The sequence below is a fragment of the Notolepis coatsorum genome (assembly GCF_963971535.1).
Source record: "Notolepis coatsorum genome assembly, chromosome: 8".
NCBI classification, from domain to species: Eukaryota; Metazoa; Chordata; class Actinopteri; order Aulopiformes; family Paralepididae; genus Notolepis; species Notolepis coatsorum.
The window spans coordinates 121856570-121928658 of NC_140172.1; the positions used below are offsets into that span (position 1 = coordinate 121856570).

The 72089-nt window shown below is 45.9% G+C and overlaps 1 protein-coding gene across 1 annotated transcript; it reads right to left on the reverse strand.

The window, feature by feature from the left end:
• Positions 1 to 35: 35 nt before the first annotated feature.
• Positions 36 to 776, reverse strand: LOC311232938 (integral membrane protein 2B-like; the record flags this gene model as incomplete). Its single annotated transcript, XM_084319771.1, has 1 exon — positions 36 to 776. The coding sequence occupies one exon, from the start codon at positions 774 to 776 to the stop codon at positions 36 to 38; it is 741 nt and encodes a 246-aa protein (XP_084175897.1).
• Positions 777 to 72089: the final 71313 nt, after the last annotated feature.

Sequence of the window (72089 nt, forward strand, 5' to 3'; positions counted from 1 at the left end):
AAGAGACGATGCAGTGCTGCCATGTGCCGTCTTGTCTAAAGCTCACAGATGCTGGTCTCCACCACAAACTTGTTCTCAAAGTGACGGATCTTACGGCAGTTCAGGGCCTCGCGCTTCTGCATACCCAGGACCCGGTCTCTGCGCTGCAGCTTGTAGGTGTCCTTCCCGCGGCAGAGGCTGTCGATGAAGTAGCCCAGCTGGTCCACGTGCTCCAGGCGCTCCGTCACAATCATCTCCTCGTGGATCAGGTATGACTGAGGCAGGTAGGTGCCAGCCTTGATGTTGACCAGCAGCTCCATGAGGTCTTTGGGGGGCATGACAATGGAGGTGTTCAGGGGGATGACGTAGCACTTGTTCAGACTCAGATCCAGATACGCTGTCAGCCTCATCCGGAAGTCGTGGACGATGTCAGCGGGGTCGGTGTCGGAGAACTCGGGCACAGGGACGTTGATGAGCTCCACCTGCTCCTCCTCCAGCACGCGGATGCTCTCCTTTATCATGGTTCCAGCTCCCTCTTGCATCATGAAGTCGTCTTCGCTGTATTTAACTCCATACACAAATACCTGGCCCTCCTCCAAGGTGTAGTATCTGTACAGGGCTCTGCCCACCACCCCAGACAGAATGAGGGCCAGGCCCAGGCACCAGCACATGCTCCAGCACCAGAACCAGGCCATGGACTGACGACGCACTTGGGTGTCCTCCTCGGGAATGAGCTTCTCGATATCCTTTTTCACATCTTTCTGCGCCAGGGCAGAATGGAACGACACCTTTACCATCCTTTCCACAGCAAATCGGTAGGCAAGGCACCTTGGTTGAGAAATGCAGGTTTCAGTCTATGTTGTTTAGTCTATCTGTTCAGTACTGTTCAGTACTGTTTCAAGATGCACAATGCCCTGGCAGAGAGAATTGCTGAATATATATTATAGATACATATAGATACATTATAGATACAGGTTCGATCATGACATCATACGATGACATCACCAATGTTCTAGAACGTTCGGCTATAACATCACAAATGTTCTAGAATGTTCTATTATGACAAGACGGTTCAATGATTTTATCTAAATCCAATCAACATTTCTAATGCCCTTTCAATGTAAGGATATAAAAATAAACATATAAACATTCATATAATACCATAACCTAAATATATAGCTTTGGCTCTTCTTACTCGGCCCCTAATTGTACTTATAATCTAGAGACAATTACTAACAACTAAAAAACAAGGAGCTAAAACCAAACACTATTTTAACTGATAAGTGTCTCTGCTGCTGGATAACCAATACCTGGTGCCAGAGGTCACTAGTACATGGCACACCGTAGGAGGACGGTCTTTACCACCGCCTCATGCAGCTTCTTGGAGAAGACAGACCTTAGTGATGCACACGCTCACACTTATGGTCACTTTACAGAAGGAAAGGTCACTTTAAGAATAGTATAGTATAGCTTGAGATTGTAAAATATAGCATTGTATAGCACATACACATAAATGCACATGTACATAAAGACCCAGTGCCTCATCCGTAGCTAACAGTGTATTGCACTACCACAGGACCTAGCATGTCCTACCATGCTCTGTAAATAACTCATGTACAGATACCGATATGCCCTACTTTGTTACTTGTTATTGCACAATGTCGTTCTATTGGATTCTTATTATATATTACTATTGTAATTATGCACATCGTTGCAGGCAAGACCCCCTGCATTTCATTGTATACTTGTATAGTCAAGTCAAGTCAAGAGTTTTATTTGTCACGGCATACAAGTATACAATGAAATGCGGGTGGTCTTGCCCGCAACGATGTGCAATACAGTAGTAACAACATATAATAGAATCCAATAAAACAACATTGTGCAATAAACAAGTAACATAGTAGGGCATATCGGTATTTGTACATAAGTTATTTACAGAGCATGGAGGACATGCTAGGTCCTTTGGTAGGGCAATACACTGTTACTGTTACTATACTATTTTTAAAGTGACCTTTCCTTAGTGGCCATAAGTGTGGGCGTGTGCAGCATGAGTGTGTGCTTGCTCATGTTAAAGTGGCTGCTAGTGTGTGAGCGTGTACAGTGTGTGTGTCGTGTGTGTGCTCATGTGTGCTTGTGTGTGGAGAGTTCAGTGTTCAAGGCTCTGATGGCCTGGGGGAAGAAGCTGAGCCGAAGTCTCTCTGTCCTAGTAGCTGGGGTTCGCAGGCGTCTGCCTGACCTCAGCAGCATGAACAGGCTGATGTTGGGGTGGTGTGGGTCTTTCATTATTCTGCAGGCTCTGGATTTGCACCTCTTGTTGTATAGAACCTGCAGGGGTGGTAGTGCAATACCCGTGGTATGCTCGGCTGAGCGCACCACTCTCTGTAGGGCCTTCTTGTCCTGTGCCGTGCTGTTTCCATACCAGGCAGTGATGTTTCCAGTCAAGATGCTCTCTACAGCTCCGGAGTAGAAGGACTGGAGTATCTTCCCAGATACTCTGAACTTCCTTAACTGTCTCAGATGGTAGAGGCGCTGCTTCGCCTTTTTTACGACTGAGTCTATGTGTGTTGTCCATGTCAGGTCCTTTGAGATGTGGACCCCCAGGTACTTGAAGCTGCTCACCCTGTCCACGGTAGCCCCGTTTATCCTCAGTGGTGTGTGTGTCTCCTGCTGTCCTCTCCTATAATCCACGATCAGCTCCTTGGTTTTACCAATGTTCAGGAGCAGGCTGTTGTCCTGGCACCAGCGTTCCAGTACCTCAACCTCCTCCCGGTAGGCCTTCTCGTCGTTGTCCGAGATCAGCCCCACCACCATTGTGTCGTCCGCAAACTTCACTATGGAGTTAGAGCTGAACTTGGCCACACAGTCGTGTGTGTATAGTGAGTACAGCAGGGGGCTCAGAACACAGCCCTGGGGGGACCCGATGCTCAGGGTGATGGTGTTGGAGGTCTGACCCCCCACCCTGACCGCCTGGGGCCTTTCGCTCAGAAAGTCCAGTATCCAGGCTCTCAGAGCGGAGCTCAGACCCAGCTCGATCAGCTTGTCCACCAGTCTGGTGGGGACTATGGTGTTGAACGCTGAGCTGTAGTCAATGAACAACAGTCTCACATAGCCCCCCTTCTGGCGGTCAAGGTGAGAGAGGGTGCTGTGCAGTACTTGGGATACCGCATCGTCAGTGGACCTGTTTGGCCTGTATGCAAATTGTATGCCTGTATGCCGTGACAAATAAAACTCTTGTATCTTATATCTTGTATTGTCTTTTTCTCAGTCGCCGATGCGATTGAGTCTCTGCGCCTAACCCATCCTGTCCTTGTGTGTGTGTGTGTCATTCATTTCCTATAGTGCTGAGTGATGTGCATGTGAATGTCCTAACCCAACCCTCTCCAATGTACAGTAAATCACTTAACCCAAGAATACACAAGACCCTCTTCTACCAAGTATGGTTTCGTCGATATTCCAATGTACAGTTTTGCTTGTACAGTTGTACAGTTTCACCCACCCCGCCTACCGATATAATTTCCTATAATTTCCTTTGTTGTGAGGGACCAGATTGGGAGACAGTAAGATATTGGTGAAAGAAAAATTGCATGTATATATGTGTTTGAAACAGTGAGGGTGAGAAATGGTCTGATCTGGCTGTAAACAAATAGTTTTTGATTTGCCTTCTTGACTAAGCTATTGATGTGATGTTTGTAAGTGAGGCCTGTGTGTCAAGAGTTACTCCAAGGTATTTATTACTAGTGCCTGTTGTCTTTAACTGTAGTGTCTGTCTGCTGTCTTCATAACCACACTGTGTGTCTGTACTTCTTTATTACATTTTTTGTATCTCCCGTCCTCCCCAATATTTTTTACTCACAGCCACCACTGACACACACATTGGGGGATGTTTTAAAAATATAATTTAACATATAATGTAATATAATAATTTGTGCTTCACCAAAAAATTTGGTCAGCAGCCGCCACTGAGATACATGTGTGTGTATAAATGAATGAACCTCAGTACATATGCAATTTAACTGATAGATACACAAAATGTATTTATTTATGTTAATTTAATTGTGTTGATGTTTCCATTTCTGCAAAATAAGTATAAATTTTGTTTGGTTTGGTAAACATTGCACTATGAACTATCAGTGTACTTACTGTATGTGTGTAGGGGCAGGTACAATAAGAATTTTCTTCTTCCTGTTCCTTTCGGCCATGGAATTTAGTGGATCATATTAACCTCTTAAGCCCGGAACCCTATTTTCTGAAAATCCGCCTAAAATACATACCTAGGTAAATGGAATATTGCTCCACTTCTACAAGGTCCATTTGCATGTTCTTGGTATCTAGGGACATCTATGGACCTCAGTGAATGTATTCCCAGTGTCAGACATATTGTGTCTATTACTAGGCTTGCTTAAATTGTGATGAAACAAAGGAGAATATGAATTATGATTTTTCTTTGCATCTTTGACAGTGAATAACACCATGCTAAAAATTACCAGACATGAAAAACTGAGCTCATTCAGTACCTTCTTGAGATCACATGTACAGAAAATCTAAGGAAATGAATAAATGGAAGATGATTAAACAGAAGGTTTTGTAGATACAGTAGTGAATTCTCCCATCCAGACCAATGCAATTTGAAATATTATTATAGAATATAGAATAGCAGGCCTATAAATTACTTTATTATAGCCAATTCGCACATTCATGGATTGGGCCAAATCTTCTCTTTCAAATGGCCAAGTTCAATTTGGATTTAGTATCACCAGGCGTGCATGAAGAATAGATAATGAAATATACTGTGTGTACAGTAGGTTTTTTATTCTTGCAAGAGCTCCGCCATTTTGAAACTGATTTCAAATCGGATGGCTGTTAAATGCTCAAAATAGGGGAGACAAACTAACTATGCTCCATATGCCAATAACGTTCAGTTTTGTGGTATATAATCCAGTAATAATTAATAAGAAAAATAAATAAGAATAATAAGTAATAAGAACAATTAAAAATAATAATCAGGAAGTAATTTGCTTGCAGAAAACTAGAAGCCTTTGGGAAGTGTAGTTTTGAAAAATTCCAACGCTCATTGAAAGCTCTGGAGGTCCTCTTCTCAAAATGACTCAAAATTACTACATTCACAGATGGCCGGTAATTCAACGTATTGATGCAAATATACATTAGAACTGCTGTTGTGACATGGTTGTGATGTTTATTCTTGAATACATTTGGGAAGAAAACGATAATTATGTCAGACAGTCTGGCGAGCTTGATTTATGACAATTTTGGGTGGAAGAGGTTAAGTGAACTATATGAACTGTTGGACTATAACAAACCCATGTATGAATAAATAAAAATGAATGAATGAAATGTCTGCCCTTGGGGGGAAGGACAACGGAATGGGTAGTGTAGTGCAGAGAGTGTAGTGTAGTGCAGAGAAAAAATTCCATCTGCGGCCCAAAAAAAGAAATGCATGTGTGTGTACCTATGTGTCGCCCATCTTGCATGTATGTGTTCGCTGCATGACAATGTAGCAAAGTGTGCTACAAATAAAGACGTCTTCAAGTCCAGTTCCATTCAGTTATCAATTAGGTATTTGATAATGGTTTGGGTTAGGGTGCCCTTTTCTTACCTCACTTGAGCGCCTGCCACTGGAACGGTCTGTGCTGGCATGTGCCACTAAATTAAACTGCCAGCCACACTGAGAGAGAGAGAGAGCGAGAGATTAGGAAAAAAGAAGCAGAGCTCCCCTAATATAAAGCCAGTTGTCCAGCACAATCCCAGTCGTCTAATGATCATTATCAGCAGTAACAGAGTGATGTACACTGAGTAATAGTGATGTAATGGGGATCTCATTGTCACCACTGGCACTGGGAACACCGTTTGGGTTCGCTAGCCTCACGCAGGAGTGACGTCCAGCCAATTACAGTGTTTATAACTCCAATTAATTAAGCACAAGCGCCTAACCTTTTTGGCGGGTGGCCTTTGTCTGATGGTACTGTAGGAATGACTTGGGCGGCATATAGTAGCAGGAGGCTATTACTGTTTGGATAGCATTCATATAGTATTTGTTGGCCATACTGTATGTATGCTGATAGAGAAATATGGAGAATAAGGTGGAAGAATCCATTGAATTACAGTATGTTACGTGGAGATATATCTCTCCATGGAAACGAGTTGCATATCAAAGTGTCCTCCTCCCATCAAAGCCCTAGATCAGGGGTGGCCAACCGGTGGCTCGCGAGCCGCATGCGGCTCTTTGCCTGTCAATGTGAGGCTCCTCAATCCATTTATGAAAAAAAAAAAAAAAAAAAAAAAAATATACATTTATTTAAATTTTATTGTTATTATTATTTTTATTATTTAATTTTTTTGTCATTCAGTCCATACGATGGTAGAATTAACATGTACAGACTTTTTTTTAAATGGTCCATTTTCATGTTCTTGGTATCTGATTCTAGGAATCTAGGAACAGACATTTTGTGTCTGTTACTATGCTTGAGTAAATTGTAATGAACCAAAGGAGAATATCAATTCTATATATAATTTTTCTGTATCTTTGACTGTGAATAACACAAGATGAATAAACAGAAGGTTTTGTAGATACAGTACTGAATTCTGCCATCCGGGCGCATGCAATTTGATATCAGGCCTATAAATTACCTTATTTTGGCCAAGTCGCACATCTATGGATCGGAACAAATCTCCCCTTTCCAATGGCAGAGTTCAATCTGGATTTAGTATCACCAGGCTGTGATTCACACACCATGAATGAAATCTACTGTAAGTAGGCCTACAGTTACTTTTTTATAATGTAGATTTCTCCACCATTTTTCATCAGATTGCAACACCGTTTTTTGCTAGACGTTCACAGAAAGGTAGAGAAACTAACTGCGTTCTGTTTTATGGCAATAACGTTCAGGTTTGTCGGAGATAATCCCGAAAAATAAGAGAAATAAAAAAGTAAACCCAGAAGTCAGATGATTGACAGGGGCTGGCGTGAGCTGGGTAGTGTAGTATTTCGGAATTCGAAAGCCCATCGAAAGCCATGGGTCTCTTCCTTCAAAAGACTACACTCATCTTTGGCTGCGCCACTTCCTCCCGTCAATATGCGCCGGTTTCCGACTCAATGCCCTGAGATTTCTATAATCTTATATTTCACTAATAACAGTTAAAATCATTGGTAAACAAACGTAATGCTGAAAATATACACTTTGACTGCTGTTTTGACTCTTGGCTACATTTGAAAAGAAAATGCAATGCAACATTAATTCATACATTCTGTAGAGATGGATTTATGGCGTGATGTCATTTGCGGTCCAGTACCGGACCGCTCGGGCTTAACACTTTCTCTGCCACGCTTATATCCATCAATGTTTGATCACTGCCAGCACTGTAAGTCTATGGAGATGTTTACCTTCTTTGCAGGGCTATAACTTTTTAAATTGTATTGCTAAATTGACATTACTATGGCCCATTCAACATCGATTATCTATCGTTCAGGATGTAGGAACGTTTTACTTTTTCATTCACACATTCATACGAAAATACCGTCTAGAGCAGGCGTGGCCAACCAGTCAGAGACTAAGAGCCACAAAAATTACTGTGGTACCACAAAGAGCCACACCATATACCAGCGTTTCTCAACCTTTTTTTTCAGTCACGGCACCCTTCATGTGTTTATAGGTCTCACCCTCTGGCCTCTGAAGTTGCTAATGTCTTTTTTATTTGGGCCTCACAGGGTTAAATGTACCCTGTGAGACCCACGGTTGCAAAATTACAAAATCACTTTTAGCCATTTAAAAAAATAATGTTTATTTAAAAAATGTTAAAGGGGAACTGTTTTACTATTTCTTTCACTATTTGGGCACTTTTACACAATTCCTGTGAGTCTATGGAACACCTAGGTTTTTTTCCAAAAAAATGCATTGTTTTGTATTTCTAATCAAGTACTAAAAACCGCATTTTTCTAACTCAAGATCTTAAGCCGTTTTGAGGCTGGGCTCCAACCACTGTGTGGCCTGGTGCCAACTGCCACATTATTATGCAGCTGAGAAATCTCTGACATCACAGATATGCACATTTTCAGATGACTCAGTTCAGTGAGGGTGAATATTGTGAGAGGATAATTGGAAGAATGCGCCAATATGAGAATTAGAGACATAGATCCTATTAATATAAGTCCACATAGCTAAGAAACAATGGTAAACACTGAAAAAGGCCATTTATAAGATAGTTCCCCTTTAAGCACATGTATAGTCAATTGGTCCTGTTGTTCAGCCTCACAATGCTATTTGATAGTAAATGTGTTTATATGTCCCACCCTCTGGCCTCTGAAGTTGCTAATGTCTTTTTAATTTGGGCCTCACAGGGTTAACCTCTTAAGCCCGAGATATACAGTAAAACTGTATATTTTCAGCATTACGTTTGTTTACCAATTATTTTAACTGTTATTAGTGAAATATAAGATTATAGAAATCTCAGGGCATTGAGTCAGAAACCGGCGCATATTGACAGGAGGAAGTGGCACATCCAAAAGTGAGTGTAGTCTTTTGAAGGAAGAGACTCAGGGCTTTCAAATTTAGAAAAACTACCCTACCCAGCTCACACCAGCCCCTGTCAATCATCTGACTTCTGAATTAACTTTTTAATTTCTCTTATTTTTTGGGATTATCTCCCACAAACCTGAACGTTATTGCCATAAAACGGAACGCAGTTAGTTTCTCTACCTTTCTGTGAACGTCTTGCAAAAAACGGTGTTGCAATATGATGAAAAATGGTGGAGAAATTTACATTATAAAAAAGATGGCAGAATTCAGTACTGTATCTACAAAACCTTCTGTTTAATCATCTTCCCTTTATTCATTTGCTTAGATTTTTCAGGTCTGGTCAATTTTAGCATGGTGTTATTCACAGTCAAAGATAATCTTTTTTTAAATAGAATTGATATTCTCCTTTGGTTCATTACAATTTACTCAAGCCTAGTAACAGACACACTATTTCTGACACTGATCCATATATGTCCCTAGATTCAGATACCAAGAACATGCAAATGGTCCATTTAAAAAAAAAAATTAAATGTTTATTCTACGTCCTTATGGAATGAGTGACATAAAAAATAAAAAGAAATAAAAATTATTTAAAACAAATATATTTTTTTTTATTTTTTTTTATGGATGGAAGAGCCGCACATTGATGGGCAAAGAGCCGCATGCGGCTTGCGAACCGCGGGTTGGCCACCCCTGGTCTAGAGTATAAATATGTTTTTATCATTTTCTGCAGTATTTCCTAGAACGCGAGATATAGGCATAAATGCATATATTAGATTATCAAATGCCGTTTGATACTGATCCACGCTATATTAAAAATTTCAACTGTACATGGTCCTAAACGTTATGACTGATCATGCACAGGTAATTCCGTGATCGTCGTTAAATGATTTATGTAGTATGGGTGTTGTGAAGGGCCAGATTAAACCGAATATATATATTTATTTATATATATATATTTAATTGTATTTGTATATTCTCTAATATTCCCTGATATCCCTTGTATATTCCTTGTACAATATGCATTGAATATCCATTCTAGCCTACTGAACATCCCATAATAGTCTCCATTCTACTATTGGTCGAGACCTTGGTGCCAGGCTGCCATACCCCTCAGACCCAGTTCAAACGTACCGCTCAACATGTACGAACAAGTCCTAGTTCCGCGTAGGAATCTGGCTACCGCACCACTAATGGGACTATTTGTTCATAGTGCGTATATATACTGCGCTACTAAAGTAGGACTTCTTTTTCAGTCCAGTTTCTTACCCTCCAATAGAGTCACAGACGTAAAGCCTCCCCGCGACGCCACGTGTGGGAGTAAGGCCAAGTTCGCCTACCATCGGTATTGAGACATCGTGTATATTAATATTTGAATAGTCATATTTGGCACTATATCGTCGAGTTGGACGTAGTCTATTAAGCTAATAATAGTCTGTTAATATATAGTGCTTCGTACGGTGAGAATACTACCGTAGTCAGTACCCCATCGTTTCGGGCAGAGAACTGGCTGCTTATCCAGGGTGGTTGACCCCACGTGAAGCTGCACCCGAGGAGCCCCAGAGCCGACGAGCGAGTGGACCTGTATACCGGATTATTCTACCGACGACAGCCCGCCTTCCCAGGCACGGATTATGCTTTGTATACGTTGATTATTCCATGGATAAAGACCCCCGACACTGCCATGTGTTGGAACTCCCCCCCCTGGAGAGGACGCAAGGTGAGGAGACGCTCTGCAAGACGAGGTCGCTTCACGTCTCTCCTCCGTGGACCGGAGGACGCCGGCCCACAAAGAGTCCATCTGCTTTCATCTGTGGTCCAAGGATCGCCGGCGCATTGAACGGCACTACAGTGGGTTCACCTGGGATACCCTTGGCCGGATGAGACAGCCGGATTCTACCCCCCCCCCCCCTTCCTACTCCTGTCGGCTTACAAGCGACCGGATTAACCCCCCCTAGTGTATCCAGTATATAATCATTAAAGTATCATTGCTGTTATTCCTTAAACTATTCCAGGTCGTATATGTACCACCTGCGCCTTCAGAGATTGGACATTCTCTATTGATATACCGACGAATACTCTTGCCATAAAAGTGCATACTAATTCCCATTCATAAATGTGATTGATTTGATTAAGTGCTTGCTCTACACACCATCGCTGTGTAGAAATAAAGACCTATTTCTAATTCGTACATTTGTGTTGGATCCGTTTAATCTACGTGACAGTGTTCATCATAATATATTTATGCCGTGTACTGGGTGGCCGAATATTAAGTACAAAGGTAGTGGTAGTAAGTATCATATCTAGTAATACAGTCAGGGAATTGTACCCCTCAGTTACAATTGGTCCTTCGAGCCGGAGGGTAATTAGTGTAATATTAATATAGTGTTATTAATATTGAAATGGCCTATGATGAACACTCCACGAAACGATCCTCCTAACCAACGCCCGCAGCGCGAACGACGGCTCCCTCAGTACTTAGAGGCTTACGCTGTCAGTCAACAACCTAGTCTTCTACTAACAGTAAACGCGGTAAAACTAGAAAGTAAAAGTATTTTTAACCCCAACGCCCAGACTACCCCGACCATAGAGGCCCCTACGGGTTCTAATGTAACTGACCAAGTTCACGGTGGGGACCAGTGGGAACCAGACATGACTTCACACCCCGCCAGTACTGAAGAAGTAGTCCCCGATGAGTCCCGGGAGGAATACAACGCTACCGAGAGAGAACTCGGCACGGAAGAAGACGGGGAGAGCACCGTGGAGATAGAGCTCCAAGGCTCCGCAAGGAGTACCCCGAGGGAAGGCTCCCCTATACAACCGCCTTCTCCCAGCGAGGCAGAGAGGACCCTACAGCAGGCCTTCCTCATCAGCCTGAACGCCGCTGCTGAACGCGACCGACTGCAGATCCAGCAGCGGAGCGAAGAAGAGCATATACGTCTAGAAATAAGACGCATTCAGAGGGAAGAGAATGTGGCCCGAGACCGAGCAGACAGCCAGCGAGCAGCTGCTGGTGCTCTACGGGACGCAGAGCGCGACAGACAGCAAGCGCAACTAATAGAACAGCTGATCAGACGGACAACACCCTCTCCCTCCGCCAGAGGCTCCAGGAACTCGTCTAGACACACCTCCAGGGCGGCATCCCCTAGCCGAGTAAACAACCCTGAACTTGACCAACAGACGAGGTCTATACCCCCCACAGACCACCTCCCCCCACCGGTCCAAGCGAGACCTAGCAACCGGGAAGGAGCAGCATATCCTGTGGAGAGGCTAAACCAGAGACTACAAGCACTGGATGACCTAACTGAAGACGAAGAGGAAGAGGAGGAGAACCACGCCCGACGACAGCACAGTACTCTACCGGACCAGGAGGTCCGGTACAGCCCAGGCTATACTCCCGCGGAGCTGCGCTACAGACCCCCGACTCTATACACGGGTGAGCACGACGCACGACCCGCACCGAGGAACAGCACCTGGACAAGCGGGCCATGGTACACTGCCGGTACCAGCCCATACCAAGGAGCGGGAGGAGACTCGCCTAGGAGGCCTCTCCCCCAACGCTCGCCGATGTATCCACAGTCAGCGTCATACATTGGCACGCCTATGGTACCCGACTTCACCCAAGAGAACCGGGCCCAGTATACAGAACTCCGCATGTGTCTGGAGACCATGTTGGTGGATGTATTGGATGAACGCCATAAATACGCCATCCTACTGAAGCACTTAAAGGTACCCCGCGCACATAATATAGCGCTCGCCTACGCGACTTCCACCACCCCATACACAGCAGCGCTGGTAGCATTGGACCAGAGGTATGGGCGCATATGGGATTACGTGATCCAGGAGATCCGACACATCGACCGCTTACCCCCAGCAATAGACAATCGAGCACTGGACGACCTGTCCATCAGAGTGCAGTCCCTGGTAGGGATGTTGGGAGCGCAGAGAGAGAAGGGGAGGCATGAACTTTACGCCAACTCAAATGTGGAAAGGATCTTGGAGAAGCTGCCGCCCGCTCGACAGGAGCGTTTTAGGCGACAGAGAGACCACCGAGACCCGAATGGCCCCGAACCGAACCTCCTCGATCTAGCAGACTTCCTGGCGAGAGAAGTCAGCAGCCTACGGCTAGATACATTCGGACGGAGCACCCCTGGCTCCAGAGAAGGAACCAGACGACTAAATGATGGAAGAAGATCGGTGACTGTGATGCACCAATCGGAGTCAGTACCGAGCAGCAGGAGCCACAGTACCCCCTCCAGAACGGAGAAGTGGAAGATAGTGTGCCCCTACTGTGAGAAAGAACACTGGCTAGCGCAATGTGACTCCTTCCCCAAGCTGAACGCGGAGGAAGCAAGTCAATGGATAAAGTCCAACAAGCGCTGTTTTCGCTGTGCGCGCTCACACATGGCAGCCGAATGCCGCTTAAAGAAAAGGTGCACCAAGTGCGATGGAGCCCATCTGGACATACTTCACGACAGTAACAGACGGCGCCCTTCACCCGCACCATCCAGCAGCAAAGCGAGCGTCATGTACATCGATCCCGCCAGCAGCAGTGGAGCCCGAGTACTCCTAAAAGTAGTGCGTGTGACACTAAGCTACCAGAATAAAGTCCTGGACACTTACGCCGTCCTCGATGACGGGTCCGAGAAGACCCTTCTGCTCGCCTCCGCTGCGGCCCAGCTAGGGCTGCGGGGAAGCGAAACCCAAATGACAATTCGGACAATAAGACGAGATTTGAAGACGATAAAGGGCGAGAATGTCTCATTCTCTATCGCAGCAAGCGGCCAGCCTGAGCGACGGTACCAGATTACAGACGCTTTCACCAGCCAAGAAATAGGGCTGTCGCGGTACACATACCCCGTCGCCAAGCTGATGGAGAAATATGCACATCTGCGCAAGTTACCGATCCCGCTCATAGACAATGCTATGCCGACCCTGTTGATAGGCTCCGACCATGCAGACCTCATTGTCCCGATAGACCGGGTTCATACCGGACCCCGAGGCTGTCCTGCAGCAGTCGAGACCCGTTTGGGATGGACTCTCCAAGGCCCGCTCGCCAAATCTCTCAACCGAAGTACAGCCACTAGATGTCTCCACTCTCGAGTCACATAGGGAGAAACCGCACTCCTGCAACACGTAGAGCGGCTATGGACCTTGGAACAAATGCCCTTTAAGAACGGAAAGAAAGACATTCGCTCTAAAGATGACATTTACGCCATTCACCTCCTCGAGACAGGGACCAAGAGAGTCCCGGTCAACGGCGTGTTGAGATACGCCACGCCACTCCTGCGGCGAGAAGGAATGCCTACTTTCCACGCCAAGACAGACGCCACAGAACGGTACCTGCTGAACACGGAGCGGCGCTTAGCCAAGAACCCCGCCCAAGAGAGTGTATACCGCGCTGAGATTGAGAAGCTCATCACAGCGGGACACGTCACAAAGATGGACATTAAAGAGGCTGACCAGACCACTGAATCGTGGTACGTGCCTCACCACAAGGTCCATCACAACGGTAAAGACCGCATAGTATTTAACTGCAGCTACCAGATCGGATCCCAAAATCTGAATAAAGAGTTACTGCCCGGTCCCACACTCGGCCCCTCCCTACTCGGCGTTCTACTCCGCTTCCGCCAGGAAAAGGTGGCCATCAGCGGGGACATTAAAGGAATGTTCCTGCAGGTGAGATTAGTAGAGGAGGACAAGCCCCTGTTATGGTTCCTATGGAGAGAGAAGCCAGGAGATGAGCACCCAGCCATCTACCAATGGGAAGTCCTCCCCTTCGGAACGACGTGCAGCCCCTGCTGTGCTACATTTGCACTACAGAAACATGTAGCAGAGGACCCAGCAGCGGACGAAGAGGTCCGACACAGCGTAAAGAACAGCTTCTACGTAGACAACTGTCTACAAAGCCTTTCAACCCAGGAAGAAGCCGAGGCTCTCCTGATTAAACTCCGCGCCTCATTGATCAAAGGCGGCTTTGATCTCAGGCAGTGGGCCAGCAGCGATCCGCAAGTACTGCGCAGCCTCTCCTCCGAGGACAAGGCAGCCAGCAGCGAGACCTGGATGGCTACAATCCCGGGAGAAGCCCAGGAGATGACCCTGGGATTGGTGTGGCGATTCAAAACAGATTCGCTTCACTACAGACACAAGCCCCTGACTACGGAGCAGGGAAGGCCGGCGGCGGCGCCGCCCACCAGACGGAGTGTGTACACAACACTCGCCCGACAATATGACCCGCTAGGATGTATTCTACCGTACACCACCAGGGCAAAAATGATTGTACGAGCATTGTGGGACAAGGACCAGGGCTGGGACGACCCCATTCCCGCACACCTTGCATCCACCTGGAGAGAGTGGGAGATGGAGCTCCACTCACTCCCAGGCGTTAATATGCGCCGAAGCTACTTCCCACCCACGGTGAGGCCAGAGACATGTAAAATGGACTTACACGTCTTCAGTGACGCCTCAGAGGTAGCATACGGATCAGTAGCCTACTTGCGGGCCCAAGAAAGGGGGGGAGAGATCTACACAGCATTTGTCCTCGCCCGCTCGAGAATAGCCCCACGCAAGCAACAATCTATCCCACGCCTAGAGCTCTGCGCAGCCCTAGCCGGAGCGCACCTAGCCACGCTCATCCAACGTGAGCTCACCATACCGGTGTCTAGAACAATCCTGTGGTCAGATTCCACGACAGTACTCGCCTGGATCAAATCGGACTCATGCAAGTACAAAGTCTTCGTGGGAGTCAGAGTCACCGAGATTCAAGACTTAACCGAAGAGTTAACCGGAGAAACAGAGTGGCGCTACGTTGATACAAAACAGAACCCAGCTGACGTCATCACCCGGGGAATGCCCCTAGATGACCTCACCCGTCGCAATGTCTACAGTGACGGCCCCGCATTCCTAAGACTCCCGGAAGGACAGTGGCCCATGCCTATCCCGAGGGAAGCAAGTCCAGAGGAGGCTGAGAATAAGAAGCCTGTGTTCTGTGGATTGAGCACTGTTATCTCCGCAGACCCCAACACACTCCTGATGGGGCGGCTAGATCCTGCATTACCCCAGACAATGTACCGGCCTGAAGAAGCGAACGGCCGACGAATGTGGAGGTACAGCCAAGTATTAGCCGACAAGTTTTGGAGCAGTTTCCTACTGCACTACCTACCGTCTCTACAGACCCGCCAGAAGTGGGTAAAGGAGAGAGACAATTTGACAGAAGGAACAGTCGTCATGATTATTGATCAATCACTGCCCAGAGCTATGTGGCCGGCCGGCCGCGTAAGCAAAGTGATCACCGGTGCCGACGGCAAGGTCCGAGCAGCTGAAGTGCTTGTCCAGGGTCGCACTTACACCCGTCCTGTGGCGAGGCTCATAGAACTGCCCCGACTCCCAGACACAATCGATGATGACCATGACCCTATAACCCTATGACTTTGTGAAGTTGACTGACCCCTACAGCAAACCCTTATGTGTAAATAGACAACGCGATTAATCTGTCTCTGTTTAACTGATTAGGTCTGGGACCAATCAGGGGGTGGCTGTTGTGAAGGGCCAGATTAAACCGAATATATATATTTATTTATATATATATATTTAATTGTATTTGTATATTCTCTAATATTCCCTGATATCCCTTGTATATTCCTTGTACAATATGCATTGAATATCCATTCTAGCCTACTGAACATCCCATAATAGTCTCCATTCTACTATTGGTCGAGACCTTGGTGCCAGGCTGCCATACCCCTCAGACCCAGTTCAAACGTACCGCTCAACATGTACGAACAAGTCCTAGTTCCGCGTAGGAATCTGGCTACCGCACCACTAATGGGACTATTTGTTCATAGTGCGTATATATACTGCGCTACTAAAGTAGGACTTCTTTTTCAGTCCAGTTTCTTACCCTCCAATAGAGTCACAGACGTAAAGCCTCCCCGCGACGCCACGTGTGGGAGTAAGGCCAAGTTCGCCTACCATCGGTATTGAGACATCGTGTATATTAATATTTGAATAGTCATATTTGGCACTATATCGTCGAGTTGGACGTAGTCTATTAAGCTAATAATAGTCTGTTAATATATAGTGCTTCGTACGGTGAGAATACTACCGTAGTCAGTACCCCATCGTTTCGGGCAGAGAACTGGCTGCTTATCCAGGGTGGTTGACCCCACGTGAAGCTGCACCCGAGGAGCCCCAGAGCCGACGAGCGAGTGGACCTGTATACCGGATTATTCTACCGACGACAGCCCGCCTTCCCAGGCACGGATTATGCTTTGTATACGTTGATTATTCCATGGATAAAGACCCCCGACACTGCCGTGTGTTGGAACCCCCCCCCCTGGAGAGGACGCAAGGTGAGGAGACGCTCTGCAAGACGAGGTCGCTTCACGTCTCTCCTCCGTAGACCGGAGGACGCCGGCCCACAAAGAGTCCATCTGCTTTCATCTGTGGTCCAAGGATCGCCGGCGCATTGAACGGCACTACAGTGGGTTCACCTGGGATACCCTTGGCCGGATGAGACAGCCGGATTCTACCCCCCCCCCCTTCCTACTCCTGTCGGCTTACAAGCGACCGGATTAACCCCCCCTAGTGTATCCAGTATATAATCATTAAAGTATCATTGCTGTTATTCCTTAAACTATTCCAGGTCGTATATGTACCACCTGCGCCTTCAGAGATTGGACATTCTCTATTGATATACCGACGAATACTCTTGCCATAAAAGTGCATACTAATTCCCATTCATAAATGTGATTGATTTGATTAAGTGCTTGCTCTACACACCATCGCTGTGTAGAAATAAAGACCTATTTCTAATTCGTACATTTGTGTTGGATCCGTTTCATCTACGTGACAGTGTTCATCATAATATATTTATGCCGTGTACTGGGTGGCCGAATATTAAGTACAAAGGTAGTGGTAGTAAGTATCATATCTAGTAATACAGTCAGGGAATTGTACCCCTCAGTTACAATGGGTGATATATAGATCAGAGCAGTTTGTATGGATAATAATAAACCAAAACGCTGAAACTCACGTCAGTCTCCTCTTACCGTTGGGCGATGAGAGTGGAGCAAACAGATCCCAGTTATGTGATGGGGATCGAGGCGATCCATTTCCGGTTTGTATAATACTAATACATGCCCAAATCATGTGGATTATTGAGTTATGGCAACGATCCATATCCACGGTGTGTGTCTTGAGTCCCGTGACGATATACGAGTGGCCGGACGGATTTGGGAGACGCACCGAGCTCCAACAGGCATATCCGATTTGGCAACTCGCCGATCAGCCACCAGGTGGCAGTATTGAAGCGTTGCAGAGTTGTGCCGGCTCACACAGCATTAGACAAGGCTCCGTGAGTGAAATATGAATACCATGACGAAAATATGATCAGAATAACGTTGTACGACGTGATCTGGCAGAATTCGCATGAACTTGAAACATGTCGTAAGCCGTTTCCGGCAGAGAAAGTGTTAAGAGGTTAACCCTGTTAGGCCCAAATAAAAAAGACATTCGCAACTTCAGAGGTCAGACGGTGGGACCTATAAACACATGAAGGGTGCCGTGACTGAAAAAAAGGTTGAGAAACTGTTATGGTTTGAAACCGACCCCAATAGCACAACACAAGACAGGTATAAGAGAGTAGCCCAAAACAGGGCAATATTTATTATATAACAAAAAGCGGCACAGTCCCTTTAAGGGAGAACACAAAAAACACTAGAGTCCATGAAATATGAAAACTGCGGCACTGTGCCTTTAACAGGCGAACAGGCTAAGGGACTAGGGGCACTGGAGAGGGGGACAGGGACAGAGGCCCGGAGAGGCGGGCTAGAGACTGGGACAGAGGCCCGGAGAGAGGGGCTGGGGACAGGAATCCAACGGCGGAGGCCGGGCACAGGGGCCCGACGGCGGAGGCCTGGCACGGGGACCGGGGGCCCGACGGCGGAGGCCGGGCACGGGGATCCTCTTCCGTCCCTACACCGAGTAGGGCTCTGCTGCTCAGAAAGGAATCCTCCTCCTCCTCCTCGGATGCTGCAGACGGGCAGTGCAGAACAAAGGGGGTCCCAGGGACGAGAACACGCCATCCCCCCGTGGAATAGGGAGAGATGGCGAGCCGGGGTCCGAGGGAGAACACGCCATCCCCCGTGGAATAGGGAGCGATGGCGAGCCGGGGTCTGAGGGAGAACACGCCATCCCCCCGTGGAATAGGGAGCGATGGCGAGCTGGGGTCCGAGGGAGAACACGCCATCCCCCCGTGGAATAGGGAGCGATGGCGAGCCGGGTCCGAGGGAGAACACGCCATCCCCCCGTGGAATAGGGAGCGATGGCGAGCCGGGTTGACGTCTGGAGTGGGAACACTGGAGTCCTCCCGTAGAGAATTAGAGAGCGAAGGCGGTGTCCCACTCCAGGCACACGGCGACAGGTGGTGATGGCTGGCACGTCGTCTCACGCCGGAGACGCGGCAGTAGATGGTAACGTACAGAACCAGCGTACAGAACACAGAACGACCCGACAAGGACTGGAGGGGAGTATGCAACCTAAGTACTCTCCCGAGCTGATCGCAAACTCCCAACAGGTGCGTGAAGGTAGGGGAACAAGAATGTCCAAAGGTGGGGGCAGGTGAAGAGTAGGAGACAGGGAAAAGTCCTCGCAAGGGTGGGGGCTGGTGAAGAGTAGGAGACAGGGAAAAGTCCTTGCAAGGGTGGGGGCTGTTGAGGAGAGTAGACAGGGAAAAAGGTCCAGGGACAGGCGAATCCTCACAGAAACGCTGGTATATATGGTGTGGCTCTTTGTGGAACCACAGTCATTTTTGTGGCTCTTACTCTCTGACTGGTTGGCCACCGCTGCCCTAGATGGTCATTGCCCGTTCTACCTCAGTGACCTCATCACCCGCTCATGAGCCGCCACGCTCTCCTCGTTCCAACCTATCCCCACTCCATGTACCCGATTTCATTATAATGAAATCAACAATCATCAAAAGTGAGAAGTGATACTCCTACTGCGTAGCGTTATGTTGGCACAACGTAGACGTTCTGTTGCACGGGTGGGGGTTATTTTGCAGGAGCTAGCGAGCTTGTAAACTGCAGGCTGGTTCTGTTGCCAGCTCCATGTGAGGAGAACATGGTGGAGGTGGGCAGACAGAGACTGTCATAGCCTGCACAAATGAGCAGAACTAACATGGAGGTAAGACTGTTGGGTGGCTAATTCAGGCTTTAGAGATAAAGTCTCTAGACTTTGCCACAGTTTGGGCTAAATACATCACATTTGGTTCAATTCTGGAAACAATAGCAACCTGCCCAACTAACCCAATGTAATGCTCATTAACTCTCATATCTACATCTACTTCACGTAGTTTTAGGGATTAAAACAATGTATTATTGTTGTGTGAAGCCTGCTTTCATTATAAGAGGAATTGCAATAATGCCTGCATATATATTTCCACATATTGTTTTAGAATGTTTGCACATCACTGCCTTTTCTGCATAATAGCAGGCCTTGGTGGGTTGGGATTAGCTCCTGGAAGGGATCGGCTGGGTACAGGTCCAAAACAAAGGGCTGGCACATGGTGCTAGAGGAGGGCCTAGAGAGGACGCAGAGCAGGCAGACCCGGCGCCATGGGCGAGCATTAGGGGGCCGGGCCCGCCCACTGAGTCAGCTGTGCCCACCCTGGTAAAAAAAAAGAAAAAAAAAGTTAGTAGCCCGTGGAGGAATTTTGTTTGCTTTTTTATGCACCTTATTTTTGTCAGTTCAGTTCAGTTTGTCAGTGAATTCAGAAGTGTTGAATAAATGGAGACTTTTCAAAGATATAGAATAGAATAGAATAGAAATGTATTATCCTGAGGGAAATTTGACACTGCAAATCACTCAACATTAAACATTTAGACAGAACAAGTCACGAATAAGAATAACAAAACAAATGGCCTAAGAATAGAATAAAATGAAATAGAATAAAAATAAAATAAAAGATACAGTAAATAAATACAGTAAAAATATACTGAAGTCTACAGTAGGTGTAATATTGCACAGTGCTGTTTAAAAAGTAAGAGTCCAGGAAGATGGTAACTGTCACTCTGTGCTCAGTGATGCAGTGAGGCACAGTGATGCATTGTATAGTCTGATGGCTGTTGGAATGAAGGACTTCCTGTGCCGTTCATAGAATAGAATAGAATAGAATAGAAATACTTTTATTATCCCGTGGGAAATTTGACACTGCAAATCGCTCAACATTTAAACATTTAGACAGGACAGGTCACAAATTAGAATAATAACACAAATCAAATCAAGTTGCCTAGGATAAGAGTAGAGTAAAATAGAATAAAATGAAATGAAATAAAATATACAGAAATAAATACAGTAAGAATATACTGAGCATGGGGAAAGCAGTGTAAACAATTTGGTCAATATAATTATAATTTAAATCTAACTAAATGAAATATATATTCCAGTATTCACAGTGTCACAAGGTGCAGTATGCTTCAGGTAGTGTATTGTCCTCCTTGGGTTCCTATAAGTCCTAGATCAATGTCAGGCAGCCGTCGCTGCCCCTTGTTGTGGAGCCTGGAGGCCGCTAGTCGCGGCCTCCTGCCACTATTGAGCTGCCGCTCTGTGCTCAGTGATGCAGTGAGGCACAGTGATGCATTATATAGTCTGATGGCTGTTGGAATAAAGGACTTCCTGTGCCGTTCAGTGCTGCATTTGGGTAGTGTGAGCACTGAACATGCTCCTCCTGTCAGCCAAGTCTGTGTATAGTGGGTGGGTTGGGTTTTCCCTGATGGCCTGGAGCTTAGCGAGGCTCCTCCTCTCCGCCACCCTCGCTAGAGAGTCCAGCTCCACCCCAACCATGCTGCTGGCCTTCCTGACCAGCTTATCCAGCCTGGTTGTGTCCACTGCTCTCAGTCCGCTGCCCCAGCAGGTCACAGCGTACAAGAAGGCGCCGGCCACCACCGACTCATAGAACATCCTTGTACAGACATTGAAGGATCTCAGCCTTCTGAGGAAGTAGAGTCGGCTCTGGCCCTTCTTGTATAGTGCTTCTGCATGTTTTGACCTGTTCAGTTTGTTGTCAATGTGCACACCGAGGTATTTGTACACCTCAACCATGTCCACATCAACTCCCCTGATGGAAACAGGGGTCACAGGTGCACTCCTCCTCCTCCCCAGCTCCACAACCAGTTCCTTGGTCTTCGCCACATTTAGCGCACGTACTGTGGTCTTCCCGTCAGATAGTCCACAACCCAGGACACCAGGGGGGCCTCTACTTGCATCGCCTCCAACTTCTCACCCAGTAGCCCAGGCCTTATGGTATCAAAAGCACTGGAGAAGTCAAAGAACATGACTCTCACAGTGCTCCCCGGCTTGTCTAGGTGAGTGTAGGCTCAGTGCTGCATTTAGGTAGTGTGAGCCTATAACATGCTCCTCCTGTCAGCCAAGTCTGTGTATAGTGGGTGGGAGGGGTTTTCCCTAATGGCCTGGAGCTTAGCAAGGCTCCTCCTCTCCGCCACCCTCGCTAGAGTCCAGCTCCACCCCAACCACGCTACTGGCCTCCCTGACCATCTTATCCAGCCTGTTTGTGTCCCCTGCTCTCAGTCCGCTGCCCCAGCAGGTCTGTTATCCGTTCAGTCTGTTTTTGTATAAGTGAATGTTCTTAAGATGGAGAGAAATTAGATTTTTCAATGGCCTCTCTGCTGTTTAGTTCAGCACTGTGGGCAGCGCCAAGCAAGCCACAGCGTCGTTGTCCCAGCTGAAATGCATAAAAGGGAACCTGTGTTGAAAAACCATTGTGCCCCCCCGAGAACATTTTATGCCCCCCCCCCACTAATTTGTTTCTGCAACCTGGTCTGGGAGCAGGGTGATTAGATTGTAGAGCTGTTGTATGGAAGTGTGTATTGATTGCAGGTTGGCCAGCGATGTGAGGTCATCCTAAGAGCTTGATGTGAATGTTTGACTCAGCGGGATGGTAAAGGTGACTTTCCTGTCCATATCCCAGACCTCTGCATATTGAAATCCACTTGGCACAACGCAGGTGTCTATGTTGACCAATCGTAAAAATGTTACCACGTGGCATAAAACCACACTGATCCTTAAAGGAACACTCCAACGTTTTGTGAAATACACTTATTTGCCATCTTCCTCAGAGTCAGACAAGAAGGTTCATATCAGTTTCATCTCTGTGTGTCAAGTAGCTCCAGAGAGAGGTCCAGGTGCATGCTAGCCTAGCTTAGCACAAGAACTGGAGGCGGTAGGGAGCAGCTAGCCTAGCTCCATCAAAAGTCCCCAATCCCATTCAATCTTGTTTGCTGCAGCTCAAATGTATCCCCTTGCCCCACTTTGCCTTGTATGTCTCTGTCTGTGTTTTGTGTATTTGTATGTTTGTTTTTGTTTGCTGCCATTTTGGCCAGATCTTGCTAGAAAAAGAGATCTTTGATCTCAAGTGACTACCTGGTCAAATAAAGGTTAAATAAAAAGAAAGTGAAGAAATGCAACTTCCAACAACGCCAAAACTGACGCACAGAGATTCTATTGAATCTGTCTCTGAGGAAGATGCCCAATAACTGTAGTTTTAGAAAACATTTAACGTTGAACACAATGAAAAATAGTTAAAGCTGTCGACAAACAATTTTTTTTTTTTTGACTTTTTATCCATCTTTGCACTTTTCCAGCAAATTAAGACACAATAAACAGCAAATACCTTGTATGTTTTGAGAGAAGGCAACAAGTGTTTCTGCTTACTTTACCCACAGGAAAGGGACTTCAAATCAAAGGGAAGGGAACAGGCTAAGATGCTCATTGTCCCCAAATGTAATGGTGTTTGAGAGATTGCTTCTGCCTTATAGGCACATATTGATTTTGTTTCAGGTCAACTGTATTTACAACAATGTGCCATTTTTGCACTTGTATTTCTTTTTACTGTATATACTGTTGAGAGTCACAGCTTGCATGACCCTAAAAAGCATTTGCCATCATGTTTCCCCACCTTTATGCCAGTTCCAGGAAGTTACACGTTTCAACTGCCAGCAGTGACCCCTTCTCCTATGTTTGCTTCACTGTAAACAAGCCCTGTAATAGACAATTACAATCTTGACACAAGTACAAGCCATTCAGTGTAACCATGCTTCACTGTGTTGAAAAGGGCCTTGTGCTAAAATTGAAAACTGCTCTTCCTGTGTTAAAGCAAAACAGCTACTCTCCAAATATATGACATCACTATTGATGAGATTATTAAGATACATGTGTGATGTGTAAACATATAACTATAATTAGTATAGGCCTATGTTGATTGTATATGCTAAAGTACATGTATATGTACTTGTATATCACAGCAGTGCATATATATTAGAGGTGGGCATAGATACATTTTTATAATCTAGATTAATCTATCTGCAATCCTGGATTTAATCTAGATTAATCTAGATTCAAATGGCTAAAAAAAAAAAAAGGTCCTGCCGAAGGCATTCAAAATATGTGTGTTCCTTATGTTTCTCAGGCCAGGTGGCGTGTAGCTTATTGCCAGCGGAAGAGTGCAAGAATGCTTCGGCATTCGTCACCGACGCCCATGTGACCGCGGCAGCGCGAGAGAGCGGCAGTGCGGAAATAGGCTGTCTATTGCCATTCTCTAAGACAAACTCTAACCTTAACCAGCTCCTTAACAGCACCTAAACTTAACCCTTCTAACCTTAACCAACTCCGAAACAATGCCTAACCTTAACCTTAACCTTAACCATGCCTAACCTTAACCTTAACCATAGAAAGAATATTGCCATTCTCTAAGACAAACTCTAACCTTAACCAGCTCCTTAACAGCGCCTAAACTTAACCCTTCTAACCTTAACCAAATCTGAAACAATGCCTAACCTTAACCTTAACCATAACCATGCCTAACCTTAACCGGCGAAAGAATACACGTTAAAAAATAAAATAAAAATTGATGGGATTCGAACTTGTCACCAATGGACCACAGGACCGCAGGACCGCAGCGCTGCCAGGTGAGCTAAGCTTCGAATGAAAATCATCGCGGATTACGGCTACATAATGCCGCAAGCTCTGCCGCAAGCTCTGCCGCTCCGCTCCGCTCTGCGGCTGCCGCGCCTGCCGCGGGGCGCGTCGCAGCCAATCAGGGAAAACGCGGAAGCACTCGGCAGCACTCCTCCGCTGGCAATAAGCAATAAGCGGCCAGGTGGCCCATTACACCATGAGCCCATCTCCCGTTTCCAAAATGCATTACAGACTGTTTGAAAAAGCTGTTTTGCTATGATAATTGGTAATGAAATATCAAAATAATGTTCAATAAGATGTACTTGTGTTTAATAAGTTGTTTTATTCAGAAGTTAACACAAATAAATAATATTACCAGTAAAGTACAGTATCTAGCACACTCTCAGGAGCAAAACAGAAAGAATCATTTCAAACTTGAACTATGTGACATGGCTTGAATCAACTGCTCCAGTGGAGTTGCTCAGTGGCCAATGGTGTCAACTGTGGTTGTACTGGGCAGCTCCCAGGTGTGAATGGAACTGTGTGAATGTGAAGCAGGGTGTTCCTGAAAAAGAGCATCTGTGCTCAGCGAACCTACCCTGGGTAAATAAAGGTAAAAAAAAATAAAAATGTAATTTTTTTTTTTTTATTTTTTTTTAGATTAATGTGTTAATTATATTATAGCGCGATACTAGTATAGCGTTAATGCAGCACGTTAACGCCGTTAACGGCCCAGCTCTAATATATATATATATATATATAAATATATATATATATATATATATATATATATATATATATATATATATATATATATATATATATATATATATATATATATATATATATATATATGTATATATATATATATATATATATTTTTTTTTTTTTTTTTTTTTACTTAAGCCAAGCAGTCACCATGTACAGTATGGCTCGGCTACAACTGCTAGTCAAACCAAGCAGTCACCATGTACAGTATGGCTCGGCCGCCACTGCCAGTCAAACCAAGCAGTCACCATGTACAGTATGGCTCGGCGGCCACTGCCAGTCAAACCAAGCAGTCACCATGTACAGTATGGCTCGGCGGCCACTGCCAGTCAAACCAAGCAGTCACCATGTACAGTATGGCTCGTTGGCGTTACTACTATGAACAAAACAAAGCCAAGAGAACAGTTTTGACTCTTCAAATAAAGTGACTATATTTATTTTTCCAAATAGTTAGCATACTGTAGCATTTAACCCTAGGACGCACCAATATACTAGTTACTGTACTACTAGCATCATGCAACTCCCAGCAGGGACGCACCAATATACTAGTTACTGTACTACTAGCATCATGCAACTCCCAGCAGGGACGCACCAATATACTAGTTACTGTACTACTAGCATCATGTAACTCCCAGCAGGGACGGATCAATATACTAGTTACTGTACTACTAGCATCATGCAACTCCCAGCAGGGACTCACCAATATACTAGTTACTGTACTACTAGCGTCATGCAACTCCCAGCAGGGACGCACCAATATACTAGTTACTGTACTACTAGCATCATGCAACTCAGTTAGCATCCAAGCTAGTCATAACCTTACGTTAGTAACTTAGCATCCAAGCTACTGTAGAAACTGCATAAACTCAATAAACTGGTCCTCCTTGCTCCTCCTGGACAGATAGATAATATTATCCACAGTGGTTTGCTGTGCTGGTCCTCAATAAATGTCCCGCCGGCGAAAAATAAGTGGCTAATAAAGTGCTAAATGTTTGATAATAGAATATAGGATTAGTCCGAACATGCCTGCTGTTAATAAAATCAATCAATCAATCAATCAATCAATCCCCCGAGGGGATGATGTCAGACCTATGGTTCAGCCGTTGTCACGTGATTCACGTTAGATGCCAGTAATCCCAGTATGTGGATTCTAGAGTACCTTTTTTTGCCAGAGACCCCAATGTTAACATGTGGAAAAGGCTTTAGTCAGCTCGACTGCTCAAATCCTATTGGCTAATAACTGGTTTTGAATGGATGACGTGGTGGATGCTAGGGAAATATACCCGCCACCCTCCTCCCCTCCTGCCTGCCTGAGCTGCAGTGACTCTCTGAGCACAGTGACAGCCAGCCTGCCTCAGTGAGTCTGACAGTGTAGAGTGAGAAAATAAAAAAATAAAAATTTAACACAGAGATGAAAAATAATGATTTTTGATTATGATTGTAAACTATATATGTATATATATATATAAAAAAAAAACGTTCATATTTCATATTTCATATTCATATTTTAATGGGGAAGCGTGGCTTCCCTTGGCTTCCAGGAGGATTCGCCACTGCTCCAGAGGGACTTTCCAGTAACAATATCCAGCTTTAGTTACTTTTCTAGTTACAGTAACAACTGGAAGAGGGAGGAGTGTTTATCCTTACTGATTGTATGTTGATTGGTTGGTAGAATGACATCACTGTTTTCAAACCAATAGTAAGAAGCTTTGATATGATGCAGACTTGAGTATAAATATGAAATATCCGTACATTGTGCTCTCTCTCTGCTCTCCCCTCTCCTCCTCCCTCCTCTCGGCTGCTGCTTGCTTTTATTTTTCTTTGTCCTTTGTTGAAGAGTTGCCCCTGGCTCTCCGCTCACTTTTTGAGATGATTTTTAGACTGTAGAGAGAGGCTTCTTATAGAGGCTTATTGTTCTTCTTTTTGAGAGAGATACTGATTTCGACTTTGATGAGTTTTTTGTATCCTGTTTTATAATTTTTCCTGGACTTGGATCTTTTCCAAGCCAGTATTATTGTAACTCCTTTTTTCTAATTAAACCAAACTTTGTTAAATACCTTATTCAACTTTTTGACCGAATTCTTTCAACTACGAGCTACTCCATCATGATTCTTAAAAAAACGCCTGCCATGCCTTGCTTTCACACTGGGAACAATTCAACAATTCTACACCTGGGGTAAGCATGATTGCATAAGATGTCCTGGTAGCCTGATTACAGATTAAATTAATTGCTTTTACTGCTTCTAGCCATTTATACCTGTTATGGCTATTCAGTATTCTCACGTCTGTACACTGATTAGAGTCAATATGGCTGTACTCTGTTACGAGTGGGGATAGTGTAAGGGTCCACCTGTCCCTGGACCTTTCTCCCCTGTCTGTACTCCTCAAGAGCCCCCTCCTTTTCACATTCTCTCCCATGGTCTCCCTCCACTCATGAACAATATTCCTCTGCCTATTCTAGGACCCTTTCCCCCTGCCTGTACTCTTCAACAACGCCCACATTTACCCCCACCTTTGCACAGACATTTCCCATCTGTACCTCCCCCTGCTGGACATTCATCTGGACTTCCCCTTGTCTCACGCATGCATACCCTCCTGGTGCACTGGTGTATATTCAATGTCTACATGTCTCTCTGTGCCCTTCCCCTGCTACATTGTCGTTCCCTTGTTGATTGTTGATTTATTAGTTCCTTGTATGTTGTTTTGTTTACTGTCTAGTGTTCAGTCTTCTTGTGTAGTTAGTTCTGTGTGCTTCCCTGTTTATATTCCCCACTTGTGTTTTCCTCATGTGTGTCTCGTTTTGCTAATTGCCCTGCTGTCTCTCTAGTGTTAATTGTTCCCCCTATATCTGGTGTGTGTTTCCCTACTCTTGTTGTCGGTTCATTATTGGAGTTCCTTGTTTTGAGATCCCTATCTTGATGTTCATGAGTATCCTGTCATTGCTGTTACCCTCGTCCTTGCGCTGTCATTCGTTCCTTGTCTCCCTATTTTTCAGTAAGTCTAGTTTTGCAGTTTGTATTGTCATCTTTGTTTTCGTTTTTACAGTCTCGTTTTCTTAGTGTTTATTTTGTAGATTAGTTGTGCCTTCCCCTACCAGCTCTGCTGTGGCTCCTCTGTTGTTTTTGTACCTGCTCTCTTTTATGGGATTCCTTGTTTTGGTTTCTACCCTTTTTGAAGTAAAGACAATTTTTGTAATATCTTTGTTGCTGCCCTTGTTTGCAATTGGATTATTTTTGGTTACACTTCACCCCTGGCTCGAAGTGTTCAAATTAAAGGAGCAGTGCTCACTTTTGACAATCCATATCTACCTCTCCCTTGTATCTGTTTGCGCCTGGGCCCTCTGCTAACACATCCATAACAGAATGAACCGACCCTGTTTGGACCCAGCGAACAGAACGAGGGAGGCTTTGAGCGCCTTGGAGGCGTTCAGACTGGGGGATTTACCTTCCTCCTCCTTGGAGGAGAGGAAGGTTGTTTTGCGTCTGCTCTACTCTCTCAGGGAGTGGCACCCTGAGCTGGCCCCACAGCTGGAGGAGTATGGCAGACACTGGATCAAGTGCCTATTCCAGCCTCCAGCCTCCAGTCAATCCCCTACTGTGGGTAAGGCCTCTACTACCAGCATAGCCTCACCTGCTAGGGTACCTACTACTAGCACCTCAGCCCTGCCTGTTAGCCCTATAGCTGACCCTGCCCATGTGGTTAGCCTAGCCCTTGTAGCTTCGTCAGCTAGCCTGTTCCCTACTGCTAGTTCAGTCCCTACTGCTAGCGTAGCTTCGTCGGCTAGCCTGTTCCCTACTGCTAGTTCAGTCCCTACTGCTAGCGTAGCTTCGTCAGCTAGCCTGTTCCTACTGCTAGTTCAGTCCCTACTGCTAGCGTAGCTTCGTCAGCTAGCCTGTTTCCCACTGCTAGGACTGCCCCTTCAGCTAGCAAGGTCAGTTTCCCTGGAGCCGCCCTGTCGGCTAATCTCTTGGTTTCCACAGCTCAACAGCTAGGACTGCCCCGTCAGCCAGCTTGTTCCCTATGGCCCCAGTTTCTCTGGTCTCAGTTCCTTGGTCTGGCCCTCCAGCCAGTGTTAACTATCCTGCTATAACTGCCCCTTCAGTTATCAGGATGGGTTATACCCATGTTACTCCGACTAACACTTTAGCCCCGTCTGCTAGCGTAGCACGGACAGCTAGCAGGTCTCAGAAGGCTAGCAAGGCTAAGAAGACTAGCATGGTCTCAGCTGCTAGAGTAGCCCCGTCAGCTAGTTCAGCCCAGGCTACTCGCACAGCCCCCACTGCTAGCTCAGCCCCTGCTAGCTTACTCCGGAATGCTAATGTAGTATCTGCTAGCTTAGCCCATGCAGCTAACCAGGCCTCAACAGCTAGTACAGCCCCGTCTGATAGCTTAGCCTCTGCAGCTAACCAGGCCTTAACAGCTAGTACAGCCCTGTCTGATAGCTTAGCCTCTGCAGCTAACCTGGCCACAACCGCTAGTACAGCCCTGTCTGATAGCCTAGCCCCCGCTAGTGTAGCCCTAGCAGCTAGCTTTACCCAGGTAGCTAACCCAGTCTCTACTGCCAGTTTAGCCCCTGCTAGAGCAGCTCTAGCTGCCCCTGTTCCTCCGGCTCCCGGGAGGACCCTGACGTCTAGTCCGGGTCGTACTCCTGCTCCTGTCCCCGGGGAGTCTCCTGGTCCTGGCTCCTCGTCTGGTCCAGCCCTGCCCCGTGGTCCACGCCGTGGTCTATGCCGTGGTCTACGCCGTGGTCTACGCCGAGGTCGATCTGCACCTGGAGAGTCGTCTGGTCCAGCCCTGCGTAGTGGTCGACGCCGTGGTCAACGCCGAGGTCTGCACCGAGGTCGATCTGCACCTGGAGAGTCATCTGGTCCCGACTCCTCATCTGGTCCCGGCTCGTCATCTGGTCCCGGCTCGTCATCTGGTCCCGGCTCGTCATCTGGTCCCGTCTCCTCATCTGGTCCCGTCTCCTCATCTGGTCCCGGCTCGTCATCTGGTCCCGGCTCGTCATCTGGTCCCGGCTCGTCATCTGGTTCCGGCTCGTCATCTGGTCCCGGCTTGTCATCTGGTCCCGGCTCTTCATCTGGTCCCGACTCCTCTTCTGGTCCAGTCCGACTCCGTGGTCTACGCCGTGGTCGTTGTCTGCAGAGACCCCCATCCAGAGTTCTGCGCCCGGTCCCGAGGTCTGCGCCTGGGGTGGTCCCCGTCCGGGATCCTGCTCTGAGGTCGTCGCCTTCGCACCTCTGCTCCGGCTCGTCTGGTCCGGTCCCGAGTCCGGCGCCTGGAGGGTCCCCTGTCTGGGGTCCTACTCCGGGCCTGTCACCCTCGCCCCTTTGCTCCAGATCCCCTCATCGGCCCTTTGTCCCTGTTTCCAGTTCCCCTCGACCCCCTCATCGGCCCTCTGTCCCTGCTACCAGTTCCCCTCGACCCCCTCATCGGCCCTCTGTCCCAGTTTCGAGCTCCCCTCACCGGGTCTCTGTTCCCATCTCTAGCCCCCCTCTCCTGGCCTCTGTCCCCGTCTCCTGTCCTCCTGATCCCGTGCCCCGTTCTCCCTTCTCCAGCCCCCTCTCCGGCCCTTTTCCTCTGCCCCACTTCTCCTATGCCCCTCCTGGGTTTCTGTTGCCGCCCCCCTGCCCCAGTGTTGCTCGGCCCGGCGTTGTCCGTCCTGACTTTTCCCCCCGGACTCTCCCCGTGTTCACCTTCCCTGGTTCCCGGCCCCCTGTCTTGCCCGTTCCCAGATGGTCCTTTTTGCCGTCTGGAAGCCGTCCCTGGAGGGGGGGGGGGTACTGTAAGGGTCCACCTGTCCCTGGACCTTTCTCCCCTGTCTGTACTCCTCAAGAGCCCCCTCCTTTTCACATTCTCTCCCATGGTCTCCCTCCACTCATGAACAATATTCCTCTGCCTATTCTAGGACCCTTTCCCCCTGCCTGTACTCTTCAACAACCCCCACATTTACCCCCACCTTTGCACAGACATTTCCCATCTGTACCTCCCCCTGCTGGACATTCATCTGGACTTCCCCTTGTCTCACGCATGCATACCCTCCTGGTGCACTGGTGTATATTCAATGTCTACATGTCTCTCTGTGCCCTTCCCCTGCTACATTGTCTCTTGTTCCCTTGTTGATTGTTGATTTATTAGTTCCTTGTATGTTGTTTTGTTTACTCTGTCTAGTGTTCAGTCTTCTTGTGTAGTTAGTTCTGTGTGCTTCCCTGTTTATATTCCCCACTTGTGTTTTCCTCATGTGTGTCTCGTTTTGCTAATTGCCCTGCTGTCTCTCTAGTGTTAATTGTTCCCCCTATATCTGGTGTGTGTTTCCCTACTCTTGTTGTCGGTTCATTATTGGAGTTCCTTGTTTTGAGATCCCTGTCTTGATGTTCATGAGTATCCTGTCCTTGCTGTTACCCTCGTCCTTGCGCTGTCATTCGTTCCTTGTCTCCCTATTTTTCTGTAAGTCTAGTTTTGCAGTTTGTATTTCATCTTTGTTTTCGTTTTTACAGTCTCGTTTTCTTAGTGTTTATTTTGTAGATTAGTTGTGCCTTCCCCTACCAGCTCTGCTGTGGTTCCTCTGTTGTTTTTGTACCTGCTCTCTTTTATGAGATTCCTTGTTTTGGTTTCTACCCTTTTTGAAGTAAAGAACATTTTTGTAATATCTTTGTTGCTGCCCTTGTTTGCAATTGGATTATTTTTGGTTACACTTCACCCCTGGCTCGAAGTGTTCAAATTAAAGGAGCAGTGCTCACTTTTGACAATCCATATCTACCTCTCCCTTGTATCTGTTTGCGCCTGGGCCCTCTGCTAACACATCCATAACAGATAGTGTGGAGAGGAGAGAGAACCCAATACTGCGGACAATGACTAATGAATGGAGGAAATGGAGACGGCGGTTGCTCTTCTCAGATACTGGGATCTATTTATTAGAGAATAACTGGAGCATGAATAATAATACCGGGACAAACAAAACAAAGGGCAACGCGGCGCTGGCACAACATACAAAACGAACTGGGAAAACGAGAAAACAAAGATGCACAAAACGGAATACTAAGCTTACTTACAAAGACTCAAAATAAAGACAGCAAGGCATGGGAGAAGACAGGAGACACGACGAGCAGGGGAACACCGAGGAACTGGAGGAAATGACGCCACGACAAGGAGAGAAAAACACACACTTAAATACCTAGACTAATCAAGATTGAAAACACCTGGCAGGCCAGTCTAAAACATAGAAACAATTAACACCAACAAAACACCAAAGCAATCTCACAAACACAAAACCAAAACAGGGGAACCACATCACACAAGGTAAGGGAAGGTCAACAACACACACAATGAAATTACATTACTGAAACAATTAATTACATTAAGCACATTTGTGAGAACAAATGGACAAAATGGATGCCTGCACCGTCTGATGGTGCCCACTAGAGTGCGCCATGAGACCACTGACAGGAGGTAGGGAATGTCCAATGTCTTTCTGATCATAACAGGCCCACAAAGGGCTGGGCCTGGGGTCGTTACAGTACCCCCCCCCCCCGAACGGGCGGCTTCCAGATGCTCGATAACAACGTCCGGGAATGGGCGAGGCTGGAGGCCGAGACCCCGGACCGAAGTGAGGGCGAGGACCCGGAGAACTGGGTCCGGGAGCCCGAAAAAAGAACCCAGGAGGGGCATAGCAGTCAGGGGGGCTGAAAACAGGTGCAGAGGCCCGGCGAGGGGGGCTGGAGCTGGGAACAGAGGCCCTACGAGGGGAGGTGGGGATGGGTGCAGAGACCCGGAGAGGGGGGCTGGACCTGGGAACAGAGGCCCGACGAGGGGGGGTGGGGACAGGTGCAGAAGCCCGGAGAGGGGAGGCAGGGAGAGAAACAGGGAGCCGGTCAGGGAGCCTGGAGCCAAGGGGTGAGGGTAAGGACCCCAGAGCAGGATCCCGGACGAGGGACCCTCCAGCCGCCGGACTAGGGACCGGATCAGGAGAGCCGAAATGTAGGTGCGGCGGCGACGACCCCCGGAGTAGGACCCAGCGCAGCCCACGGCGAAGACCAGGGCGCCGGTCACGGCGTAGGGCTGGACCAGACGGAGCGCCAGGACCAGTCGACGAGCCAGGACCAGTTGAGACGCCGGGACCCGGCGTAGCAGCCGGACCAGGTGTAGAGGCTGGGCAGGGCGTGGAGACCGGACCGGTCTCGGCGGCGAGTTGTGGCGTAGGATACGGAGATGAGGAGCCTGGAACCGGTGTAGCAGCCGGACCCAGCGTAGAGGCTGAGCAGGACTTGGAGACTGGACCGGTCTCGGCGACGAGGCATGGCGTAGGGACTGGAGATGAGGGCACGGGACCCGACATAACAACTGAACCAGTCGTAGCGGCTGGGCTGGGCATGGAAGCCGGAGGGGAAGCAGTGACAGCCGGGGCTACACCGACCGGAACCAGGCTGGTAGTGACAGCCGGATCAGCTGTGGAGGCCTTGTTAGCGGTACTAGCCCCGCTCGCCCTCCGAGCCTTGCTAGGCCTCGGAGGTCTGCGAGCTGCGGGGGCTAGGCTGACCGTGGTGACTGAGCTAGCTGTAGGGGCTAGGCTACCGGGCGCAGCTGTGCTAGCCATTGAGGCCTGGTTAACTTCAGGAACTAGGCTGACCGTGAATATTGAGCTTAAGCTAGCAGTGGGGACTGTGCTAGCTGGGGAGGCCTGGTTAGCAGCACGGGTTAAGCTAACGGGCGGGGCTGTGCTAGCTGTGGATGTCTGGTTAGCTGCAGGAGCTAGGCTACCGGACGAGTCTGCACTAATAATTGAGGCCTGGTTAGCTTCAGGAACTAGGCTGACCGTGAATCTTGAGCCTAAGCTAGCAGTGGGGACTGTGCTAGCTGGGGAGGCCTGGCTAGCTGCGGGGGCTAAACTAGCAGACGGGGTTGTGCTAACTGTGGACGTCTGGTTAGCTGTAGGAGCTAGGCTACCGAACGAGTCTGTGTTAGCCATTGAGGCCTGATTAGCTTCAGGAGCTAGGCTGACCGTGAGTCTTATGCTAGCTGGGAAGGCCTGGCTAGCTACAGGAGCTAAGCTAGCAAACAGGGTTGTGCTAGCTGTGGATGCCTGGCTAGCTGTGAGAGCTAAGCTAGCAGACAAGGCCCACCTAGCTGTCTCCATGAGAGCACAGACCCCGTCAGCCATAACCCTCATCTGAGGCGCCTGTGTTGGACTCTCCTTCGCTACATTGTCTATCAACTTCAACCAGAAGACCCATTTTGCAGGAGAGTAGCTGGTCAGATCCCCGTCAATCATGCCATACACGATGGCCAACGTCTCCGAGACTTTGTCCGCTGAGTTCTTGCGTGGTGGTGCCATTCTGTTACGAGTGGGGGTAGTGTGGAGAGGAGAGAGAACCCAATACTGCGGACAATGACTAATGAATGCAGGAAATGGAGATGGCAGTTGCTCTTCTCAGATACTGGGATCTATTTATTAGAGAATAACTGGAGCATGAATAATAATACCGGGACAAACAAAACAAAGGGCAACGTGGCGCTGGCACAACATACAAAACGAACTGGGAAAACGAGAAAACAAAGATGCACAAAACGGAATACTAAGCTTACTTACAAAGACTCAAAACAAAGACAGCAAGGCATGGGAGAAGACAGGAGACACGACGAGCAGTAGAACACAGAGGAACTGGAGGAAATGACGCCACGACGAGGAGAGAAAGACACACACTTAAATACCTAGACTAATCATGATTGAAAACACCTGGCAGGCCAGTCTAAAACATAGAAACAATTAACACCAACAAAACACCAAAGCAATCTCACAAACACAAAACCAAAACAGGGGAACCACATCACACAAGGTAAGTGTAACACTTCCCCCGGTCCTGTGGGACCAGCCGGCAACCCTCCGCCCGGTTCGGTTGGTCCAGGACTCAGACATTCACAACCCCCCTTCAATACACTTCACAATACAACATTAGCAACCGGTGGGCTGAGCCAGATTTGGCAGATCTGGCATCAGCTCACGCACCTAATTAACATTGTCATCTGCCATTTATGTTTGTTATGTTTGTTGTCTATGTTGTCGTTGTTGTTTCCATTTTGTTAGATTTGTGTTTCCCTGTCTGTGTTTTGTAAATGTGTTTTAGTCTGTTGGTCTCAGTTTGTTCTATTGTTATTGTTTTCCCCTGTGTGCTCTGTGTTCTGTGCTCTGTGTTCTGTTAGGTTTGTCTACCACACCTGTGTCCTGTTTGTAATGACCTTTTCTCTCTAATTAGTGTTTGTATATTAAGTGTCTGGACCAGCAGAGACTTGCTGGTTCATTGTCTAAATGTTACCTGTGTTTGTCAGTCATGTATCCTGTCTATCGTCACCACGCCGTCTCTTATCTGCTCATTTCAAGCCTTCTTTCGTATTCACTCTGCTGGGTTCCAATCACCATGCAGAGTAAGCGCACTCGTAACAGTAAGGGAAGGTCAACAACACACACAATGAAATTACATTACTCAAACAATTAATTACATTAAGCACATTTGTGAGAACAGACAAAATGGACGCCTGCACCGTCTGATGGTGCCCACTAGAGTGCGCCATGAGACCACTGACAGGAGGTAGGGAATGTCCAATGTCTTTCTGATCATAACAGGCCCACAAAGGGCTGGGCCTGGGGTTGTTACAGTACTCTGATTAGGGTCCCATTTGTATCGAGCATGTATAAATTATTAAATAGTAACGCTGTGACATGATAGCTCAATTAAAGGAGTTTCTTCCAAAGCTCCAAAGCAATTCTGTTTATTAGAACAAAAGAGGATTAACAAACCTCATTAAGTTTATATTTCAAATGAAATTGATAACTAACCAGTAACTATGAAATGGATTAAATAAAAAAGACTCTGCAACTCTCACGAAAACTAGCAATTTTCCGAGGGGGGACAGGAGCGGCATCAGGGCTTCTGGTTCAACGGATTCATGAGATTAACAGGGGCCTTGAGGCTAATTACCTAGGACGCTATGTGATGAGCATCAAGGCTACTAATTCAAGGATTTGTTGAGATAACAGAGGTTATGGGGCTTTAACATATACCTTTCTTGATAGAGTAAAATGACATACCTGAAATGTAAGTGCTCGTTGATTTTGCCAAAACTGTGTGTTTGTGTGATGGGTGGGAGGTACAGTATGTATGCATAACGATACACGTGGTGATTAATACAAATCCTTCCAGGATGTTTGCCATAGGCGGAGTTTGAACTTGACGCCTGGGGGTGCGAGTCATTGGCGAACGATACCCGCGCGCACGCGGGTATCGTTTATTATTTTAGCGTTTTTACAATGCCCTAACCCCTCATTTTTTATTTTATTTAGGTAGTACAGCAGCACACACACACACTCACACACACAGCACTACGGGGGATCATTTTTAACTGACTTGAAAAATGGAGGCTCTAATTATTATTATTCATAGAGACTCTCGAGCAATAATAATTATTACAGCCTTCATTTTTCGTGGACGAAAAATATACCAGACTATAGATATCAATTTTCCCGAAATAACGCTACCTGCCTCGACAAAATCCGTGCATTGGTTATCCAGATACATTAATTATCATCTCAGAATAAGTGGCTTAAGTACAAGCGTTACAATCTATCGCGCGGGGCATTCTGCTGCTGCTGCTTGGTGCTTGGCCGCGCGTTAACCCTTTCACTGCCACACTACAGAAGGTTCGCCTTATAATGTGACATGATTACTACTATAAAATGAATGTATTGTAAAACAAAACATAATAGAATTCAGATTTGTTTCTCACAATTATTATAATTTTATTAAAATAAAAATAATCTTGATTTTTTATTTTTTATTTTTTTTAAAGCAATTTCACCCCCGGCCACCAGGGCCCCTGCACCCCCATAAACTCCGCCCATGATGTTTGCTTGAATCCCATCTAAGCATGTCCTACACAAATATCAAATATAGCTCACTCAGCGCCCTGCGTTTGCAATTTGGCTGTGAGGTTAACTTCAATGATTCAACCTGGCTTCTAATATACCGAGACATGGTGCTCTGTTGATAGATGCAGAAGTAGGAAATCAATGAAACATTCTATTCATAATTTTCTCCTGGCAGAGGAGCCATTAGCCACTGGGGCTGGAGGAGGGAGAGAAGCCGAGAAGGAGTGAGCTGCTGGGGCTGGAGGAGGTAGAGAAGCCGAGAAGGAGGGTGAGACAGACATGTGTGACGGTAGCAAGTTTCAAGTTTCAAGTTCAAGTTTCTTTAATATTTGTCATACAGAAGTACAGAATACTTTTATACAAAATGCTTCTTACTGTTACGCTCCAGAGACTGTGCAAGACAAGATAAGTATGAAATAAAATAACATAGTAAAATTAGAAGTAAAAAAATGAGGTCACAGTGTTCAGTTTAGACATATGTACAATGTTCGATGCAGAATAGACGTAGTTACCATACAATATACAATACTGTGCAGTGTACTATAATATACAATACTATATAGTGCAAGGCAGAAATGGGACAAGGTGCAATTTAGGTACAATTCACAGTAGGTGTACGAGTTGTAGTGCAAATCCTTTATCAATAAATATAAAGTGTAAAGTGTGTTTGTGTGATCTAAAGTGTGGAGAGTGGGTGCTGCAGTGTGTTGTTTGTTTGAGTGAGTGTGTGCGTGTGGGTGTGTGTGCTGTGTGCATTTGATGGTTGTTGCATAGTGTTTATTGTTCGTTTAGCAGCCTGATGGCCTGGGGATAGAAGCTTCTTCTGAGTCTTTCTGTGCTCGCCTTAAGACTCCGGTATCGCTTGCCTGACCGCAGCAGTTCAAAGAGGCAGTTGTTCGGGTGGCTCGAGTCCTTAATAATTGTCTTAGCCTTCCCCTTGCACCGCTTGTTGTAAATGTTCTGGAGGGTGGGAAGCCCCCCTCCAATTGTGCGTTCGGCTGAACGTGTCACTCTTTGTAGTCTGCTACGGTCTTGTGCAGTGCTATTCCCAAACCAGGAGGTGATGTTGCCGGTCAGGATGCTCTCTATTGTACATGAGTAGAAGTTCCTAAGGATCTTCTGACTGACTTGGAACTTCCTTAGGCGCCTGAGGAAGTAGAGGCGTTGTTGTGCCTTCTTCACAACACTGTCAATGTGTGTGGTCCATGTCAAGTCCTCGGATATGTGGGCTCCGAGGTACTTGAAACTGTTCACTCTCTCAACCGGTGCCCCGTCGATGCTGAGGGGGCTGTAGTCCTTGACCCCCGACCTCCTGAAGTCCACAATCATCTCTTTTGTTTTGCTGACGTTCAGGGAGAGGCAGTTCTCCTGACACCACTGTGACAGGTTCTCTACCTCTTCCAGGTAGGCCCTTTCGTCGTTGGCAGAGATCAGGCCCACCACTACTGTGTCATCAGCAAATTTGATGATGGTGTTGTTGTTCCGCTGTGCTACGCAGTCATGTGTGTACAGGGAGTAGAGGAGGGGGCTCAGAACACAGCCCTGGGGGGCCCCTATGTTGAGCGTGATGGATGAGGAGGTGCAGTTGCCGGCTCTTACCACCTGGGGTCTGCCCGTCAGGAAGTCCAAGACCCACTGGCAGAGGTCATAGTTCAAGCCCAGGTCCCTGAGCTTGGCTATGAGTTTGGAGGGGACTATGGTATTGAATGCTGAGCTGTAGTCGATGAACAGCATTCTCACATAGTTCCCCTGCCTCTTGTCCAGGTGTGATGCTGCTGTGTGCAGCACATGGGCTATGGCGTCCTCCGTGGACCTGTTGGGGCGATATGCAAATTGCAGAGGGTCCAGGTTGATGGGGAGGGAGGAACAGATGTAGCCCTTCACTAGCTTCTCAAAGCACTTCATGGCTATGGAGGTGAGGGCTACAGGGCGGTAGTCGTTGAGGCAAGCGGGTGTAGATTTTTTGGGTACAGGGATGATGGTGGACTTCTTCAGACAGGTGGGGATGACAGCCTGTTCCAAGGACAGGTTGAAGATGTCAGTGAATACCGGGGCCAGTTGGTCGGCACAGACTTTTAGGACGCGGCCGGGGATGCCGTCCGGTCCTGCTGCCTTCCTGATATTAACTTTTTTAAAGATCCGTCTCACCTCATGCTCTGTTACCCTGAACACTGAGTCTCCATCAGCAGAGAGGGTTGTGGAGGTGAAAGCGTAACAATGGCCTTTACAACCAATGAAGAGACCATATGATTAATATAAATGGTGAAGAGGACAGGACCCAAAATTTTACCTTGCGGAACACCCTTTGTTACTGGCAGAAATTCAAATAATTCTGAAACCAATCACAAGCCATTCTATCCAAACCAATATTACAGTACATTGTTTTTGTAAGCGCAAAGGATGATCAACTCTATCAAATTGTTACTGTTTGGTAGGTGTGTTGGACCCAGGTGCAGTACAGAACAGAGAAGACGCCAGGCAGGTGTAGGTTTTCAAACAAAGGACTCTTTTATTTGAGTAGATAAATGAACATGCATACGATGGCGGATAAACAAAAGGGGAGAAATCTCAGTCTCCAAAACACATTCAATACATAAAGTAATCTATACAATAACCAAGGGAAAAACACGTTAAATGGTAAACACGTCAAACGACGGTGCTGCATATACACACGATAATATAAACGTTCAATAACAAATTAATTCTGCAATCAAAGTGACATGACAACTAAGACACATAGCGAACGTACTTTTTTTTTTTGATCACATTTTTTATTATTAATTACACGAAACAGGACAACACAATAACCACAGTAACAAAAAACATAACTTCACAGGAGAATAACAAACAATAATAATACAGAATAATAAATTATAAAGACAAAAGAAAAAGAACAGCGTCCAACCTATCAATTACAGATGGCAATTTCAATAACAAAAATGTCTTCAAACATGCCAACCTTTCCCCACCTTTACAAGTGGAGTGACTTAAAAGATTGTTTATGAGAGTGTTGCCGCAGATTTATTGTAGATAGCCTAGGTGCCCTTACACATGTTCAAGACTGCCAAACTCGCAGAAGGTAAAGTGTAAGAAGAAAGAAATTCTTCCTCCAACAGGTCAATCAGTCTGCCAATATTAGTCCCTTGGGGAGATGGCATGTGAATTGACATATAGCGCAGAATAGCTAAATACCTACCCCCCCTAAAATCCCCCCAGTCAAAGTTAAGAAGGACAAGACAAAAACCAAGACAGACAAGACATTTCCTCCTCCCCCTCCCCAGAGACCGCCGGACCCCCCCGATCAAGCGCCCCAACCCCGCTCAGCCGCACACGGCGGTCTTTACCTTCTCAGCTGCTGCGAACCACAGGTCAATTCCAGCCTGCCCCACCCCGATCACCCGGGCCGTGGATATCTCAAGATAAATCACATCCAATAGAGTTAGGGACCAGTTAATCATTGTAAGCTTCTCAGGCTCCTTCCATCTCATTGCTATTAGCTTTTTCGCTGCTGTGACGCCCGCCAGGACAACCCTTTTCAGTTGTACGGACGCGGGTAGTGTCGTTATATCGTTCAGGAGTAGCGTAACAGCTGTGAATGGGATAGTTAAGCCACACAGATCTGAAAGTTTGTCCGTTATTGACCTCCAGAAGCGGGCCACTGGTGGGCAATCCCAATACATATGCATATAAGTGCCAGTGGCCTTTTGAGAGCACAAAGTGCACCGAGAGTCGGTTATCAGTCCCATAGCAAATAGCTTCCTAGGTGTAAGATAGGTCCTATGAATATAATTAAAATTAATTTGCTGGTGATTGGGGTTGCGGGAAGATAATGCCACATTTGCCCAAACATCATCCCAGTCAAACTCGGGGTCCAACTCCGGGATATCCACACGCCAGATTGTATCCAATGATACATTTTTATACGTGGATTGAATTAAGAGCGTATAAAAGTCTGAGACAAACCCTCTGGATGTCGTCCTGTCCACTATGAGCCTGAGGAAGGGGTGTGGGTGCAAAGCTTGAGCCCACGGTACGCCATGCGCCCTCAGTGCTGACCTTAGTTGAAGGTAAAGAAAGAAGGACTCGCCGGGTAGATCATAAAATGCTCTTAAGTCCTGAAACGCACGGAGGCCGTTCTTATCATAAATATCCTCCAGAGTATGCACTCCCCTCCTTTGCCATTGAGGAATATTAACCGGCTTGTGCCCAACAAGTAATTGCTGGTTATAAAAAATTGGAGAGTCCAGGTGCCATGGGCATTTAACCCCACACGACCTCTGTACATTACGCCACGTTTGGATCACGTGAGTTATGATCAGTCCATACCTCAGCCGGCATTTCGAAATAGAGACAGTGGAGTACACTACATCCTGCAATCTTAGCGGAGATACCGCCGCCGCTTCTAAGGAGCGCCACGATACAGCCTCTACAGGGTCTAGCCAGCACATCAGAGGTCTCAGTGAAAAGGACCAGAAATAAAGTTTAAAATCTGGGATTGCGAGGCCCCCATCTTGTTTTCTACGTTGAGTAGTAGCCCTTTTGATTCTCGGGCGTTTGTTATTCCAGATAAACTTAGATACCATCGATTGTACCTTGCGCCAGTGGTCTATTGGAGGGGGCAGGGGGAGTATTGAGCTAATAAAATGTATCCTAGGCAGGATGTTCATTTTGATTATGGAAGCCCGGGCTTGTAAGGAGTTAGGAAGGGACGACCACCTGTCTAGATCCTGGCATATTTTATCATAAGTACCCGTGAAGTTGTACTTAGTAATTTGGTTCAGCGTGGGGAATATCTCTATGCCCAAGTATTTAAAATGTTCTACTATGGGGATATCAGCTGGTAGTCGTACCGCCTTGGCCAGCTCATTAAGAGGTAGGCAGGCTGATTTGTTCCAGTTAATCTTAAAGCCTGACAATTTACCAAAGTCGTCGATTATCCTCAATAATTTTGTGGCCGACCGGGATGGGTCGTCCATGAAAATCAGCAGGTCATCCGCATAGAGAGCAATTTTGTGTGGAGTATTATTGACCATTATGGGGACGATGTCCTCCGATTGCCTAATAAATTGGGCCAAAGGTTCGAGGGAGAGCGCGAACAGTCCTGGGCTCAGAGGGCAACCCTGTCTAGAAGATCTGGAGACTGGAAAGAGTGTGGAACAGTTTTTGCCTGTCAGTATCATCGCAGACGGCGAGGCATACAGGACTTTAATCATATGAATAAAACTCTTCCCAAGACCCATGACCTCAAGTACCTTCCACAGGTATGACCACTCAAGTCTGTCAAACGCCTTCATGGCATCCAAAGACAGAACTGTGGATGGAGTTGTATTGTCTTTACTGTTATCGATTACATGCAACAGCCTCCTAAGATTATCTGCAGCCAGACGCCCCGGGATAAAACCAGTTTGATCGCAGTGTACCAATACAGACATAAATCTCTGCAGGCGACGGGCCAGCACCTTGGCAAACACTTTTAAATCGGCCCCGAGAAGACTCAAGGGTCTGTAGCTATCACAATCATTGGGATCTTTGTCCTTCTTGAGAAGTAAAGAAATCAACGCCATATTGACATCTCTTGAGAACTCCCCTTGTTCGATAGCGTAATTGATCATGTCGAGCATCAATGGACCCAGTTGGTCCCAGAAAGCTAAATACACTTCGGGTGGAATACCATCCCAGCCTGGTGCCTTACCCCTCTGCATTTCAACAATCGTCTCCCTCAATTCCACGAGAGTAATCGGTCTCCCCAGTTCCTTGGCCTCTTCCTCAGAAATGTGGGGTATCTCAAGCCCGCCAATGAACGATTCAAATTTAGAGTCATCAAGATTACCCTCTGAGCTATATAACTGTGAGTAAAACTCTTTAAAAGTGTCATTGATCTTTTTCGAATCAGTAGTGACTGCACCCTGGCTCGTCCTAATCGAGGGGATATCCGAGAAATGATCATTTGAGCGTTTCATTGCCAATAGATGGCTAGGTCTGGAGCCGTGAAAATAGTAATTTTGTCTTGTCCTATGTATCAAGAACTCAGACTGTTGTTTAAGTATGGAGTTTATTTCTTTTTTGACTATCTTACGTTGTGTGTTTAGTCATTCATTATAGTTAGTTTGCAAGGACGCGTATAGGTCTGCATATAATGATTCCAGTCCTTCTAGCTTTTTTGACCGGGATTTTCGCAAATTGGAGGCAAATAGTGTGACATGACCCCTGATAAATCCTTTCAATGCGTTCCACAGGACCCTAGGGTCTTCTACTGTGCCAACGTTGATCTGCAAAAATTCAGCCAGTTTACTCCTGAACTCAGAACAGAAGTCATCGTTCTTTAGCAAGGTCGAATTAAAACACCATCTGGGAGCTCTTGCGGAGAGCCTGCCAAAGGTTGCCGTAAGGAAAATCCCCTTGTGGTCTGAGAGAGCCAAGGGAACCAATGAGACATCGAAACTATCAAACATATTAGGGGACGCGAATGCATAGTCAATTCGAGAGAAGCTTTTGTGTCTGGCTGACAGGTGAGAGTAATCTTTGAGGGTGGGGTTGGATAAGCGCCAAAGATCTGTGAGCCCCGTGTCCTTGGCCCACATCCTAAGGGCCTTAGAGGCCCATTTTTGGTCGCTCGTTTCAGAGGGCCCGGACCTATCCATATCCGCATCCCAGCACGCATTAAAATTGCCACCCACAATGAGAGCGTATCCGTTAAGTTCCAACATATTCTTCGTGATTGTATTATAGAACGCTGAATCAAATGTGTTAGGAGCATACAATGCTATTATAGCCATCTTCCTATGCAAGAATTCAACTTTTGCTATAGTAATCCTTCCCTCTGTGTCCGCCCATACATCCAAGATTTTGATATCAAGGTTACGTCTTGTAACTATGACTACTCCTTTCGTCTTATCATCGGCTGAGGATGAGGAGATAACGTGATATTGCCGATTTGCCAGTCTTGACACGTCACCTACCAATAAATGCGTCTCACTAAGGAGAGCAAGGTCAATATTTCTCCTCTTCAATAGCCAAAGGACACTGGCACGCTTGTGTGGGGCGTTAAGCCCTCCTGCGTTCCAAATTAAAATATTCAATTTAGCCATGGTCGAGCTCGTCTAAATGCGTAGAGAACATACCAGTGCAGCCAGGCTGAGTACAGAGGCGCCGATCCAGGCGGGCCCAGACGGTCAATGCCAGGAGTTCAGAGGAGGAACAATTACACACATATAAGACAACAGTACATAAAACACATAAAAATACCACCCCAGCTACAACCCCCCCTCCTTCTACTCTAAACCCTAACCCACCCGTCCTATTATAAGCCCCCCTATACCCACTCTCCAATGTCCCTATGCCCCATCCACTGAGGATGGTCATCTTCCTATCACTTCCCACTAGAGACATGGATCCAAAAAGACGCTCCCCACTCCAACCCCCCTCTAGTTAAACCCCTGAGTAAACCCCCACTAGTCCAATAAACACAAATAATAATAAAAATAAAATTCAATAAAGATATCGGTCGAAAACCACCTGAGCACTGGCCCCAACATAAGACAACCATAATGGTAAAAATAGCCATTATTAAATAATAACTCCACATCAACCTGCAACCATCTATTTCCGAATCTGCGCTTCAACGTCGCAATGTTATGGCCCAAATGGGTACAGGAAAATTCAAAACAAAATTAAATTAAAGCATCCCAGCCGATAGTCTAAGGCAGGATCGGGTCACAGGTTAATTGTGCAAAATTGTGTGAACAATGTCAATTAAACAATGACAAAAATAAGAAAGGGAAAAAAGGGGTTATGGTTAAAGTGCACCCCTGAAGCAGTCCCTCTGGTCAGGCACAACGGCTGAAATGACATAACCTATGTAAGAATCGACAATAATAGGAAAAGGAAAAAGAGGGTTATGGCTAAAGTGCAAGCAAAGTTAAACTTGACCCAGCCTGTTATCACATATTTATGTATATTCGTTCGAGAGCCAACATGAACCTTGGCCCTAACATGACAGCTATAATGGAAAAATTAGCCATTATTATATAATTACTCAACATCAACCCTGTGACCAACTACCTCGTAGTCTGCATATTAATGTTGCAACATTATAGTATAAATGGAAAAAGGAAAATTCAAAACAAAATCAAAGCATATCAGCAGTTAGTCTAAGGTAGGATCAAATCACAGTTAAATTGCTCATTCAAATGCCATTAAAACAGCGACAATAATAGAAAAAGGAAAAAGAGGGTTATGGCTAAAGTGCAAGCAAAGCTAAACCTAAGCCAGCCTGTTATCACATATTTTATGTATATTCGGTCGAGAGCCAACGTGGGCCTTGGCCCTAACATGACAGCTATAATGGAAAAATTAGCCATTATTATATAATTACTCAACATCAACCCTGTAACCATCTACCTTGGAGTCTGCATATTAATGTCGCAACGTTATAGCACAAATGGATCACGGAAAATTCAAAACAAAATTAAGGCATATCAGCAGTTAGTCCAAGGTAGAATCGGATCACATTTAAATCGCGCATACAGATGACATAAAAACAGTGACAATAAGAAAAAAAAAAAGGAAAAGAGGGTTATGGCTAAAGTGCAAGCCATACAACCATATAGCCATAAAGTGCAAGCCATACCCGACCAAACCTGTTATCATATATTGTATATGCATATTCAACCGACCTTGGCTTCTACTATTGGATCCCAAAGCTCAAAACAACCTGGATATAAAAATAAAAGCATACCAGAAGTTAGTTAATTAAGGACCCGATCACTCATGAATTGTGCAAACCAATGTCACTTTGAACAGCAACAGCAACCAAAATACGTAACCATTAACGGGTCTCGAATGTCTCAGCGCAGACGATAGACGAAGCCCGCTTAGCTAGCCCGAGGCTAGCGCGTAAGCTAGTGATGAATCCGGATAGCACGTTAGCCTATTATGTACATTGTTCAGCTAGCTCACTAGCTTCCAACGAGGCGATACACAAGTACGACCATGCGGACAGCTTTAGCAAGTAACAGAAGTCATTGGGAAGCCCCGCTAGTTGGATGGGCAATGGGCAGTTAGCATGTCTGGGCATGACAGCAAGTATTTGTGAATAGTCGGCCTAATCAACGTATATAGGCACACACCGCCAAGTCACTCACCCGACATAGATATCAAGCAACAGTCTCGGGTATCGCCGCGAGATATTCCTTCGCTTTAGCCAACGACCAAAATGAACGCTGACCATCGACCTTCTCCAATACAGATAATTTCGCGGGAGCGAATAACGTGGGCCTCAGGCCTAGTTTCCATAGCTTAGTCAGGACCACCTTGTATTCGCATCTCTGTGCTTGAACCTCCGGCGTAAAGTCCTCGAAAATGGCCACTTTGTGATCGCCAAGCCTCAGATTACCCCTTCTGGTACGAGCCGACCGCATGATGAGTTCTCTCTGCTGAAGCCTGTTCAGCTTGACTATGATGGGCCTCGGCTCTTTGTTCACGCCGGGGGAAAACCTGCCCGCTCTGTAGGCCGACTCACAGACAGGAGGCGAAGGGAGGACGTCCGTCCCTAGTATTTTCTGTAGCAGTTCGGGCATGGTCTCAGAGAGACGGCCTTCACCGCTGGTCTCCGGTACTCCAACAATCCTGACGTTGTGGCGTCTATCCCGGGACTGCATCTCCTCCACTGCCGACTGTAGTTTGTTGACTTCAGCCTGCCTAGCCAGCAGGGCGGATTCGAGACCCGCCATCTTCTCGCACTGTAATGATACCTCCGTCGTTAGCATGGCTAGTTCGTTAGCATTAGCCGATGAGGCAGCGTGAATCGACTCCATCCTGTCTGTCAGCGGGACCACCGCCAGCCGTACTTCCTCCGATATCTCACGACGGAGGTTGACACAAAAATCCGCCAACACTTTCTTCTGTGCTTCAGCGACGCGTGCCTCAGAGTCTGCGTGTAGCTTGGTCATGACCAAGAGCACAGCTTCGCTTATTTCCCCGCACCGGACGACGATGCGGCCAGGCCGGGTGGTGGTGGTTTGCTGGATGGGGCGCTCATGGCTCTGGTTTCCACCCCAGTCATCGCAGAAAGTCGACGACAGTATACTAAACACGACGACCTAGCAAACAGATAAAAAACAAATAAAAATAAAATAAAGACTAATGGGGAGAAACGTATATTCAGCACGGTAGAAGGGAGCTCATGTGAAACACGTCTACTCCATGATCGCTCAGCTCCGCCCCCCACATAGCGAACGTACTTATCCTTTTTATTACAGATTCAAAACTGTCAGGTATTAAACTGTGTGGGTATCAAACAAGAAAGACTGTCAGGCTTTAAAACTGTGTAGGACCCAGGCCTAGAACTGAGAGAGGGAACTGCGCCCGGAGAGGGAGGTTTTCCCTGAGTGGGAGGTTTGATGGGTCAAAGTGGGTATCAAACAGGAGGGAAGACTGTCAGGTTTTAAACTGTGGATACCAAACAAAAGGTAAAGTGGACTTTGAACTGTTCAGAACAATTTTATTGCACTGTAAATAATTTTTTGATATGTCTGCACTTTATGTGCTCATTTCATGTCTAGTCTATTCTACTACTTATTACACTGCACTATTGCACTATTTTACTCTGTGTATTCTATCTTACTCTTTCTATTATTGTCTATTTTTAAAACTGAATAAAAACCATAAACAACGTGGCTTGTTGAGATGTTAGATTCTAATGTGAAAAACTGGGATTTTATATGTCTGCACTTTTTATGTGCTCATTTTATGCCTGTCTTTTTTTCTGTTGTGAAACACTTTGAGCTGTAGTTTCTGTATGAAAAGTATGGAAGCAAATGAGTGCCATAAGTATTTGAATTTAATCAGACACCGCATTTATAAAAGTGCTATACAAATAAAGTTGTATTATTATTATTATAATTAAGACAGGTAGACATGGCAATTACCCACCAGGTAAGGCTCAGGCAGCACAGTGTTTCTTTTTATCTAATGCCAGGATCAGACAACACTAATTCAACCACATTTTTACATGAATTCGGGAACAATGAATGGGACTTTACCCCTTCTAGTGTGACATCAAAGAACAGAGATGTGGCGTTTGGGACACCCCACAACACCCTGACGAAAAGTCTAACGTCTCTTTTCTGCTGTGACAATTCCTGCAATGTTTTCTTTGAGTATTTCTTAAAATGAGAAGTCCAATCCAAACCCCTCCTCCCCAATCCCTGGCAAACTTCAAACTTCAGGCACTGCAAGACATTATGATGCTATGATACCCTAATCTGACATGATGACCATCTTAAAAGACAAATATTGTGTAGTCTGATCCTGGCATAATGCAGATACTATATTAATTGTAACTAATATAATAGCTGAAATAGTGTTGTGATTAACTCTAAACCCAGATTCATGTGGACTTAAAACTGAGGGACTCAAAAAGACTTGAATTGGTTGTTTACCAAAGATTCCAGGATTTTTACTAAACAGGGAGATTGGGTGGTAATTATTTTAATCATCTGTATCACCACGATTATGTAAAGAAATGGGCCGATTTCCAAACAAATATGCCTGTTGAGATAGAAAGATTTGATATACAGTATGTATTAATTGCTCAACGATAATTGTGCTCAGTGACACAAACTGAGAAGCATGGTTCATGGTGAACACACAATAATCATCAACAAGAAGGGACCCTTTTCAAATAGATGCCCTGCATTGAATTGAATTGAATACTTTATTTTGACACAAATCGTATGACAAAAAAAACATTTTAAAAGACAAGACAATAACAGTGTCAATAACGCTGTTACGTTCTGGACACCGACTGTGGTCGGTGACCACCCACATTCCTGGCATATGTCACTGGGCTTGTCACCTGTCATTTCCCTGTCAATTAGTGCTGTCACTTAGGGGTGGTTCCTGATTGGCTGTCACGGGGGTGTGTGTGGAATGTTGGTATTTGGTGTCTATGTAACATACCTCTCTTCTGCTTGTTCATTGTCAGGTCTTCACTAATTGCGTTCGGGGATAACGCGGACGGTTCTACTCTGGACCTCCAATAAGCTCCCATTTACCTTATTTTCCACTTGTGCTATTAGCACTTGTCTCTCTTAGAATTTACTCTGTGTTCTTACTATTAAAGTCGAACCTGTTCAAGAGTAAACACTCTCTGTCTCTGTGAATCTACTGTGAACTATTCTTACTGCTCTCTTCTGTAATATAAATAATGGCTTTATGTTATTTTCATACGTGTTACCCCACACTTCCACACAGTAACTCAAATATGGTAGGATGAGTGAACAATATTTGCATAGAATTGTAATCAAACACATTCTTTGCCTTGTTCAAAACAAAAACACTCAACACATGGGTTGCGGTGTGGGTCCGTGCCCAGTGACCAATACAAATGCTCCTGTCAGTCTTCGCCAGGGATGAGACAGCTTTCTGTTATTTATGTTTTTCCACTCGTTGAGATGTTAGATTCTAATGTGAAAAACTGGGATTTTATATGTCTGCACTTTTTATGTGCTCATTTTATGCCTGTCTTTTTTTCTGTTGTGAAACACTTTGAGCTGTAGTTTCTGTATGAAAAGTATGGAAGCAAATGAGTGCCATAAGTATTTGAATTTAATCAGACACCGCATTTATAAAAGTGCTATACAAATAAAGTTGTATTATTATTATTATAATTAAGACAGGTAGACATGGCAATTACCCACCAGGTAAGGCTCAGGCAGCACAGTGTTTCTTTTTATCTAATGCCAGGATCAGACAACACTAATTCAACCACATTTTTACATGAATTCGGGAACAATGAATGGGACTTTACCCCTTCTAGTGTGACATCAAAGAACAGAGATGTGGCGTTTGGGACACCCCACAACACCCTGACGAAAAGTCTAACGTCTCTTTTCTGCTGTGACAATTCCTGCAATGTTTTCTTTGAGTATTTCTTAAAATGAGAAGTCCAATCCAAACCCCTCCTCCCCAATCCCTGGCAAACTTCAAACTTCAGGCACTGCAAGACATTATGATGCTATGATACCCTAATCTGACATGATGACCATCTTAAAAGACAAATATTGTGTAGTCTGATCCTGGCATAATGCAGATACTATATTAATTGTAACTAATATAATAGCTGAAATAGTGTTGTGATTAACTCTAAACCCAGATTCATGTGGACTTAAAACTGAGGGACTCAAAAAGACTTGAATTGGTTGTTTACCAAAGATTCCAGGATTTTTACTAAACAGGGAGATTGGGTGGTAATTATTTTAATCATCTGTATCACCACGATTATGTAAAGAAATGGGCCGATTTCCAAACAAATATGCCTGTTGAGATAGAAAGATTTGATATACAGTATGTATTAATTGCTCAACGATAATTGTGCTCAGTGACACAAACTGAGAAGCATGGTTCATGGTGAACACACAATAATCATCAACAAGAAGGGACCCTTTTCAAATAGATGCCCTGCATTGAATTGAATTGAATACTTTATTTTGACACAAATCGTATGACAAAAAAAACATTTTAAAAGACAAGACAATAACAGTGTCAATAACGCTGTTACGTTCTGGACACCGACTGTGGTCGGTGACCACCCACATTCCTGGCATATGTCACTGGGCTTGTCACCTGTCATTTCCCTGTCAATTAGTGCTGTCACTTAGGGGTGGTTCCTGATTGGCTGTCACGGGGGTGTGTGTGGAATGTTGGTATTTGGTGTCTATGTAACATACCTCTCTTCTGCTTGTTCATTGTCAGGTCTTCACTAATTGCGTTCGGGGATAACGCGGACGGTTCTACTCTGGACCTCCAATAAGCTCCCATTTACCTTATTTTCCACTTGTGCTATTAGCACTTGTCTCTCTTAGAATTTACTCTGTGTTCTTACTATTAAAGTCGAACCTGTTCAAGAGTAAACACTCTCTGTCTCTGTGAATCTACTGTGAACTATTCTTACTGCTCTCTTCTGTAATATAAATAATGGCTTTATGTTATTTTCATACGTGTTACCCCACACTTCCACACAGTAACTCAAATATGGTAGGATGAGTGAACAATATTTGCATAGAATTGTAATCAAACACATTCTTTGCCTTGTTCAAAACAAAAACACTCAACACATGGGTTGCGGTGTGGGTCCGTGCCCAGTGACCAATACAAATGCTCCTGTCAGTCTTCGCCAGGGATGAGACAGCTTTCTGTTATTTATGTTTTTCCACTCAGTTTATCTCTGGGTATCACCTGGACATCTGGCAACCTGGCATAAAACAACGACACTAACCCTCTCAGACCTAATGTTGTATATTTGAATCTGTTCATAAGGACTTATAGGTTAATACATTGATAGAATGTCAGTTAACAGTTAATACCGCATTGATAGTATGAGATAGCATGTTAAGTTAATGGTAAATACTATGAGTGTGTCAGCAGTCTGTGAGAAAAGCACATGTTTGAGAAGAACAGATGGCAAAGAGCCATCTTGTTATCACAGAGGCAGCATGGCATTCACCCAATAAGGTAACCAGTAACGTAAATAGCTATGTTTAGGATAGAGGTAGGCCAGTAGAAAATGTAAGGATATGTAAATTAGAACAAGCCATACAGGGTTCTAAGTGGATAGAAAGAAGAGGGAAGTATCATTGATTAAGCCAATCATTTTGTAATAGGAGTAAAAAGGAGGGATTTCGTTCATTGCTAGTATATAAGATTGAGGCAGAGAAAAAACGCTCTCTTCCTCCCTGCTCTTTTGACTGATGGCTGATGACCTTTTGTGTGAAGATTTAACATCTATGTGTGAGTTTAGCTTAGAGGGACATCCTGAAGTCAAAGTGACTTCACTTTTGTAAACTGCACCTTCATTTTGAATAAAACATGCTTCTGATATTAAGAAGTAGCCCAGCACTCTCATTTTCCTACAATGGTAATTAATCTACCATCATTGACCATCGACCAATCAGAATATACCACACTAGCCTCCTATTGAGGATTGTTGTCAATGTCAGCATTGTGTTTGGAATGTCATCCTATTCAACTGTGTAGTTTATGGACTGCAGTTATATAGCATTTTATTTTTTTATTTAAATTTATCTTTTGAGCATCCCCCCTATGCTATGGTCATCCTAGAGGGCTAAATAGCTAATTGTATACAGTGAGGTATAAAAAAGGGCCACTATGACTATACTCACATCTTCAAACCCACAAGTCTTAGCTTTTTATACTGTAGATACCCAACTTATTCAACTTCAAGACCCTTTCGGGAACACAGTATGCAGAAATAGGCAAAACATATAATATATATTTTTTTAATCATGTCTCTGCATGAGCATGAAATGGACACGTTCGTAGAGGTCAAGGGACACCATCTCCCTGAATGTCAGCAAAACAAAGGAGATGATTGTGGACTTTAGGAGCATTGACGGGGCACCGGTTGAGAGAGTGAACAGTTTTAAGTACCTTGGAGTCCACATATCCGAGGACTTGACATGGACCACACACATTGACAGTGTTGTGAAGAAGGCACGGCAACGCCTCTACTTCCTCAGGCGCCTAAGGTAGTTCAAAGTCAGTCAGAAGATCCTTAAGAACTTCTACTCATGTACAATAGAGAGCATCCTGACTGGCAATATCACCTCCTGGTTTGGGAATAGCACCGCACAAGACCGTAGCAGACTACAGAGAGTGGCCCGTTCAGCCGAACGCACAATTGGAGGGGGGCTTCCCACTCTCCAGGACATTTACAACAAGCGGTGCATGGGTAAGGCTAAGAGAATTATCAAAGACTCCAGCCACCCAAACAACTGCCTCTTTGAACTGCTGCGGTCAGGCAAGCGATACCGGAGTCTCATGGCAAGCACAGAGAGACTCAGAAGAAGCTTCTATCCCCAGGCCATCAGGATGCTCAACGAACAATAACACTATGTAACAACCATCAAAGCACTCACAGCACACACATCCACACGCACACACTCACTTTAAACAAACAACTCACTGCAGCACCCACTTTACCCACTTTAGAACACCTAAACACACTTTATATTTATTGGTAAAGAATTTGCACTACAACCCATACCTCATTACACCTTACTGTAAATTGTACCTAAATTGTACCTCATCCCATTTCTGCTTTTCACTGTATAGTATATTGTATATTATTATATTGTATAGTATATTGTATGGTTAGGTCAGTTACTTCTACTCTGCATTGAACATTGTATATACATACTGAACACTTGTGTCTACGTACTTGACTTCTATGTTATACTTGCTATACTTATTTTATACTTATCTATTTTTGTCTAGCACAGTCTCTGGAGCGTAACAGAAAGAAGCATTTTGTATAAAAGTATTCTGTACTTCTGTATGACAACTAATAAAGAAACTTGAACTTGAACTTGAAACCATAGTAAATGGCTACATTTAAAAATACATTTGGAGCAAAATGTTGCCCCTTTCCCAGTAATAGTTAGTGAAGGGGTAGTTGTATCTGGTATCGGTAATGTTGTCTATTAGATGTCTAGTAATGTCTTTACTATTATGCACTCAACACTGTAGCACTGAAATTCGACACTGTTTGGATAAAGGTGTCAGCTAAATGACTAATGTAAAAAATTAAATTTTTTCATTCTTTTCACAAGGGGTATGTTCTGGCTGAGACAAATAGGAAGCTCTTTGATTCCGGGCCACAATCACAAGATGACATCACATGTATCATAGGTAAAAATGTATAGTTATTCATCTTGTCCCGTACCACTTGATTTATATTCCTGTCCCGCTCATGCCATCGATCGTGAAATGTACTCCTGTCCTGATTCCCATGACCCCACAGGTTCTCCCTACCAAATGTCAGGTCTCTAGTGTCTATAGATCCCTTATCATCTAATCCAAGTGATACTTACATCTTTGCTATAGAATGAAAATCCAATAGCAAAAGACAGTAAAGTGGTTCTGACATTTTAATAGCACTTCTCTTGGAGAGGGCAAGTGGGCAGGTGGCCAAGTGCCATCCATCTGTGCATGGACATGCGTGTGTGAGCAAATGCATGTGTTTTTTTGTAATATGTTAAGAGTGATTGCATGTCAGTGGTTGTTTGTGTGTGTGTGTGTAGAATAGAATATTGAGCACATTGAGTGATTCAGTGAATGGGACAGCACTCAGCCAAACAGATGAATTGTATGGAAGTACAGCCTGAACTTTCTGATGGCCCCTCTATATGCAATTACAACTACCCTCTCTGCAATTGGCTGGCGCCTGTAAGAGAGAGAGAGAGAGAGAGAGAGAGAGAGAGAGAGAGAGAGAGAGAGAGAGAGAGAGAGAGAGAGAGAGAGAGAGAGAGAGAGAGAGACATAACAAGGCTAGCTAGTTATATTTCGTTATAGCTTACGCTCTGCGCTCTATGTGGAACATATCCCATAACAGCCTAAATACTGAATACATTTCTCCACATGTACATGTACACACCCATCCGCCTGGCCACACCCCCATCCGCTCCTCTACATAAGCAGGGGTGTGGCCATACTAACAGCTCCTTCCCTATTTTCACCACCGGCAAGTGTCTGTATACACCACTTGAGTTTAGTGACCAAAATAGTTGTTGGAAAGGAGCTACGTTGAAGAGAAGGAGCTGCGTTGACATTATATCTTTGTTTTCTCTCTCACTATTTTTCGAGGAAATACAGCGATATTGTCTTCGCCACCGGAGTGTCTAGAAGATGATGATCATTCTGACTTCCACCGCCGCTTCGTATCCCCGCCGGCATTACCTCCGGCTCGGCAGTTGGACACTTTGCTTGGGAGGCGCTCTGCCGTGTGAGGGCTGACGGCCTCTCTGGGGCGGGTGATGTTTTTGCAACGCGGGCGCCAGGTGTGTTGGTTGTGGGGGGAACACCTACACAGCTTACGAAGGTCCGGCTCCAGGCTGGTATCCTTTTTCACTGCCACTTAGCGGCGTGGATGGGGTTTTGGTTTGATGCCCACGTTAACATGAGCTCCTCATCGAGAGCTTTGTTTTCCTGGGACCGTGATTCCGAATCTGCGGTTCAATTCCGCAGGTCTCTGGACAAACAGATACCCACTGTCGTCGTGCTGGCCCCGCTTAAAAAAATTTATTAAAAGCACCCGGTGCGAGGGAGGTGAGCTTGGTGTTTCATTATGAGAATATTTCCATGCTCAAGTCGGCTATAGTCCGCGAGGGACTTGTTGCCGGCACGGCTGTGTTTGGTAAACACCGTTCTGAAGAGGGACGTGTGTTGCCTTCTTTTTCCCTTCTCTCTTCGGATGAGAAGAGGAAAAGACAGCGGCTGTCTGAAGTGTTGGCCTGTATTGCTTTTCTCACATTGTACAGTTTTCAGTGGTAGCGCTTAGCTTGCTTCTGCGTTAGCTAGTGGTTAGCGATAGCCGGGTTGAGCTAACTGTTAGCCAGTTAGCTGTTTAGCTACGACGTTAGCTGCCCGTTTTCGCTCGGCTGGGAACGTTAGCTTGATGCTATCAGTTAGCCTAGAGTTAGCTGTTAGCTTGTGCTACAACTATTGGCATTAGCCGTGAGAATAGCAGGCCCTGTCACTCTGACTATGACATCATCTTTGACAGAAGATGTAGTCGGGCCTGCGCCATGACCGGCTGCAGGAGGGGGGCGTCTCGCCGGAGCGAGGCCCCGGCCATAGCTTCTTTTTGCCCGGCCAGCGAGAGGCCTTTCGTCAACGTGGAGACCTGTGTTGCGGCCTTTCGCCCTGCGTTCGTTGGTGCAGGTAAGATGTCCATTGGACATTACCCCACTCTTCCTTCCTTCCCCTCCCGAATGTTTTGTTAATAACAATGTTAGGCAAAACATATGTAACTTCACTACATTTGGAGATACGACATGTGCTGTGTGTGAATTGTCTTGGTCGCTTGTATAGCTTGGGTAGCGTTGGCCAAAGCTTGTGCTTTTCTCTCTACCTAGAATCAGCATTGTTTTTTACGTGAGTAAAAATGAACTGGGTTTTTGTTGTATGATGAGAAGTTGTGTGTGTTCATGTAACGTTAGACAACGTGGCTGAGCCCACAACTGGCTGGGTTACCCTACAATACTGTGCATAGTGGCATGTGATCGAGGGATGAGTCCCTCTCTCAGCTTGTGATGACAATAACAAGTGGCAAGGTTTTTTCACACATAATCAGGGCTGTGCCTGTTCAAACAAGGTCTTCGGCTGTGCTGGCGTGCATGATGTAAAGCTTACTCTACACATTGGCGTCGTATCAGGGGTAAGGTGGTGAGGGGTGGGTTTTCCCCGGTTTTCCCCTGGGCCCCCCCCCCTCCCTTCAAACATGATTTTGTTTACAAGATGTGTGTTGATTCACTATGTTTTTGGGGATACGGTGTAATCCCTCAGCTTCTGCTGGGGTTGTGCTCTTGCTTAGAGAGGCAATTATTTTTCAGAAAATTGTTTGGTCGCTGTCATGTGGACTTAGCAAGGCCTGTGACCAGTACTTAATCAAGGACTTGTGTCTTCTCTCGTCATGAAAAACCGCGTTCCTCTTACAGTGGTGAGAGTGTACTTTTGCCCTTTTTTGTTGTGATGGAGGGTTGTGTGTATCGTTTTCACGTTTAAGATCCACAACTGGGTTAGGTGTTGGCCTACAGAAGTTACATCTGTAAGCTCTTGTACCAGGGCCCTTGGCCCCTCTCTTGGTCTGTGTTTTTTCTTCCTTTAGGGTAAAGGTGTAAAAATTCAGGTGGCAGGTTCGCACATGAGCCTATGTGAAGCTGTTACCTTGAACAGGTATACATGCGCTTCATGTAGCACGCTATGACTGGTGTCATGGCTCTACTTTGTCATTGCATCGTATCAGGGGTGAGGGGTCATGAGGGGGTGAACTGATAAACCCTCCCTCCCCTTTTTTTCCCCTGATTGGTCAGGGGGTTGGACCTCCTGTCCTTCGGGCTTCCTGTCACGCTGTTGGGTCAGCGCGTCACAGGGTAGGCAGATGGGGGGGGGGGGGTTCCCTGGTCCCACGCCATATTTGGGCAGGTGGGTCACGGAATTCCCCCCACCATAGAGTACATCACTGGGCGCGTTTCTATTGGTTGTGAGACTTCCGTGAGTTATTTTCAGGCTCCATGTTGTGGACCTCTGTAATTGTCAAGATGAGTTATGTTGTGCATGAGAACTTAAAGAGAAGTTCTGCTCTGCGCTCTGTTGCATATGTCTTGAGCTTGGTCACGTAGCTCAATGTTACATATATCTTTTCAATTATTACTCACATGGGAAGTCTCTCTGGGGGTTCCCTGTCTCCTCTCTTTTGTACAGGGCAGTGTTGACGGGTGTTTTCCCTCGGACGCGTCATATGGGACCCATATCTGTGTCTTGGCCAGCTTCCTGCCGCTCTCCCAGGTGGCTTGGAGGGAACGTTATGTGGGTTCTTGTTAGAATTACCATTGATATGTTTTGGGTCTCGACGTGTACATAGTGCTGGCCCTGGGTGCTTCTGTGTGGAACCACGCATGGGCTTGTGCGCCTTGGTTGCTCATCATTGAAACAGCGTTTTTATGGGGCAACTAGGATGGAGTTTGTCTCTTCCGAGCGCCAGTGTACTAGGTTTGTCTCGATGAATTCTCGTTCATCTCTGGGGGGAGATAACGGAATAGATCAAAGCATTGGCGGAGGGGTCTCACGCTTTTGGGGTGCTTTTATAGTTCTGACCGTCTTGGTGCGGCGCCCTCTTTGGTGTTTTAGATCGACACGCGTACCTGCCCCCCTCTTAGGACTGGGGATGGTGGTGTGATTAGGACACGGGACTGGTTCTGGTCGCGCCGGACCAGGTTAGTTAACCCGTTGTCCGCCGGGGCGCAGATCTGCTGTTCTGGTACCCTGAAGGACTTGTGCTTTTTCTGGTGAAAAATGCCGGGTTAGCCCAGGCGTTGCAGGGGTTGGTGTTATGGAGGTGGTCGTGGTTATGTCACTGCGTATTATCCTTCACTATTGCTTGGTCCTGCCTGGCGGGGCTGGGAGGGGGCAGTCGAGGTGGTTCTTGTACCCCTCTGGCATCCCTGTGTACGTCCCGGTCCGCCGGGCCCAGGTCCGGACTCGTTCTGGTCGACCTGTTGGCCTGGGTTAACCCCTTCTTGAGAAATGAAACACTTGTACTGCTGTACAGCCGCAGTTGTGTTTTGGAGTTTTTTCTTGGAGGGGTTATACTTTATGTTACAAGATGTCTCTATTTAAAAAAAAAAAGCAGTCTTGAGTGTCCATTGGATTGTATTGCAATGTTACAAGATGTCTGTATTTTTGAAAAAGCACAGTCTTTGAGTGTATTGGACAGTATTGTTATGTTGTTGCACAATTGCACAGTTGTAAAGTGGTTGCACAATTTGAAAGGTCACGATATTGGTGTTATTTCAATAACTTTAAACATGGCCCATTTCATGACTATTTTGTTGGGGCGAGGGGGGGGCCCAAAATATTTTGGTCCGCCAAAGGGGGGCCTGAGAGAAAAAGTTTGAGAAGCACTGGGTTATAGGAACAACCGCCTCCTGTTAGGTGGTGGTTGGTTTCCAGGTGTGTTGGTAGCGGAGTCGACTCTCGGGTTAGGCCAGGCTTGACCCCGTCTGCCTGCGAGTGTGCCCCCGCACCCTTCATGACGTCTGCCAATCGTGTCAGCCTTCTCTGCCTCGGCCCCTCTAGAGGGTCAGGGTTTTTTTGTGGAGGCTGCGACATGGTGCACACCATACCGAACACCCCTTTCGCCGGGGTGCTGTTTTCAGCAGACCGCTTAGGCGCCTGTCTAGTCCGCAGTGCTCCAGGCTTAGGTCGAGTCCTTTTGACCTGTTGCCTGGATTGAGGGATCAACCTCTTTGGGGGTTGTCTCCCCGGTGCGCTGCCTGGTCCCGCTGTGGGGGTGTAGCCCCTTGAGTGCTTCAGGGCGGCGTGCTGTAGGGGGGAAGGGCCTGCTCTTGGATGGGCCCTGTCCGATACGCTGGCGATGTGGGGGGTGGTGTCACTAGTGACCGCCTGGTGGGGTCTCGATGCTGCAGCGTCGTTGGCCTCACCAGGCCCCCTTTTTCCGGGGGGTCCAGTCCCTTCCTGGGGCTGGGTCCTCCTTCGCGCTCCGCTGCTACGGCCTTGCCACGGGGTTGGGTTCTTGACCTTGACCCCGTGATATTAGGGGTTGTCATCCCGTTCGTTCCCTAGTGGTATGTGGGTTGCGCGCCTGTGTAGTCGTGGGTTCTTCTGTGGGAAGGTAAGTCCCACGGTCTGCTCACCCTGTGCGTTGAGTTGCTAAACCCTCTTAGTTGTTAATGTGGCCAGGCGGATGGGTGTGTACATGTACATGTGGAGAAATGTATTCAGTATTTAGGCTGTTATGGGATATGTTCCACATAGAGCGCAGAGCGCTCGCTATACTCATATAACTATGGTTATAGGATAACCGTATGTTTACTGTTGTAGGTTCCTTCCTTTATCCTCTTAAAGAAACTCCAAAGCCAGATAATCCGATTTCTAACCCATCATTGTCCTCTCGTCGCTATGCCAACAACCAAACCTGGCAGCTCGTAAAAGCCACAGAATTGCACCCCAATGAAATTCTGTTGAGAAATCATCAGGAAAAGCTGAAACATGTCTGAAAATGTTAAAATGCCAAAATGACATCATGTCATAAATCAACCTCTCCAGACTGTCTGACATAATTATGTTTTTTTTTTTCAAACGTATTCAAGAATAAACATCATAACCATGTCACAACAGCAGTTATAATGTATATTATCATCAATATATTAGTTTACCAATAGGTTAAAGTGTTAGTTTTGGTTTTTCTGTTGTTTTGATCGCAAAAGTCCGCCATTTTGAAGAATTGACCGTCGGTAATTGTAGTTTTTTTGCGGCCACATTGAAGAGGACATCCAGAGCTTTCAATGAGCATTGGAATTTTTCACAAATACACTTCCCAGAGGCCTCTAGGTCAAAAGAAGCAAATGGGTTATGTGTATGAATTTTTTTTTAATCTCTTATAACTCTGGATAATATACCACAAAACTGAACGTTATTTGAATATTGGAGCGCATTTAGTTTGTCTCCCCTATTTGGACCTTGTAGAAGTGGAGCAATATTCCATTTACTTAGGTATGTATTTTAGGCGGATTTTCAGAAAATAGGGATCCGGGCTTAAGAGGTTAAAATACTGTACGTATATCACAATCTTTTTGACACGTCAGCCAACCCTTAAAAACAGAGGAATGCTTTTCCATGACCCCCGACGTGGGCAAGCAGAGACAAAATGGTGATTTGCTTCCATTTCCACTGCATTTCACTTGATTAAAGGGTAAGCTCAGACCTTTATGCCAACGATGCTCTCAAACTGACCTTTCTCAACACAATCTATGCTGTTCTTCCTGCTGGATACTCGCAGCTCTGGCTAGTTAGCCACACAATGTAAGTTAATGGGGCCACACTTCAGTCTGTACAAGCCCTGAAATAAACACTGAAACCCAATCACTCAGTCACTCAGTCACTCACAGGCATGGCACGTTGCATCTATGACAGTGTCCTTGTTCTAAGACGGATCTCATGGCCAAATAAACTACGTTATTTAACATTGTTATTGTAAAGAAACAATGTTATTTATGAGGATGCAGTATATTTCACAGGCGTCCTTCCTACAAACATTTTTTTACAAGCTTTGTCTTATAAAGTTGTCCCAAGGTGTCCATGTGTGTGTGTGTGTGTGTGTGTGTCTGTGTGTGTCAAATAGTCACAAGGAGGCGTTGACATGTTGTGATATGGTTTGATTTATTGTCCCTAGCTTTTGACGAATGTTCAAAGGCACAAAGTCATTAGGATGGTACAGGGGAGATAGGGAGAACGTGTATTGGTCCGTGTTTCAAGACGGTGTGTTTTCCCAACCTTCCATTGACGTGTCATGGACCTCTCTACGCTCACAACATGACCAAGCACTGCCACTTCTAACATGTAGTCTTAAAAAAAAGTCAGTCAATATACCATTTTGGTGGATACTTTTATCCACCAAAAGTATCCACTTTATCATGTATCATGACCATGCACTGAAAGGTTTATTAAAAAACGATTATTATAAAAATAGTTTTTAATGTAGATACGGTATAAACATCCCTTGGCAGGTACAATGCAAAAAGCCCTCTCACTCAACTAATCAAGAGCACCTGCATCAATTAACTCCTGACATGTTCAGTTATTGGTCTAAAGTTTGAATTTGATGTAGTGCTGAATTATTGTGACACATGAATAATGAAATATAGACAAACCAGACATAGCCCACAAACCTGCTCAAACGATTTACAATAAAAACATGGGTGTATATGAAGGAGCCCCATGAAGGAGTCTCTCCTTCACACGTCTTACAATGCATACATTTTTTGCATGGATGTGCCCAGTGGGAATCAAACCCCTAACCCAAGGGAAAATTGTCCCTTTTTAAATTAAATGAACTAAATAAATGTTGTAAACTTGACATTTGATATGCACTCTCTCCTATTTAGTTGAGATAAAGAAAATATGTTGTAAACTTTACATTTTATATTCACTCTCTCCTATTTAGTTGAGATAAACAAAGTAAATGTTGTAAACTTTCCATTTGATATTCACTCACGACTTGTGATTACCCTTTACAGCGTATGCAGAATTACATTAAGTTAGAGTGTTGTGTTCATTCATAGTTAGACATTAGTAGAATAGACACAACGTGAGGTAATCACCATCCATTTTAAACCGGTTATTACCTAATGCTAATTACCTAATGCTAACGTTAGCAGATAGACGCGAGACTGGTAACATTACAGCTTGGTGTTATCGTTAATGTTGTTATTGATTGATTGATGAGTCGGCATTTAATACAGAGGTGGTGTCGGCATTTAATACAGAGGTGCTTCACAGCGCTCACAGCACGGCGTTTCCAATATTATAAATACGGAAACAGCTGTTCTGCGAGGAAGTCGAGCTGTAGAGCGTCGCATAACGCAAATCGATAAGGGGGTGTGTAATAGGGTAGGGTCACGTGGGGTCAGTGGCCAATCAGAGCAACGCGGAAACGCAGTTCTGTTGTAGGTGGCATTCACGCTGACAGGTGGTGTGAGAGGCAGGAGCAGCGTTGCTACTAAATAAACACTGGGCATAAATCAGGGAAGTGGAGTTCGGTCAAGGTGTTCAGCTGTCAGCTTCTGTGATTCCCGACTACTTCTCTAGAACCTTCAAGGTCTCTTGTTCCCCTCCATCAACCTTCAAGTGTAAATAACCACTTGATGGGACAAACCTGCTCCACGCACGCACGCACGCACGCACGCACGCACGCACGCACGCACGCACGCACGCACGCACGCACGCACGCACGCACGCACGCACGCACGCACACACACACACACACACACACACACACACACACACACACACACACACACACACACACACACACACACACACACACACACACACACACACACACACACACACACACACACACACACACAGATACTTGTATCTGTTCAAGGTAAAGGATAGCTTTATCCTTTACCTGCCTCTCTTGTTTGCCTCGACATGTTTGACGAGGACATTGCTTACTGACTGAAAGGGAAAAGGGAGAGAAAGTCAACTCCGGAAGTGTTTGTTGTCTCGCCTGCCAAGACAGTATGTCTTTCTTTCAGAGTGGCTGTTGTTCAAGAATCATGCCGGGTACCCAGGGGTGACGTTTCCACTAGGGACAGGGGGGACCTTTCACCTTTCAACATCTTGTTTTTGTCCCTCTCACTTTTCACAGTCCGAAAACTAACATTATATAATGTAAATTAATATGACTTTTTCTGTGATGTGTGCGTTTGTGCAATGACATGTCAAGAGGAGTACAGTATGAAAAAAAGTATGCTTAAATGGAAATCGTCGTGGATATGATTTGAGCTTCACGTGAGTGCTTTCTTCACATGCACGAAAAAAAATCTATCACACGCACATATTTCCCATCCCCTAATAATTGTGTCCCCCCCCACTTCTCAAACTAAAGTTTAGCCCTTGCGGGTATCTAAATCACGTGAACTTCAACGTAAACATCTTTGATTGTGTTATAGCTGGATCAGCATCATGTTAACGAGCAGACTGTGCGCTCGTAACGTGAGCTCCATCACGCACCCCTGGCTGCTCGGCATAACCGTCTGTAGTGTGGTAGTGAAAGGGTTAACCTTCTGTAGTGTGGTAGGGAAAGGGTTAACCATTTGTCGTGTGGCAGTGAAATGGTTAACCTTCTGTACTGTCGCAGTGAAAGGGTTAACCCTTTGGTAGAGTGGTAGTGAAAGGGTTAAATGCGAGTTGGAGAGTGCTGAAAAGTGGTCGAGGTAAACAATCACTCAAGTCAGGGAAAAGGACGAGCTTCAAAAGGTTGTAGCCTTAATCATCGAGATCCGATCTATAAGATAATGTTGACAGATTAATTGGGAGGTTGTATAGACTACTGGTCTATAGTCTGAAGTAGTGGGCATACTGTGACTTCATACAACCTCCCAATTAATCTGTCAACATTATCTTATGTTACATTACATTACATTTACATTATCTTACGAGAAACGTTCTAGAGTTGCTCCATAGACGGTGAATAATGGAATAACTCCTACAGTTTCTCATTCAGAGCCGTGAAAGCCCTAAACCTGTTTGGACGTTATAGTTCAAATAAACATTTCATGAGCCCACACAAAGTCCTAAAAGTGTTGCTCGATGACATCAGTGAATTCAAGTCTTCCAGCCATAGGGAGACCGCTTTCTATGATAACATGTGGAATATCACTGGAACAGCACAATGTAAATGCCAGTTTTAGGGTGGATTTTCTATTTAGGTTAATACGCAGCCGGGGTGCAATCAAGCCAGAGCTAATGTTGGGTCGTAATCAGAATGAGCAATATTCCTTTTCCTAAATCCTGTTTGTACATGAATGATGTTGGAGAAGCAGGTGCATTACTTTAAGGGGAAGCCATTATGGTAAATGTTCACTGGTTTTTAATTGGCTCAGCCTGTGCTGATTGCCCCGCTAATTCGTTCTCAGAAATGATGATACCAGACCGCCCGCCACCCCGCCCCCCCGCCCCCTCGCCCCCCTTTGTTCCAGGACATCCAATGGAATTGTGCAATTTACCGCACGATAAATCTTTTTACCTTTTTGTCTAAAGTTCACCTTCGCCTTCTGCCACCTGGCTGCGTCTGCAGCAGCCCATCTATACCCTTCATTTCCCTCCTCTCCCAGTTCTCTCACCTGCACTCTTAAAAAAGATGTGTTGAAATGTGTTGTCCTCGGCTGAGCACACGTATGAAAATGAGTAAACCTACTGTATAGTATTCCTCTGGGTTTTTTGTGTGCATAAAATACTAAAACTATAGTATTGTATATCTATGGTGAAAACACAGTGGTTCACCTAAAATGTCTATACTATTCCACAATAGAAATACTAGGGTGAATAACTACAGTGTTTCTGTTTTTACAGTACATCTAAGTATAAGTATAAATCTTTATTTGTCATCAGATTAACACACACACACATGCGATGGGCGACCCACAGGAACACACACACACACATGCACTGAGTCACTGACAAAATGTTCTCTGCACCTCCCATCCCGTCGACCTTCCCCCCAAGGGCAGCCGGGGGAGCAGACGAGGGATGCGGCGAGCGCCACACCCAGGGACCAATCCAAGTGCTCCTGTCCGTCTTCGTCAGGGACTGGACAGCGTTAGCGATCTGTTGTGTATGTTTTTCCATTAGGTTTATCTTATCGGGAGGTGCGAGCACGGGGAGAACATGCAAACTCCACACAGAAAGGCCCGGGAGATACCCTACCTGGGTAACTGGCAACACGGCAACCTGGTCTCAAAGTGGTAATCGAACCGTGAGGCGACAGTGTTAACCACTACACCACCTCGCCGCCATCTATTGTGTATTATGAAATAACAGAGGAATACTACTATAGTTAATTTTCATGCAGGTGTGCTATGGGTGTCCTACACTATAGATCATAGGTGTCAAACTCATGGCCCGCGGGCCAAATGCGGCCCGCCACGTCATTTGATGTGGCCCCCCAAGAGCTCTGAAAAAAAAAAAAAAAAAAAAATTACATTAATCTTGGGTTAAAAAATAGCGGTGTTAAAATAATTGTGGGTTAATGCGTTAATAAAGCGTTGACAGCCTTAGTTATTACACATTCTTACACATACATGTGTGTTGAACATCTGAGGTATTGATGAAGTAACAAAGGAAAAAAGCCAAAAGCTAAAAGCAAACTCCTCAGACATTCTTTGACACTTTTACAGCCCAAAATACAAAAAAGATCCAGGCGGAATAGGTAACAAAGGGTTGAAGAAATATTGTCTGAACTGTCAGATGCAAGCTGGCTGTGTGACATAACCGAGCATCTTGCTCAATTGAATAAGAAGCTGTAGGGACGCAAACAAGTCCCACCCAAAACTTGACCAATATAGTTGTGAACTGAGACAACCCTTATTTTGTTATTTTTGAGTACAGTTACAGTTGTGTGTTCATGCAGACACATAATAGCAATTTCATTACGAATTGAAAATGGGGGACCCTGATGTAAACAAGTCGAAAGTCTTTCTCTGGTCTGCATCCCCTTAACAATTGTGTGTATTGAGCTGTACTGTACTGTACCCATTCTGCAATCTGTTAATTAAAGTTAATTAAACTATCTTCCATTAGTTGGATGTATGGCCTCTGCAAGGTTGTGTGCAGCCATTTGTTTTTGTAACATCTGCTACATCTGTCCCATGTGTTCTTTGCAGCTCACAGGTGTTAGTTCTGCCCCTCTTGACTGTGACAAAAAGGTTTTGAACAAACTTAATGTCATAGCTTGTATTTGATGATATTCTTCTTTGTTATTTACTTGAATGGTTTGATCATTGATTGATGGAGTAATATGGGGTTCTGATAAACTAAAATTATTTGTTAAAATAACATAAGCTAACATATATTTTTACATCTATGCAAATGTATATGCAATATGTATAACTTGAATAAGTAATAAATACAGAAACAACATGTTTAACAATATGTAAATGAGTAGCTACATTTATTTTACATTACATTAACATTTATACGGTCTTTGGCCCTTTGAGGGCAACCATAATGCTGATGTGGCCCTCTGTGAAAATGAGTTTGACACCCCTGCTATAGATGGTGAGACTATAACCATTGTTTTAGTTTGGGGACAGGGCTTTCTTACTGTTTTACCTTAGTGTGGGGACAGGGCTTTCTTACTGTTTTACCTTAGTGTGGGGACAGGGCCTTCTTACTGTTTTACCTTAGTGTGGGGACAGGGCTTTCTGTTTTACCTTAGTGTGGGGACAGGGCCTTCTTACTGTTTTACCTTAGTGTGGGGACAGGGCTTTCTTACTGTTTTACCTTAGTGTGGGGACAGGGCTTTCTGTTTTACCTTAGTGTGGGGACAGGGCCTTCTTACTGTTTTACCTTAGTGTGGGGACAGGGCTTTCTGTTTTACCTTAGTGTGGGGACAGGGCTTTCTGTTTTACCTTAGTGTGGGGACAGGGCCTTCTGTTTTACCTTAGTGTGGGGACAGGGCTTTCTTACTGTTTTACCTTAGTGTGGGGACAGGGCCTTCTGTTTTACCTTAGTGTGGGGACAGGACCTTCTTACTGTTTTACCTTAGTGTGGGGACAGGGCCTTCTGTTTTACCTTAGTGTGGGGACAGGGCCTTCTGTTTTACCTTAGTGTGGGGACAGGGCTTTCTGTTTTACCTTAGTGTGGGGACAGGGCTTTCTGTTTTACCTTAGTGTGGGGACAGGGCCTTCTGTTTTACCTTAGTGTGGGGACAGGGCCTTCTGTTTTACCTTAGTGTGGGGACAGGGCCTTCTTACTGTTTTACCTTAGTGTGGGGACAGGGCTTTCTGTTTTACCTTAGTGTGGGGCCAGGGCCTTCTTACTGTTTTACCTTAGTGTGGGGACAGGGCTTTCTTACTGTTTTACCTTAGTGTGGGGACAGGGCTTTCTGTTTTACCTTAGTGTGGGGACAGGGCCTTCTTACTGTTTTACCTTAGTGTGGGGACAGGGCTTTCTGTTTTACCTTAGTGTGGGGGCAGGGCTTTCTGTTTTACCTTAGTGTGGGGACAGGGCCTTCTGTTTTACCTTAGTGTGGGGACAGGACCTTCTGTTTTACCTTAGTGTGGGGACAGGGCCTTCTGTTTTACCTTAGTGTGGGGACAGGGCCTTCTGTTTTACCTTAGTGTGGGGACAGGGCCTTCTGTTTTACCTTAGTGTGGGGACAGGGCCTTCTGTTTTACCTTAGTGTGGGGACAGGGCCTTCTGTTTTACCTTAGTGTGGGGACAGGGCTTTCTTACTGTTTTACCTTAGTGTGGGGACAGGGCCTTCTGTTTTACCTTAGTGTGGGGACAGGACCTTCTTACTGTTTTACCTTAGTGTGGGGACAGGGCCTTCTGTTTTACCTTAGTGTGGGGACAGGGCCTTCTGTTTTACCTTAGTGTGGGGACAGGGCCTTCTGTTTTACCTTAGTGTGGGGACAGGGCCTTCTGTTTTACCTTAGTGTGGGGACAGGGCCTTCTGTTTTACCTTAGTGTGGGGACAGGACCTTCTGTTTTACCTTAGTGTGGGGACAGGGCTTTCTGTTTTACCTTAGTGTGGGGACAGGGCCTTCTTACTGTTTTACCTTAGTGTGGGGACAGGGCTTTCTTACTGTTTTACCTTAGTGTGGGCACAGGACCTTCTTACTGTTTTACCTTAGTGTGGGGACAGGGCTTTCTTACTGTTTTACCTTAGTGTGGGCACAGGACCTTCTTACTGTTTTACCTTAGTGTGGGGACAGGGCCTTCTTTCTGTTTTACCTTAGTGTGGGGACAGGGCTTTCTGTTTTACCTTAGTGTGGGGACAGGGCCTTCTTACTGTTTTACCTTAGTGTGGGGACAGGGCCTTCTGTTTTACCTTAGTGTGGGGACAGGGCCTTCTGTTTTACCTTAGTGTGGGGACAGGACCTTCTGTTTTACCTTAGTGTGGGGACAGGGCTTTCTGTTTTACCTTAGTGTGGGGACAGGACCTTCTGTTTTACCTTAGTGTGGGGACAGGGCCTTCTTACTGTTTTACCTTAGTGTGGGGACAGGGCCTTCTGTTTTACCTTAGTGTGGGGACAGGGCCTTCTGTTTTACCTTAGTGTGGGGACAGGGCCTTCTTACTGTTTTACCTTAGTGTGGGGACAGGGCCTTCTTACTGTTTTACCTTAGTGTGGGGACAGGGCCTTCTGTTTTACCTTAGTGTGGGGACAGGGCCTTCTTTCTGTTTTACCTTAGTGTGGGGACAGGGCCTTCTTTCTGTTTTACCTTAGTGTGGGGACAGTGCCTTCTTACTGTTTTACCTTAGTGTGGGGACAGGACCTTCTATTTTACCTTATTGTGGGGACAGGGCCTTCTGTTTTACCTTATTGTGGGGACAGGGCCTTCTGTTTTACCTTAGTGTGGGGACAGGGCCTTCTGTTTTACCTTAGTGTGGGGACAGGGCCTTCTGTTTTACCTTAGTGTGGGGACAGGGCCTTCTGTTTTACCTTAGTGTGGGGACAGGGCCTTCTGTTTTACCTTAGTGTGGGGACAGGGCCTTCTGTTTTACCTTAGTGTGGGGACAGGGCCTTCTGTTTTACCTTAGTGTGGGGACAGGGATTTCTGTTTTACCTTAGTGTGGGGACAGGGCTTTCTGTTTTACCTTAGTGTGGGGACAGGGCCTTCTTACTGTTTTACCTTAGTGTGGGGACAGGGCCTTCTGTTTTACCTTAGTGTGGGGACAGGACCTTCTGTTTTACCTTAGTGTGGGGACAGGGCCTTCTGTTTTACCTTAGTGTGGGGACAGGGCCTTCTGTTTTACCTTAGTGTGGGGACAGAACCTTCTGTTTTACCTTAGTGTGGGGACAGGGCCTTCTTACTGTTTTACCTTAGTGTGGGGACAGGGCCTTCTTACTGTTTTACCTTAGTGTGGGGACAGGGCTTTCTGTTTTACCTTAGTGTGGGGACAGGGCCTTCTGTTTTACCTTAGTGTGGGGACAGGGCCTTCTGTTTTACCTTAGTGTGGGGACAGGGCCTTCTTACTGTTTTACCTTAGTGTGGGGACAGGGCTTTCTTACTGTTTTACCTTAGTGTGGGGACAGGGCCTTCTTACTGTTTTACCTTAGTGTGGGGACAGGGCCTTCTTACTGTTTTACCTTAGTGTGGGGACAGGGCTTTCTTACTGTTTTACCTTAGTGTGGGGACAGGGCCTTCTGTTTTACCTTAGTGTGGGGACAGGGCCTTCTGTTTTACCTTAGTGTGGGGACAGGGCCTTCTGTTTTACCTTAGTGTGGGGACAGGGCCTTCTTACTGTTTTACCTTAGTGTGGGGACAGGGCCTTCTTACTGTTTTACCTTAGTGTGGGGACAGGGCCTTCTTACTGTTTTACCTTAGTGTGGGGACAGGGCCTTCTTACTGTTTTACCTTAGTGTGGGGACAGGGCCTTCTGTTTTACCTTAGTGTGGGGACAGGGCCTTCTGTTTTACCTTAGTGTGGGGACAGGGCCTTCTTACTGTTTTACCTTAGTGTGGGGACAGGGCCTTCTGTTTTACCTTAGTGTGGGGACAGGACCTTCTGTTTTACCTTAGTGTGGGGACAGGGCCTTCTGTTTTACCTTAGTGTGGGGACAGGGCCTTCTGTTTTACCTTAGTGTGGGGACAGAACCTTCTGTTTTACCTTAGTGTGGGGACAGGGCCTTCTGTTTTACCTTAGTGTGGGGACAGGACCTTCTGTTTTACCTTAGTGTGGGGACAGGGCCTTCTGTTTTACCTTAGTGTGGGGACAGGGCCTTCTGTTTTACCTTAGTGTGGGGACAGAACCTTCTGTTTTACCTTAGTGTGGGGACAGGGCCTTCTTACTGTTTTACCTTAGTGTGGGGACAGGGCCTTCTTACTGTTTTACCTTAGTGTGGGGACAGGGCTTTCTGTTTTACCTTAGTGTGGGGACAGGGCCTTCTGTTTTACCTTAGTGTGGGGACAGGGCCTTCTGTTTTACCTTAGTGTGGGGACAGGGCCTTCTTACTGTTTTACCTTAGTGTGGGGACAGGGCTTTCTTACTGTTTTACCTTAGTGTGGGGACAGGGCCTTCTGTTTTACCTTAGTGTGGGGACAGGGCCTTCTTACTGTTTTACCTTAGTGTGGGGACAGGGCCTTCTTACTGTTTTACCTTAGTGTGGGGACAGGGCCTTCTTACTGTTTTACCTTAGTGTGGGGACAGGGCCTTCTGTTTTACCTTAGTGTGGGGACAGGGCCTTCTGTTTTACCTTAGTGTGGGGACAGGGCCTTCTTACTGTTTTACCTTAGTGTGGGGACAGGGCCTTCTGTTTTACCTTAGTGTGAGGACAGGGCCTTCTGTTTTACCTTAGTGTGGGGACAGGGCCTTCTGTTTTACCTTAGTGTGGGGACAGGGCCTTCTGTTTACCTTAGTGTGGGGACAGGGCCTTCTTTCTGTTTTACCTTAGTGTGGGGACAGGGCCTTCTGTTTTACCTTAGTGTGGGGACAGGGCCTTCTGTTTACCTTAGTGTGGGGACAGGGCCTTCTTTCTGTTTTACCTTAGTGTGGGGACAGGGCCTTCTTGCTGTTTTACCTTAGTGTGGGGACAGGGCCTTCTGTTTTACCTTAGTGTGGGGCCAGGGCTTTCTGTTTTACCTTAGTGTGGGGACAGGGCCTCCAGTTTTACCTTAGTGTGGGGACAGGGCCTTCTGTTTTACCTTAGTGTGGGGACAGGGCCTTCTGTTTTACCTTAGTGTGGGGACAGGGCCTTCTGTTTACCTTAGTGTGGGGACAGGGCCTTCTTGCTGTTTTACCTTAGTGTGGGGACAGGGCCTTCTGTTTTACCTTAGTGTGGGTACAGGGCTTTCTGTTTTACCTTAGTGTGGGGACAGGGCCTTCTGTTTTACCTTAGTGTGGGGACAGGGCCTTCTGTTTTACCTTAGTGTGGGGACAGGGCCTTCTGTTTTACCTTAGTGTGGGGACAGGGCTTTCTGTTTTACCTTAGTGTGGGGACAGGGCCTTCTGTTTTACCTTAGTGTGGGGACAGGGCTTTCTTACTGTTTTACCTTAGTGTGGGGACAGGGCCTTCTGTTTTACCTTAGTGTGGGGACAGGGCCTTCTGTTTTACCTTAGTGTGGGGACAGGGCCTTCTGTTTTACCTTAGTGTGGGGACAGGGCCTTCTGTTTTACCTTAGTGTGGGGACAGGGCCTTCTGTTTTACCTTAGTGTGGGGACAGGGCTTTCTTACTGTTTTACCTTAGTGTGGGGACAGGGCTTTCTTACTGTTTTACCTTAGTGTGGGGACAGGGCCTTCTGTTTTACCTTAGTGTGGGGACAGGGCCTTCTTACTGTTTTACCTTAGTGTGGGGACAGGGCCTTCTGTTTTACCTTAGTGTGGGGACAGGGCCTTCTGTTTTACCTTAGTGTGGGGACAGGGCCTTCTGTTTTACCTTAGTGTGGGGACAGGGCCTTCTGTTTTACCTTAGTGTGGGGACAGGGCCTTCTGTTTTACCTTAGTGTGGGGACAGGGCCTTCTGTTTTACCTTAGTGTGGGGACAGGGCCTTCTTACTGTTTTACCTTAGTGTGGGGACAGGGCCTTCTGTTTTACCTTAGTGTGGGGACAGGGCCTTCTGTTTTACCTTAGTGTGGGGACAGGGCCTTCTGTTTTACCTTAGTGTGGGGACAGGGCCTTCTGTTTTACCTTAGTGTGGGGACAGGGCCTTCTGTTTTACCTTAGTGTGGGGACAGGGCCTTCTGTTTTACCTTAGTGTGGGGACAGGGCCTTCTTACTGTTTTACCTTAGTGTGGGGACAGGGCTTTCTTACTGTTTTACCTTAGTGTGGGGACAGGGCCTTCTTACTGTTTTACCTTAGTGTGG